We start from the raw sequence: 72089 nt of genomic DNA, 5'->3' as shown, positions 1-72089 counted from the left end.
AATCGTTTGTTTGATGACCTTTGTTGCGATGAAAATCACAAAAGTGCGAGTCATTCCACCAAGGTGGTTTGATTTGTGGTTCAAAGTTGCTGATTGTTGGTAAGGAGATAATTTTGTTTGCCAAGAGTTCCCTACATGCTGACTCTAGTGATTGCCCCAATGGTGTGTAGACGCATTTTTGAAAGTTGTTGGTGTTACATCGTGAATTGTTATTAGGCCCTCGATTTGTTTTATTGTTTTGAGCATTGTTGGTGTTGGGTTGACCTTGATTGGTATTCGGTGTGTAAGTGTTAATGTCTATGTTAGCACATTTGGGATTTTATGTAGCTTGAGGATTACCTGATAATGCGAGCATGGGCTGCTTAGATTTTGGATCATTTGATTTATTGCCTCCTTCATTTCCATTATTTTTGTTTCTGGTCTAGAATCTGGATTTGTCCAGATTGTTGTTGTCTTGATTGTTGTAGTTTGATGTACTTGTTCCTTCTTTGAAGAATTTTAGCGTTCCTTTCTTGACACATGCTTCTTCCACTTTAATGCCATTCTCAATCAATTTAGCGAAAGATGGTATGCATTGGAGCTTGAGTCTGTAACTCATCTCATTATTTAAGTTGTCGATGAATATTTCCATTTTTTCCTTTTTAGGGATATCCCAAGGATATTTCCATTGTTTTCCCTCCCAAGCTTCTTGGGAATAACCTCATCAAATAGGTATCATCATGAGCAAACTCAAGACTCATTGTATATAATTCTCGAACATGATCATGTGGATCACTTTTCCCATCATATTTGTCAAATTTGGGAACGTCTGAGTTCGGAGGAAAAGGCACCATATTCAATCTTCTGTCAAACGGATAAGGACAAATTTCATTTAATGAATACTGTACTATTGTCCCTTGTTGCATGTCTTGCATTTGTCTTTGTAACATTTGCATTTGTTGAGTAAGAGCTATCAAAGGTGCATTATTTTGTCAAGGGAAGGGATCTTCCCTTGTATTAGTTCTCAGTTTAAAAGGTGTGTGTAATGGTATGTTTTGTTCTAGGATGTTTTGCTTGGGTATATTATGTTCAGGTATATTTTGTTTTGGGTCACGGGTTTCTTCTTCTCTTTGTCATTCTTGATATTCATAATATCGAGACCCTATTCCAAAAGTGTTTGTGTCTAAATCTTCTGAAAGTTTAACTCCTTTACTTGTGAGCATGAGCAAAGATTTTTCTTTATCATTTTCCATGAGTCTTTCCACAAGTTTTTGAAATGAAGTGCTTTCTTGACATTCTTGAAGGATTTCATCAGTAATTTTAGGGTCCTCTAGATGTGAACCTTCAAAAGGATTAGATAACCTTTGATTCATTCTTGATTCTGGTAGTGTTTCGCTTTGTTTGTTTCATTGAGAGCGAGTAACAGTAGGCATCTAGTAGAAACTTTCTGTGATAAAGGGGATAAAATCCTCTTCGATGTGTTGCTCCGGGGTTGGTGGTTCAAATCGGGGTATGTTGTAAGTGATGCATTCATCAGGAAAGAATGCAAGATTGATCTTTCCTCCATGATTTATTTGTTGACTGAATGCAGACTTTTGGCAGAATTCTCTACTCCTCAAAGGTTCCTTGTCAAATTCGTTGGTTTTATCTTGGAGATATAATCGTATATGACAAAGGAATGTTTGATGGGATTTGAAGAGTTGATGATTGATGTATAAAAATTTATTTCTTTTGGCAAGTTTTGAAGAACTTGGTTGCTGTTTCTTCAACGTAGTGTTATGATAAATATTCTTTCTTCTCAGAATATGAGGATTAGTCATGGACAAGCAATGAATGGTTTCCTTTGAGTTGTTTTGGATATAGTTGAGCTTGTTTTGGAAATTCAAGTTTTACTTTATCAAAGTAAAGGTTTAGATGCCCCCTCACGACAAAGTGCGTCAAATGTTATGGAATAGAGCTTTCCCAATATGAAAAATCGATTTGATAACTTGGAGTTTTGAAACAAGTGTGTTTTGAGATAGAAATCCGTTTGATTTAAAGGATCTATTTTGACACTTGTGATGATGTTTCCCGATTTTGATAGGATAGATATGTTTATCTTGCGACTAGTTTCAGTTTTCAAACAACTTTGTTTGATGGAAAATTGCTTTTAGAAACAATTTTTGATATTCCATTTTTGGTTTTTCTGCTTGATGATGTTTAGGCTGATGAGGAAAAAATCCTGAGAATGGTTTCAAAATTTTCAAAATGACCTCTATTTCACCCCCTATTTTCTTGGTTTCGACTATGCGCAAAAACAGAGACATGATGCACTATAGAAAGTTCTCAACGCGCTAGTGAAAAGACTCCATGCACTATGCTGCCCCCTATTACGCGCTAACTGGTTTATGTTGCTCAATTTTGGTTCAGCTTTACTTCAAAAGGGGCATGCGCTAATATGGGCTATCTATGCGCTAATAGTCAACCCTTATGCGCTAAAGTTTGGCTCCTATGCGCTAAGCTGATGAGTCAACGCGCTACACTATTTTCAGAATGCGCTATGTAAAACTATTGATTTTGGATTATGGTGAAGCACTACTGATAAGAATTTACACGCTAAAGATAGGTTTTAATGTGCTAAAAGATGACTCCCATACGCTAAGAAGTTTCTCTTATGTACTAAACTATCCTGACAGATTTTGACTTGGTTATTTTCTGCAATTTTAGAGTTTTTGCCTTGAGTTTTTAATGCCAATAGATGATTTTCTGAAGTAACAAATGAAAGCACAACACCAAAGAGACAACCATTTTGCTTAATCTAAACAATAAGTGTATGTTCTATGAGGATGTGTTCAAACCTCCAATGTTTCCACAAGTTTGGATACAAAGAATACACTTTAAAAAGACTCTTTATTCAAGGGTCATAAGTAACACCATAGCCCACTAGTCTCGATACTACTTCAGCTCAAACAGCCGTGTCACCCCCTAGAGGGTGCCCATTTTTTTGCCTTTTACCAGAAATGAACTCAAAGTGAATTGCTTCACAATTGAGTAGTTATCTTGGAAAATATATGGTGAATGATTTTGGGGGTGGATTCTTCCCCACCCTTGCACTATGATATTACAAATGTTTGTGGTGCAGAAGCACCTAGACATCAAGACATCGCAGGAGATCTTGAGGGATATTTTAAATTTAAGATTTTAATCCATATGTTTGGATATGATATTCAATGTAATAAAATCAAATGTAATGCCTAAGGGCAAACAAAATTATAAAATTGTCATTTAGTTGTCATTTTAAGAGTCATGTGATGTGTTTTGTAAAGCCATGAAGTCATTTATTCAAAAGTGTAAAAGTTGTCAACTTGACAATAAAATGTTGTCAAGCAAAGTTGCAAAAATGCAACAAAAGTTGAAAAAGGGTTAAAAGTTGGTTATGAGAGGTAGTTGTAAGGTCAAAACTGACCAAAAGTCTATAAAAAGTCATTTTATGGTCGTTCCAAATCATAAAGGAAAGAAAGGAAAAAAAAGGAGAACATTTTGATACATTTTGGTGTATTCTACTATTGCTATTTTGATTGGCTTTCCAATTTTTATGTTGGTTCCAGGTCTTGCACAACCATGTATGACCTGGAAAACTTTGTAAATGTATAATTAATGGTTAGATATGTGAAATACCTTTCTTTTCCATTTGGTTTGGAGTGATTATGTTTCTAAATGAAGAAATTATGGAAGTTTTGGTGAAAGTTGTTGTTTGTAGATTTGAGGTTTCTTGACAACAGTCATGTTGCAGAAAATGGTACGGGTTCATATGAAAGTTTTATGACCTATAAATAGATTCATTGGAAAGATATGTGAATCCTTTTTCGTTTCCTTTTTGTTTGAGTCATTTTTGTTTAGATTTGTGGAAGTTATGAATATTTTGGTGAAAACTGGTTTTAAACTGTCCTCAATGGAGTTGCGGGCAATGATTTGAAATTATCTCATGATTTAGAAATGGAAAAATTTATTGGATTACATATTCTGAATCTATATTTATATATATTTCATATTAAATTGGTTTGGTATCATTTGGTTATGTTTTGTGAAAGATATTTGATGCCCTAGGCGGACTGGGCATGCACATGCTTTGTTTGGGAACAACAGTATTGGGTCTTGGTGCAGAGGACATAACTTTTAATATAACCATTGGATTCTCCTATGTTTTGTATATGTTTTAACAAGGATAGTTATATACATTTTCACCAAAGGGATTTTCAAAATAATATTTGGGTCAAAAGTTATGAATGACAGAATACAGGTCTATGACTGGGAACTTTAAAGATTGAAGTGTGAACCATGAATATGGGTTATTGCATTAAGTTGATATTAATGAAGAGATGATTGAAAGAAGTTGTTAGTTTGCCTCTAAAGAATGAGTTTAAATGGATATTAATATTTGAATATGTAGATAGGGATGAAGTCTTTGTTCCCTCTGCATCAAATTGGTATCAGAGCTAGAAGAGCCTAAGTGTGTGGGTAGAGCGCCGAAGGAGGCAATCCACACCAGGACCTAGCCCAAGAAGAGTTGAAATTTTGTGTTGTTAATGTGTTTGGTTGCAGGTGCTTGTCCATCTAGCTGCAAGAGGAATTTGTTGTTGTGTGTGGGTAGACAAGGAAGGTCTGTCAAGGGCCAAAGGGATGGTCCATTGGTTGCCAAGACACTAGGGAGAGAGGCAAGGAGAGGACTCCTAGGTGAGGCAAAGGTGAGTTTTTTTTTTTTGGTGAGGTGATGCAGCATGGAGAGGTGGAATTATGGTTGGTAAAAGCACTTGGATGGCAGCCATTACATACTCCATTAATAGGAGTTATTGAGGAGGCAGATATAAGGACAGTCCTGTGTCCTTTTGGAGATGTTGATTGTAGCAAAGGCATGAGAATGGTGATAAGATGAAGGAAGAAAAGAGGCATAAAAAGGAAAAGACAAAGATGAAGGTTTCAGTCTAATTTTTTTGCAGGTTATTATCCCTATGTTTCCAAGGGACTTGGAAACTTTTCAAGGTCGATAGTATGGTGCAGAAGCACCTAGACATCAAGACATCGCAGGAGATCTTGAGGGATATTTTAAATTTAAGATTTTAATCCATATGTTTGGATATGATATTCAATGTAATAAAATCAAATGTAATGCCTAAGGGCAAACAAAATTGTAAAATTGTCATTTATTTGTCATTTTAAGAGTCATGTGATGTGTTTTGTAAAGCCATGAAGTCATTTATTCAAAAGTGTAAAAGTTGTCAACTTGACAATAAAATGTTGTCAAGCAAAGTTGCAAAAATGCAACAAAAGTTGAAAAAGGGTTAAAAGTTTGTTATGAGAGGTAGTTGTAAGGTCAAAACTGACCAAAAGTCTATAAAAAGTCATTTTATGGTCGTTCCAAATCATAAAGGAAAGAAAGGAAAAAAAAGGAGAACATTTTGATACATTTTGGTGTATTCTACTATTGCTATTTTGATTGGCTTTCCAGTTTTTATGTTGGTTCCAGGTCTTTCACAACCATGTATGACCTGGAAAACTTTCTAAATGTATAATGAATGGTTAGATATGTGAAATACCTTTCTTTTCCATTTGGTTTGGAGTGATTATGTTTCTAAATGAAGAAATTATGGAAGTTTTGGTGAAAGTTGTTGTTTGCAGATTTGAGGTTTCTTGACAACAGTCATGTTGCAGAAAATGGTACGGGTTCATATGAAAGTTTTATGACCTATAAATAGATTCATTGGAAAGATATGTGAATCTTCTTTCGTTTCCTTTTGTTCCGAGTCATTTTTGTTTAGATTTGTGGAAGTTATAAAGATTTTGGTGAAAATTGGTTTTAAACTATCCTCAATGGAGTTGCAGGCAATGATTTGAAATTATGTCATGATTTAGAAATGGAAAAATTTAGTGGATTACATATTCTGAATCTATATTCATATATATTTCATATTAAATTAGTTTGGTGTCATTTGGTTATGTTTTGTGAAATATATTTGATGCCCTAGGCGGACTGGGCATGCACATGCTTTGTTTGGGAACAACAGTATTGGGTCTTGGTGCAGAGGACATAAATTTTAATCTAACCATCGGATTCTCCTATTTTTTGGATATGTTTTAACAAGGATAGTTATATACATTTTCACCAAAGGGATTTTCAAAATAATATTTGGGTCAAAAGTTATGAATGACGGAATACAGGTCTATGACTGGGAACTTTAAAGATTGAAGTGTGAACCATGAATATGGGTTATTGCATTAAGTTGATATTAATGAAGAGATGATTGAAAGAAGTCATTAGTTTGCCTCTAAAGAATGAGTTTAAATGGATATTGATATTTGAATATGCAGATAGGGATGAAGTCTTTGTTCCCTCTGCATCAGTTTGGTTACTGACTCAGCTCAAAGTTTCTATGCTAAGGTTTGTAATCAAGCTTCCTATTCGATCGTCAGTGATAAAATCCCTCAGAAGGATTCCCAACCTTTAGAACAAAGGCTTTATGTATCTCAAGGATACTAGGGGAAGGCTAATCACTGCATGCAACCATTGAAAAGGACTTTCATCACTTTCCACTTTTGATTATAGTGGATTGGAACACTTGGCTTCAAAGTTGTTTCCCACTTAGGTCGTTCCCCTCTCACCAACCATAAAAATGGCTTAAAGAGTTATTAACTCTTTGGGAGGGTAGGTCTGCTAAAGGATTTAATCTAATATGACTGAAAGTGTAAGAGTGGTTTGGCTTTTTGATCACCCAATTAAGGGGAGAGCATATTCCTTCCACTTTCAAGACAAAGCAAACAAAGTTCTTTTTAATTTTTCATTGCAATGATTTTCTAATCCTATATGGAGATGTTTCTCCATGAAGACATGGTGTTTATTTTATCCCATCAAATTAGTGATTATCTGAGCTAGTAAAGGAACCTAGTCAACAAAGTGAATTCCAATCTTGGTGGTCAACAAAAGAAATCGATAAAAGGGGAAGATCTTCCCTCTTTAATTTGAAAACAAAAATTTGAAAAATGTGGTTTCTTTTACTTTGCAAAATTGGAAGTTGATCCTTTTATGCACCAAAGGATGGTGAGGTTCTTTTTAAAGCTTTTTACAAAATGAAAGATTGTTTTGTTCTTTTTAATAACCCAAAAGGAAAATTTTTCTCCTATGAAAGCAAGAAAGATTTTTGATTGTGGTTCTTTTTAGCTACCCCAAATGAAATGTGAATTCAATTTTAAGAAGAATTAAAAGAAGTTCAAATTTTAACTAACTTAACTAAGTTAGTAAAAACTTTAAGCAATCTTAATCGTCCTAAAATTGAACTCCTATCTACAAGAAAATTGTTAGAACCCTGCAAAATAACAAGCAAAATTGTTAGACAATTTGTGGACTTCAACAAGTCTAATTTCGCCCTCGGTTACAGCTTTTATTTTTGCCTCTGTTTGTGATGCGCTATAGAACAAATTGTATGTGCTACAAAGTAATCCAGATAAGCTATCAGATATGCTTGACGCGTTGAACTGTGTGTCAGATGCACTACTATGTTTTTCTCCCGCACCGAGATCTACAAGAAAGGTTAGTGGAGACGAATGCGATAAGGTAAGGACTTTATGCACTAGAGTATAGACCCCATGTGCTAAATAGTGTGTTGGATGTGCTGAAGGATCCACCAAATGCGTTAAGGGATGTTCCCTATGCGCTAATTCTTGTTTCCCGCATACCTACAAAAGTGCTTATTTTTTAAAACTGATTTGATTAATGGGGATGTGCCCCACAGTGGGTGCCAGATATGTATGCTGGAAAAGCGGTTCAATGAGGCTTAAAATGTGAAAAGTGAAGCTCAAAGAGACTTTTCCACACACCCACAGGACTTCTTGGTGCAAGTTATGGAGTCATGAAGAATAACTCAACTTCCCAAGGTTGGTTCTATGGTTCTCTATCTCACAAGGTCCCTCAAACCAATGCCTTTGCTCTCAAATCACTGAGCAAAGTGGTTTAGGGATGAAAAATTCAAGAACGAGGGATGATTATGATTGATTTTAACATGAAAATGCATCCTATCTATGCATGATTCTACAAATGCGATAAACTAGATTATAAGATGACAAGATTAGTAGTAATACTATCCTAACATGATATACTAGTTATATGATTTAAGTTAATGATAAAGGAAATAGTTTAAAATGTTATTAGATTAATTCCTATTGCAAAGAGAGACTAGATGTGCTAAAATTGAGCATAAATGAGATACTAAAAGCTTGCATGGATCCTCAAATGGAGGAAGGAGAGCTCTATTTATAGTGAAAATAGGGCAATGGATGGCCAGGATTGAAAGAGTTAATCAAGGGTCCATTTTGAAAGTTGTCAATCCATGTTTACAATTTTCACCAATGAAATGGTGACAATTGTCAATATAAGGTTGGTTGAGAGGAGAGGTAGGAAGCATTAAATGCTTGAGAAGACCTCATAGTTACCTTAGGAGGTAAGGGTTAAGGTTAGGTTAAGATTATCCAATGGATAAATCTTTTACCCAAGAGGTAAACTCTTGTGCAAAGGTTAAAGGAATAACCATGGTCAAATCAATGAATGCTTGATGAGACCGTTGGGCTATATGGAGGTTGAGTTGAGGGTTAACCATAAATGGTTATGTAAGAGCCATAAATGGTCATGTAAGGGCCATTAGTGATTTGGAAGACTTTAGAGGTTGGCTTTTTGAACACATAAAGCATTAAATGCTTTTCAAAGACTTTGGAGTCTTTGAGAAGTGACTTCAAGTTGCTTAGGAATGTGACAATATTTAGGAGATGGGTTAGGCAAATTGATTAAGATTAGATAGGCTCTAGAAGAATTTAGAAAGGGGATTTAGGATGCAAGTGGGAGATGTAGGATTTTGCAAGTGGATGAGGGAAAATTAAAATAAATTACTTTATTTTAATTTGGTTGCAATTTGGGAAATTAAATAAATTAGATTTATTCAATTTGGGGTGAACTATTTAATTAAATGTAAATTTAATTAAAACTAGAGAGAATGGATTTAATTAAATAAAAAAATTATTTAATTAAATGATGAAAGGGGTTCTAGTGAATTTAACTAAATAAATTGAATAATTTATTTAATTAAATAGAGGAATGTGGGTGATTTAATTAAATTAGATTTAATTAAATAGAGGAATGAACATAAAATATTCATTTAGGAATATGATCATTTTTATATGTCTACAATTGGGATACATTGTTTCAGCAAGAGGTATTGAAGTAGATCCAGCTAAAGTCAAAGCAATCATGGAAATGGCATCTCCTAAGAATATAAGTCAACTAAGATCACTCTAGGGAAGACTAAAATCAATCAGAAGATTTGGCGCTCAACTAGATGATAAATTCTAGCCATTTACTCATCTTTTACACAAAAATGTTTATTTCAAATGGGATCATCAATGCGAGGATGCATTCAACAAGATCAAGGCTTATCTCATGCAACCACCTTTCCTAATGTCGCTAATTCTAGGAAAGCCATTATTACTCTATGTATCAACCACCGAAGTATCATTAGGAGTTCTGCTTGCACAACAAGACAATGAAGGAAAAGAATGAGCCATCTACTATATCAGCAGGACACTAGTAGGATATGAGCTTAACTATTCCGCAATAGAAAAAGCATGCTTGGCAGTAGTTTTTACTTCTCAAAAATTAAGACACTATCTGCTATCTCACTCCAACAAGTCGATAGAAAAAAAATGATCCTTTGAAGTATTTGCTCAGCAAGGCCACATTAATAGGAAGATTAGCAAAATGGATAATTATTCTAAGTGAGTTTGATATTGAGTATGTTGATAGAAAAGATATAAAGGGACAAGTCATCGCCGACCAGCTAGTAGAGGCACCACTTTAAGAAAATCAACCTTTACACATTGAGTTTCTCGATGCTGATATCCTAACGGTCACCACAAAAACATGGTAATTATACTTTGATAACTCATATACACAGCATGGGTCAGGAGCAGGAATTATATTCATCACACCATAAGGTCACACCATTCCAAAAGCATAAAAATTAATCTTTCTTTGCGACAACAACATAGCAGAATATGAAGCTTTTGTTACAGGAATAAAAATGGCTACAGAATGGAACATTACACAACTTCAAGTCTTTGGAGACTCTCAGCTTGTCATAAATCAAATCAATGATGATTACCAAACAAAGGATGAAAATCTAATCCCTTATAAAAAGATGGTAGATGATTTCAAGAAATATTTTGTTGAAATAACTTTTGAGTAAATTCCAAGGAATGGCAACAAAGCAGTAGAAAACCAAGAGCGTTATGAATTCTTGGTGGAAGATTTGTTTTACCCTGATCATAATTGTCCTGATTCCCAAACTATATGTCACCTTGTTGCACATGATTCCTCCCACTATGGTCAAACTTACACATACCTCAAAGATAATATCCTCCCTCCTGACTTATAAAAGAACTGAAAGAGAAACTTTATCCACCAATCTTCCCATTATACTCTTGTTGCGAATACCCTTTTTAAACGAGGTCTGGACGGTACTCTCTTAAGAGATCTCAAACAAGAATAATCTGAGAAAGCCTTAAATGAATTCCATAATGACATTTGTGGCACTCATTCAAGTGGTCTTACCCTTTCAGAAAAACTCATATGCTTGGGCTATTATTGGCCAACTATGGAATGAGATTCTTTTAAAATATCTAAACATGCAAACAATGTCAGATCCATGGGAATTTGATTCATGTACCAACACAAGAACTTCATGCTTTAGAAATATCTTGGCCTTTCTGCCAATGGGGTCTTGATCTAATAGGAAAGATAAACCCTTCTTCATCTAATGGCCACAAATACATCCTTGTAGCTACAAAATATTTCACAAAATGAATTAAGGTAGTACCTCTCACAAATACCAGAGGAAAACATATTGTTGTATTTATCTTGAGCTACATCATCTGTCGCTATGGAATACCCATGACCATTATCATTGATAATGGATGACCGTTCAAGAATTAGGATGTCCAAGAGCTATGTGAGAAATTCAAGATCCAACACAAATTTTCCACACCCTACTATCTACAAGGGAATGGGCAAGTGGAAGCATCAAACAAAACTATTTTGAAAATCCTCAAAAAGACAATAAATGATGCTGACAAAGATTGGCATATTCAATTCAACTCTACTCTATGGGCCTACTGTACCAGTATCCGCACATCAATAGGTGCCACACCTTTCTCTCTTGTCTATGGATCGAAAGAAATACTACCAATAGAAGTAGAGATACCTTCTCTACGAGTATCATTAAAAGGCCTTATCCCAAATGAATAACAATGAGTATCTAGATTGCAAGAGTTAGAATTGATCCATGAACAAAGACAAAATGCCTTTGATCATTTGAAGGTATATCAACAAATAATGTGTTGAAGTTACAATCACAAGGTCAAACCAAGAGTATTTCAAGTTGGAGAACTAGTACTAAAGTAAAATAGATGAAACCAGCCAGATCGAGAAAAGAAAGGAAAGTTTGAACCAAACTGGTTAGGTCTATTTGTGGTCACAGTAGTATTTGGATCGGGAGCATATTAGATATCAACACAGGATGGAGATCAACTTGAAGAACCCATAAATAACATACATTTGAAGAAGTTTTATGTCTGAAAAAAGTAGAAAATCCAAAAACAATGGAAAAGCAAAAAATCCAAAAACAGTGAAAAATTAGAAAATACAAAAATAGGGAAAAAAAATCAAAATAAACAAAAAAATCAAATATGAGAAAAAGTGCAATAAAAATAGAGGGTGAAAGCCTGACTAACAGGCACCATCTATCAGCTAGCTCTTCCATCTATTGGTTCATGCATCCTTCTGCTTGCATTCATTTTCCATCGGTGTTGTTCATATCCATAAATATGCCTTGCATGTATGCAAGCATCCCAGCTAGTTTCTCGCCATGGTTTGGATCATTGGATATTACATAATGACCTTGTTTGTAAGCTTGGGGCAAAATCCTGCACTTGGCTGGGGGGAATTTTTCGATCATCTTGAGCTTAATCAAATAGGTAAAACAACAATTAGACAACAATGGTCAAGCAAAAACTAAGACACATCTGATCATTCATCAACTATCACATATCAGCCTAAACCTCACACATATCAATGGATGATATCTTTTGACTACTGATTTTAACATAATGTTTCAACTTATCTATCTTGATTTTCGCTATCGTGATTTTTTATTGACTCCAGGATGTCTTTGACTAGAGGAACAAGGAAGGAACATGATATTTTTCTTGTCTGTTGTTTGTAAATTAATCATTAATATGTGCAAAGTTGTCTAAAGACATGATCATCAAAGTATCATAGAAGACATTTTGGGCTTGCATATAGAAATGGTTAATACTGCATGTTTTACGCAAGCAACATTCAAGTCATCTTGGTTCAATTATACCTCGATGCTTGTGCTAACTTGCAATATCAAAATCTAGGAAAATAGTGCACAGGTCATCATGGTTCAATTATACAATCGATGTTTGCACTCACTTCCCACATTCTAAAAAGCTCAATGATGACACAAACGCAATAACCCAGTGATTGGTCCGATCGTAGCTTTGCATTTGCATTTGACTTGAATTTCATGCTTTCATGAGGTCTCACAAGATCATCTTATCCAAGGCCAATCTATCACAGGAATCATCAATGTATCATCATATGTGTATACACAATTATACTGATGACTAATCTCTTTAGATATTGTCGACCCAACGCAAATCTTATGCTATTGCCTTGAATGCACTAACATCAACATATCTGAATCTTCTTGCAACCTGATATCAACAAAATGTCAATTCTTTATCCAATCAACCTTATCAATTCTATCAACTGATCACATCTAATCTATGCTATCATGTCTTATACAGGATGTATCTTTCCTGAAACCAGACATTCTGATCAAGTTTTATATAGGATATATCATTCCTAAAACTAGATGCTTTTCTCATCTTTGTCTTATACAGGGGATATCATTCCTGAAACTAGACTACATCTTGATCGTATCAATCTAATCAATCTTATCAAATCAATCAAGATTTATCAATCATCACATCAACAATCACATCATCATGATCAAAGAACTTGCACTTTCATCAATCAATGTTGTAGAAATTAGATCATCTAATCGGGAAATCAATTTTGCAAAGATCTAAAAAACTCCAAAGGTCAATTATCTCAATTTATCTCCTGAGGGGACATCATCATATCACAATTTATCAATTAATGTCTGGGGAATCCTATCAAACCAATATCATCATCAAAATGAGATTTTTCTTTGAATCAACACGTCATCACACCTTGCTTCAAAAAGGGGCAAAATGTATACACCTAAAAATGGTCTGAAGATAATTAATTGAATAAGCAATTATTTAATTAATCCTTATTCCCAATTTAATCTAATTCACAAGCAATTGGATTAATTTCTCCATTCATCTACTTATTAATAAATCTAAGGATTTATTTAATAGGTTCATCCCAATAGTTCCCTTTTGATTAATTAATATAATTTAATTAATCCTCCCCCCATTTAATTCATTTTTTATAGTCCCCTAATTACTTAAAACAAATCAATTTATGAGTTGTTGAAAATTAATTAACCTTTTCCTATTATTTGAATTTTTAAATTCAAATTACCCACATGCCTCCTAACATCTAACCACCTAACCTAACCATCCCCCTAACCTCAACCATTCCACCTAACCTTGGGTTTAACTAACCCTAACCTATCTTGCACATCCTAACCTCCTTATCCTAACCTCCTATGGGTTAGATGTTGTCCCCTTGAGACACATGGCACTTAGGCCACATGTCTCCTCCCTTGGACACTTGCCCTCTCATGAGAAAGGATCATTGACACTTGTCACCATAGAGATGACAAGTCTCTCTTCCTCCAACCTCTTCTCCAACCTCCTCCAATTTCACCCTTGATATCTTCAAACTTAATCTTGACTGTTGATTTCTGCCACCTCACCCCTGGCCTTGGAAATCCTATAAATTTCCCTCATTTTGGAGCACAAAGGATCCATCACATCTCATATCATTTTAGGCATTGTTACTATAGGCATATCCATTATCATTAGAGCATTGTTATTATAGGCAATTGCATCTTATATCTAGTTTCATTTGATCATTTTCTAGCATAATTGTTGAATCGTGTAGCTTAATCAATCATTTTCTAGCTTAATTGCATCATCATCATAGCTTAAATCGTGTATGTCGTTAGCTTAATTAACCTCTTGGATCAATATAGCATAATCAATTTCATATAGTTTGCATATCATCTTCATTTTAAATCCTCTGTCTAGGTGTAGTCAAGTCATTGAGATTGTTTATCCAGATCTGAGAGCAAATCCACGCTCATATATTTTAGAAGGTGATAGGTCACTTTTACATGGTTTATCTTTCATTTGATTTGAATTTGCTAACCATGCTTGTAATGATCTATTGAGTGTTTTTGTTGCAGCTATAGGTACCCTACTTCACACGAGCATGACAATACTCATACCATACTGAGTTACATTCTCATGATTCATCTTACAAATGAGATCTTACATTTATACAAAACCTAATATCAAATATTAAGGTTGTCTCACTAAAGATATTACATTTAAATCGATTATAAAATAAGTCTTGATTTGATACAAGATGTCGGCCTTAATACAATATCTAAATAATAAATCATCTCCATAACGTGTCATGTTGATCTGGAATAGATAACATATATCAGTCCATAACCTATACCTATCTGCTAGTAATAGCAAATATGTCAACCCGATTAGACCAATAACCAAAATGCCAAATCCAAACATCCAATCCATGTCTTAGACATAATCAAGCGATCTCCAAATGATAACAAGTCCTCATCATTGTCGATGAACCATATAACCTGCCGGTGAAAATATACCAGTGACTATGCATAAGTCACTGACCTTGCCGATGAACACAATGTGCCAGTTCAATAGTAAACCAATATAAGCATGGTGTCAAATCAATAATGTAGATCTTCATAAGGATAAGTGTTGACATCAATGACAAAACCAATGCAACACATCCATAATACCAACAAATATATATATATATATATATATATCAAACTATACTTTCTGTTTTATAGAAATTAAATCAGAATATAAAAAAACTAGAATGTAGATAACAAAAAACATCATTCTTCTTTAAATCATTTATTGTACAAATAGATATGTAAAGGCGTATTTATATATTTATACACACACACACACACACAAATGTGCAGAAAAATAAAAGAAAGTCGTCTATTTCTATGCTAAAAGAAAAATATGCCTTGCTCCTATTGGAAATTAGAAAGAACTTCATAATACAAAGTATATATATATACACATAGAGCTGATACTCGTTGTCTTGAACACATTAATCTCATTTTGAAAACAATATTTTTATTTATTTAATATATATATATATAATCATTTTTTTTTATGTTGTTTTATTTTATAAACTGGAATATGGAAAACACATCACATAGAATATATATATATATATATATATATTGTATGGTGGAAAAGTAAAACTTAATATGTGAAAATAATGAGAAAGACTAGTCCACACACACACACAGAACTTCTTGATGCAAGCTATGGAGCAACAACGTGTTACTCAGCTTCCCAAGGTGGGTCCCATGGTTCTCTATCTCACAATGTCCCTCAAACCAATGTTTTTGCTCTCAGATCACTGAGCAAAATGGTTTAGGGATGGCAAATGCGAGAACGAGGGATGCTCTGATTGATTTTAGAATGAGATGTATTCTAAGCTATGCCTGATTCTAGAAATGCAATAAACTAGATGATAAGATGACAAGGTTAGTATGAATACTATCCTAACATAATATATTTAGTCTATGATTGAGCTAAATGATAAAGAAAGTATTCTAAACATGCATATTTAGACTAAATTCTATTGCAAAGAGAGGCTAAATGATGAGCATAAAAATGATATAAGAAAGCTTAAATGTATTTGAGCATAAGTGTGATAATACAAATTTGGAGGATGATGATTGTTGAAAATGGAGGAATGAGAGCTCTATTTATAGTAAGAATAGGGCAATGGATGGTCAAGATTAAATGGTTTAATCAAGGGTTGAATTTGAAAGTTGGGGATCCATGTTTATAATTGGCACCAATGAAATGGTGACAAATGTCAACATAGGGTTGGGTTGAGAGAAGAGGTTGGAGGCATTAAATGCCTGAGAAGACCTTAGGGTTATCTAGAGATAAGGGTTAAGCTTAAGATAGGTTTACCCAATGGATTAAGAGTTAATCCAAGGATAAACCTTTGTGCAAATGATTAAGAGATAATCATGGTCAAAGCATTAAAGGCCTGATAAGACCCTTGGGTTGGATGAAGGTTGAGTCAAAACAAATGTTTTAACCATGTAGGAGGGTTTGAGTTAACCATTAATGGTTATTGGAGACTTTGGGGATTAAGTGGTTGAAAGTTGGAAGCCTTCAATGGTTATCAAAGACTTTGAGGTTTTAAGTGGTTGAAGGTTGAAAGCCTTTAATGGTTATCAAAGACTTTGAGGTTTTGAGAAGTGACTTCCCTTTGCTTAGGGATGTGACAAAGTTTAGAGGAGGGGTTAGGTTAATTAGAAGAGATTAGAAGATTCTAGAAGGGATTAGAAAGGGGTTTGGGATTTTGCAAGTGAATGGAGGGATAATAGGATTTAATTGAAATAAAGTAATTTAATTCAATTTGGTTGCAATTTGGGGAAATTAAATAAATTAGATTTATTCAATTTAGGACAACCATTTAATTAAATTTGAATTTAATTAAAAGTGGCTAGGGGGGATTTAATTGAATAAAATGATTTATTCATTAAATGGTATAGTGAATTTTATTTAAATAAATTGAGTAATTTATTTAATAAAATAGAAGAATATGGATAATTTAATTAAATTGGATCTAATTAAATAGAGAAATGAACATAAAATATTCATTTAGGAATATGGTCATTTTTATACATCTACATTTTGCCCCTCTTTGAAGTGACGTGTGTGCACATGTTATTTCAAAGAAAATGATGTGTTTTTGTGATTTTATGATCAAATGCAATTTTTGTGTCACTCTTGTGATTTGTAAGTCGTGCCTCAGATTTGATTTGATGTGTGATGCCCCCTCAGGAGATGAATCAATATTTTTGAAAATTTTGGATTTAATTTGAGGAGTTGCGTATGATGTGTATGATTTTAGGCATGTGAAATGTGGGTAAATTGATTCATCTTCCGATAAGTTACAAATGTTATGGTATAGGGGAGACCGCGACCATATTACAGGTCTAGCTGGCTAAACCTAATTTCATTTTCCTCTTATAAAAGGGGAAAAGAGCTTGAATTAGGTTCATTTGTGCTTTGTTGACTTTGGAGAAAGAAAATTTGCTCTGCAAAGAAAATGCCTATTCCTTATCATAGACACCGTTTTGAGCGCGTTCAGAGGTACCGGAGACCTGCAGCACGTGGACCACCAGTAAGTCAACATTTTTTACCCTCTTTTGACTTTTTATTTTGTCATTTTTAGGCATTTTTTGAATTTCAAAGTTCGGGTTTAATGGTTTAACACGTCTAGGGTCTAGATTAGCGCATACGAAGTTTAGAGTAGCACATCAAGTTGAATATTAGGGGTTGCGTCTGAAATAGATAGGATAGCGCATAAAACTAATAGGTTACCACGTGCATGTAGAAAAGCACATGGTTGCCATTGGGTAGCGTGTCTGGTCAATAGGTTAGCGCGTAGGGTAGACCTAGCGCATAGGGGTCACAGGGGTTCACATCGGTAAGGGGGTTTAGCACATAGGGTTAACCTAGCGCATAGGTCTAAGTAGGTAGCACCTAGGAGGGATAGATTAGCACGTAGAGTCAGTCTAGCACATAGGGCAAGTTAGATGGCGCATGGAAGGAAAAGATTAATGCATAGGGTGAACCTAGCGCATAGGATAGATAGAATAGTGCGTAGGAAAGACAGCCTAGCGCGTGGGAGTTTTTTAGCACATTGAGTATCTGTTTTAGCGCATCAGAAAATTTTTTGGAAGATGGGCTGATTTGAAAATTTGTTTTGTTTGCCTATCATGATGTGATGGATTTATCCAATATGAGTGTTGGTATAACTTATTTTGATTTGCGATTTTCCAAGTTATGTATAGATATCAATATGTTGTATTGATCAGAATATGAGTTATTTGCGTGTTCTGTTTCAAGTTCAATGTGTGTGAAGTCTGAGTTGTGTTACAAGCCGATATGGGTTGGAAACTTGAGTTGTTTTATAAGCTGATATGGGTGGGAAACTTGAGTTGTTTTACAAGTTTATGTGATTTTGGTACTTGAGTTGTTTTACAAGTTTTGATATGGTTTTTGAGAACTTAAGTTGTTTTACAAGTTGATATGAAATGATAGTGTTTATGGTGAAAATGGATATAATAATAACAAGATTGAAAGGCTAAATGAATTCAACCACAAAACCCTAGCCTAACAACAACAAAGATCCACCATAACATATGAAGATTACCTAAGACAATGCAAATAAAACAAAATCACAAAGATTATACCATCACATATCCAATAGGGTTTTGAATCTCCATTCTTCCTATCTCCATTGATCTTGCTTGATATATTTGCTCTCATATTTTTATGTGCACAAGAGCTCAACAAAGAACGGAATGTGGTTGCAAGTAGGATCGTAGTGTAGACAAGTCCTTAAGATTAGTCATTAGGGTTTGATAATGAAGAAGGAATCTTCTTAAATAGAAGACACAATATGAAATGGAGGGATAAGATTGAGAGGTGTAAAAAGGAGGTCGGCTAGGATTAGAGGGTAGGTAGAAGAAATAATAAAATAATGAAAGAGGTAGGTAGTGTAGGAATTAAGAGATGAATGACATGTGTCATGTGTAGAAAAAAATAATGAATTAATTAAATAAATAAATATTTATTTAATTAATAGAAGAAGTGGGATCAATTAAATAAATAAATATTTATTTAATTTTAGGAAAAGGATAATTTAAATAAATAAATGTATTTATTTAAATGAGAAATAAGGCTAGAAGAGGATAAACGAATCAATTAAATAAATAAAGATTTATTTAATTAATAGAAGAATCCGGCTTAGATAATTAAATAAATAAAATATTTATTTAATTAGACATGACAATTTTGGGTGTCTATATTTTGCCCCTCTTTGAGACAATGCGGCTTGTCGCGTTGTTTCAAAGAAGATAATATGAACTGATACAGAGTTGCCCCAGTATGGGAATGATATGCCCCCTCGAGAGATTGGATGAAAATGTCTGAAAAGATTGTAGACAATCTCTCGATAAGAAAGAAAGGCTAGAATGGACTGACCGAATAAATTGACAAAGTCACGGGATGAAGAAGAATGACTCGGGAAATGAAGACTAAGGCTAGGATAGGCTATAAGATAGACCACGGGCAAAAGACATCCTCATTGTCATCCACACCTTCCCGAGATCAAAGTGCAGAGCGAGAAAAGAGCAGTAGCAGTCAGCAGCGATGGCTTTCGTGCATAGATTCGATCGCGTTTGATGATTTCAAAGGCCAGCAGAGGTAGGAGAGCCGGTAAGTACCGCCAAACCTCCTCGTACTTTGATGCATTTACTTTTGTCATTAATGCATGCTAGTTAGAGAAATAAATGCACTTAGAAATAGGGTACAAAAAAGTGCAAAACCATGTAACCGCGTCTACGTCGGTGCCAGGCGCGTCTGTGTTGGTGCCAGGCGCGTCTGTGTCTGGAACCGCGTTTATATCAAATGCGGGCGCGTCTACGTCCTGCAGGGGCGTTTATGTTTCAAAGTCGCATTTATGCATAATATAGGCACGTTTATGTCATACAAGCGTGTCTGTGTTGTTTAGGCATGCTTGTGCAGTCTATAGGTGTGATTATGAGTTAAAAGCGCATTTATGTCCAAAAATGCAAGGTTTTGTCTTCTAGGTCAAATCGGCAGTTCTGTGATGAACATACGCTATTGATTGGATAAGCTGCTGAGAGGATACACTCAAGCAGGTCTTCTAGGAAGACTAGGATAGATCAAGGCACTTTGTGATGAACAGGGAGCACCAAGATAGAGTACTTTGTGATGAACAGGGAGTACCCAAAGTATGAGCAACACTTTATGATGAACAGGGAGTGCAAATGTGAGTAACACTTTGTGATGAACAGTGAATGTCACGCACGTAGTACTTTGTGATGAACAGGGAGTACTACTAGGATAGAAGCAACACTTTGTGATGAACAGTGAGTGTCATTAGGATAGATAACCATATGCATTTAGATAAAAAGTAGCATTTTGTGATGAACAGTGAATGCCACCATGACTGACACAATTGATTTGTTTGACTGGAGGAGTATTTGCCTATGTTGGAGTCACGGGAGAGATTCCCGTCGACTCAGAGATTGCGACCTAAGCTGACAGCTGAGGAGCGAGCTGCCATCGAGGAGATGGGCTTGAGACATGTATTGTATGTACTTGAGTTTCAGGCAAACATGGGTTTGTTTACTGCACTTGCCGAGAGATGGCACTCCGAGACATGCACTTTTCATTTGCCGATGGGTGAGATGAAAGTCACCCTAGAGGATGTCTATAGGATATTGAGGATACCGATTGATGGAGATTTGATTCCATATGATCGTGATGGAGATAGGGAGGCATTGAGATGGGTGTTTCAGGATCCCGGATTGGAGATGAGGGCAGGACATGTGGCATGGGACACCATGACAGCCACAGGGTTAGCGTTGCCAGCTGTGATCAGAGGAGCTATCAGTGGGTTCCTGTGTCCAGACAGGGCGACACGGGGATTGGCAGTGGGCTGGGGAGGAGCACTGGAGACACTGGTGATGCAGCACACCAGATATGCTTGGGGACCATGTGTGTTGGCCCACCTATATTATGAGCTGCACCAGTTTGTATAACATGGGTTAATGGAATTGGGCTGTGGAGTGACACTACTACAGGTTTGGGCGTATGAGCATCTGCCTATTACGCGACTGATACATTTCAGGGGTAGAGGTCATGGATGGAGTTTTATTCATTTATATGACATGATAACCTCATAGCCGTGGATTGGCAGGTTAGAGCACTAGCGGCGAGTGATAGATGACATTGATGTAGTCATTTGGAGACCGTATCTGGGATGCGAGGAGTGGGAGGATGACGCCGTGGAGATGCCCTACACCTTCCGGAATAGGTATCTAATTGGGCGGACGTCGTATATACTGGAGAGACAAGTGGTGGACAGGGTATGCAGGTAGTATGGCAGGATCCAGAGGATGCCACGAGGCTCGGGTACGTATGCCTGTACAGTTAGGGATCAGGCGCAGTTTGGGCCTTTACTGTCATATGATCAGGTGCTGACATAGCTGGCAAAGATGGTGCCCGTACCCTGGGATATGTGGTCAAAGATCGAGGATGCTAGGATGGATGCAGAGTATGTAGCATATTGGGTCGAGCATCCATTCTCCCGATTGATAGATCCAGGAGAGCTACTGGAGGGAGATGGAGGAGGAGATGATGATGATGATGGTGGAGGCAATGGGGGCAGAGGCCGACGGAGGTGGAGGGGAGTAGTTGGGGAGAGGAGAGTCGCACCTCGGAGGGAGGGTGGACAGGAGGGATAGGCTCAGGTGGTGAGGGGTCACGGTGGATTGCCCCTACAGGTACCAGCAGCACAGGGACAGAGACATGGATAGGTACAGGGACAGGTGCCAGTACAGGCACAGGAGCAGGGACGGAGATAGGTACAGGGACCTAGGCATGTACAGAGACAGGTACCCATTCAGGCACCCATACAGGTACAGGTACAGGGGCAGGCACCCGCAAAGGGAGAGCCACAGGCGGAGGCAGAGGGTGGGGATCCAGAGGAGGATGAGCTGATTGAGCTCAGGGAGATCTACTAGGGCTAGGCAGATGAGATACAGGAGCTGGAGAGGGAGAGGGACCGACTCAGGATGAGGCTCAGGGATACTGAGCAGGAGAGAGATCAGGTGATTCAGTGCTACACAGAGGCTGAGATAGCGCTGAGGGCAGGGAGGCAGGTGATGGAGGACACAGGAGCAGGAGAGGAGATTGCCTACTAGAGGGACCTTTATTATGGTGTCGTGCCAGCAGATCAGCGAGCGAGGAGCTTCCATAGACCATCGCGGATAGCGACAGCTATGGGAGGGAGCCGGAGGAGACAAGCATCGAGTGGTGGGGTCATGGGTCCTCCACCACCACCAGATAGAGGGGACAGGCAGGGTGATCCTGGGGCAGGTCCTTCGAGGGCTCAGATTTCATCGAGGTCAGGCAGCTCCGAGGGAGGGAGTTCATCATAGCCTTAGAGGGCTCCCCATGTATCAGTATTGTACCATTTTTGTATTGTAGACACCTGCGGGTGATTTTGTAGCCATATGATTATTTGACATCATCATACCATGACACTTTTGATTATATATATGAGATGTTTCATTTTTTGTGGCAGCGATATGCATGTGTACCTATGTGATGAGATGTTTCATGATGTATGTTTATGTTATGGATGCAAATATGTATATGATGCAATGCAATATATTTTTGTTCTTTTATGTTGTATATGTGTATGCATGATGCAAATGTGAATGTAATGCAAATGAATATAATAATGTAAATGTAAATTGTGCTAACAGGTGTTGTGTGCAGGATGTGATGCAGTTGTGATATTTATATGTATGTATGAAATGCTTATATGTGGTAATGCAGGTGCAAACTACATGAAATGCAAATGTTTTTGGTGTGTCATTATACTCAGTCATGTGATATCAGGCTACATGGACTCAAGAAGGACGATGGAAGTCAATCAAGAAAGGGGGATGAAAGATAGAAGATATGAACGTGAAAGAGCTTCTTGTGCGTTATCATCATTGAGCTTATTATGGCAAGTAGGTTATGACAATTGAGGCATATGTTCAACCCAGAAAGTCACTGTACCTGTTTGCATGGAGATAAGACAGTCACAAACAAGGAATGCCCCAGTTCATACTAGACTCACAGTGTCCTCATATCCTTGGATGAGTCATAGCATTACTAAGAGACAATCCACAGACAACAAATGCAAATAGGTGACGATACCCCATCCTCGCCTTTCTAGTCAAAGACATCCTAGAGATAGAATCTCTAGTTAGAGACATCCTGGAAAAGCTAAAAGACATGTCACCAAAAAGATTAAATCAAAAGAAAACCAAGACTCGACACCAACATCCACTGTAGTCCTCAAGTTTAGTGTCTCTTGTCACTTGTATAAGTCTTATTTGATTATGGTCACAATGTTCACTTTCACAAAAAGGATAGATAGCACTGAACCATATGTTGTCTGAGTCTATTGAAAGATTTGATTTTGTTGAAGCCCATTATTGCTGCTGTCTCATCTGAAACTGACTAAATCTATGAAACTGATACTTTATTGCGAAGAAGATGAAACTTTATTGCAGTTTGTGATGCAAATGTTGCTTTATTGCGGATTGTGCATAGATAGAGTGAAGGAAGCTGGAAGAAACTGTACTCCTCGAAACATGTGATGTTCTTAGTTCCACACCCATCACTAGACGTAGGATTTGCCTTAGCCACAGATAGGATCTGATTTATTATGGATGGAAAGGGAGGTTTATTATGAATGGCTAACCAATCTTGGGTAGATCAATAACAAGCCATGATGGGAATGGGTAAGTTTATTATGGATGAATTGGTTGTGAGTGTGTGCAAAGTGAAAGGATGAAAGTGAATCCTGAAGGAGGGAGGAGCAATGTATCTACACATGGCACTGGTGACCCAGTTTTCACCATGGTACTTGCCTAGGGCGCCACCGAGGTGGTTTTCACCATTGGACGAAATTATTTGTCTTTACTTTTTTTGATTTTTCAATTTTTTTTGTGTCACAAGGCGCCGATTTGCCAAGTTTTCACCAAGTAATGATTTTTTTTTGTTTTTATAATTTTTTTGTATTTTTGAATTTTTTTTGATTTTTTGTATTTTTGAATTAGGATATCCTAAAGAACTATGTGTAGAACCTGTGAAGGTGCATGTTGTTGATAGGATCCTCCAAAGGTTCACCTTCTGTAGTTGAGAGCTGATATGCACCAGATCCATAGGCTACTGTAACGATGTAAGGACCAAGCCAGTTTGGTTCAAACTTGCCCTTCTTCTCTCTATCTTGTTGATTCTTGAGATTTTCTCTGAGAACCAAGTCACCTACTTCAAATGTGCGAGGCTTGACTTTGTGATTGTAACTGTGACTCATTCGTTGTTGGTAAGCCTTGAGATGATTAAAAGCAGTTTGTCTCCATTCATCCAGCAGTTCTAGTTCTTGTAAGCGAGAGACCCTGTAATCTTCATCAATGATGATGTTTTGCAAAGAGACCCATAAAGAAGGTAACTCGACCTCAATAGGAAAGATGGCTTCAGCGCCGTAGACAAGTGAGTAGGGTGTAGCTCCTGTAGGTGTGCGGACACTTGTGCGGTAGGCCCAAAGTGCAGGATTGAGTTGGATATGCCAGTTACGACCAGCGTCGTCGACTGTCTTCTTAAAGATTTTAAGGATTGTTTTATTAGACGCCTCAGCTTGGCCATTACCTTGTGGGTAATATGGTGTGGAGAAATGATGGGAAATATGGAAGCAATCACAGAGTTCACGAACATCCTAATTTTTGAATGGATGCCCGTTATCAGTAATAATGGAATCAGGAATACCATATCGGCAAATGATATAGTTAAGGATGAAGGTAGCAATCTATTTTCCAGTGACTTGTGTCAGAGGCACGACTTCAATCCACTTTGTAAAATACTCTGTGGTTGTGATAATGAATTTATGACCATTGGAAGAAGGAGGGTGAATCTTGCCTATGAGATCAAGTCCCCACTGACAAAAGGGCCAAGGAGACGCAAGTGGTTGTAGTTCTTGTGCTGGTGTATGTATGAGGTCTCCATGAGTTTGACATTGCTTACATTTCTTAACAAACTGATATGAATCTTTTTCCATATTGGGCCAGTAATATCCAGTCCTAATGAGTTTCTTGGCCAAGGTAGGACCACTAGCATGCAGACCACATATCCCTTCATGCACTTCACGTAACGCAATCTGAGCTTCGTCACTTTCTAAACATCTAAGAAGAGTTCCATCAAGACCTCGCCAGTATAGGATATCAGCCAAAATGACATATTGAGAGGATTGGCGAATGAAAGTGTGACATTGGTTATTTGATAGATCAGGAGGTAGGGTATTGTTGTGAAGGTATGTGAAGATGGAACCATATAACTAGGATTCAGGACCAACAATGCATATCATTTCAGCAGGAGTGATCTCATATGAAGGAACCAACAGGTTGTCTACCAAGAACTCATAGCAAGTCTCATTTTGAGGTAGATCAATCAGTGAAGCAATTGTAGCCATGGCATCTGCAGCACGATTCTGCTCTCTTGGTATCTGCTCAAAATCTATCTTTGTGAAATGCTGTTTCAACTCGTCCAGCATTTGCTTGTAAGGCATTAATTTTTCATCTTTTGTTTGGTAATCATCAGTTGCTTGACGGATAACTAGTTGAGAATCCCCAAAAACATGAAGTTCCTGAATCTTCCACTGAACTGCAATTCGTAATCCAGTTGTTAATGCCTCATATTTCGCTATATTGTTAGTGCAAGGAAATGATAAGCGGTATAATTTTGGTATAGAATCGCCTTGAGGAGTTATAAAGAGAATACCAGCTCCTGCCCCATGTTGTGTGTATGAGCCGTCAAAGTATAGTTGCCATGGCCTTGCATGTGATATTGTTAAAATGGATTCATCTGGAAATTCAGAATTTAGAGGAACATCATCAATCATGGGGGCATCTGCTAATTGATCTGCAATGGCTTGTCCTTTTATTGCTTTTCTGTCTACATACTCGATGTCAAATTCACTCAGGATCATTACCCATTTGGCTAGTCACCCAGTAAGTGTTGCTTTATTGAGGAGGTATTTTAATGGATCAATTCTTGCAATCAACTTAGTCTTATGAGTGAGCATATAATGCCATAATTTCTCTGAAGCAAAGACCACAGCGAGACATGCACGCTCGATTGGTGTGTAGTTTAGCTCATATCCCACCAATGTGCGACTGATATAGTATACTTCTTTTTCATTGCCGTCAGCAATTTGTTGTGCTAGGAGTGCCCCCAGTGCTGTTGGAGTAGCTGATATGTATAGTAGCAAAGGCTGATCTGGAACTGGTGGCATTGAAACTGGCGGATTCAAAAGATAATCTTTGAGCGTCTGAAAAGCTTGTTGACAGTTATCATCCCATTTGAACTTGATATTTTTATGTAGCAGGTGCTGGAAAGGATTACACTTATCTGCAAGTTGTGCTATGAATCTTCGTATAGCTGGAGTCTTCTTTGTAAGGATCGAAGTTGACTGATATTTCTGGGTGGTAGCATGTCTAAGATAGCCTTGACTTTTGCTGGATCGGCTTCGATTCCTCTTTTGGACACAATGAATCCTAGGAGCTTCTTGGAGGTTACTCCAAAGACACATTTCTTGGGGTTTAATCTTACTTTGTATTTTTCCAACCGATCAAAGATGACTGAAAGTATGTCCAAATGTGTATCTTTGTCTATTGATTTACCCAAGAGATCATCAACATAATCTTCCACAGTTATGTGCATGAGATCATGAAAGATAGTGGTCATTGCTCTTTGATATGTAGCACCTGCATTTTTTAGCCCAAAGGGCATGACATTCCAACAGAAAGTTCCCCACGGACAAGTGAATGATGTTTTGTGTTGATCCTTGAGTGCAATCCTGATTTGATTATAACCAGAAAATCCATCCATTAATGATAACATTTCGTGACCTACTGTGAGATTGACAATCAAGTCAATATTTGGTAATGGGAAGTCATCTTTTGGACAAGCTTTGTTGATGTCTCTGAAATCTGTACATATTCTAATGCTGCGATCTGGTTTACTGACAGATACTAAATTGGAGATCCATTCAGGATAATCAATTAGGTGTATGAATCCGACATCCAATAACTTCTCCAGCTCTGCTTTGACTAGTAATGCCACTTGTGGATGCATTTTTCTTAATTTCTGTTTCACTGGCTTTGCCCCCGGTTTGACTGTCAAATGATGCATTACCAAATCCAAATCTAGTCCAGGCATATCAGCGTATGACCATGCAAAGTTGATTTGTCGTTCTTTGAAGAAGCTTATGAATTTTGACCTTTCAGACTCTGTCAATGATTGAGCCAAGAATATATTGTGTGGAACCTCTTCTATACCAATGTTTGTTTTGATAGTATCCTCTACCAACATGGATGACTTTTCCTCATACGAGGCTGGGAGAATGTCGAGCCTTCCATCTTCGGGTGCCTCAAAGAGGTTTTTGCCCTCAGATACGTCCTTTCTTTTTACTTTTTTGGGATCAGATAGCGCCACAGTGTGGTTTTCGCAGTAAGACCCAGGATTTGTTCTTATTTTCATATCTTTGCGACTGGAAGGTCCGACACCCTCACCAAAATATGCCATGTTGTTGAGTTTTATAGTGTATCCTGCTTTATGGTCCCTAGGGGGAAGATCATCTCGTATGCCAAGATAGTCAATAATAGCTTCGTCATTTTGAAATGTGTCAAATTGTGGTGGTCCTTCATAATCCCAGTCAATGAGTTGGTGGTGAACAAGGGGAAGGCCTTTAATGTTTTTGGAGTTTGCAAGGCTAAGAGTGAAGATGTGGTTATATTTGGGTATATCAAGGCAATCATCGAGGTCATCAATGGCACTCTCCTCATTAGTTTCGATCGCAAGCGAATCCAAATTGTCGTCACTAGTAGCACATTCTAGGACAGGTGTTCTCATCCTATGTGATTTTGACCTAGAACCCTGAGATGAAGACTGTGCGGAATCCTTATGGGTTGTTTCTTGACCAACTCTGAACTTTTTATAAAATTCTTCTTCTTCTGTGGGTTCATCTAGCTCTCTGAATGTCTCGGTGAGCTCATAGTCACTGGAGGATTTGTCTGAACCCCATTCCCATTCATTGGAATCAGTGGAATAGCTATCCTCTTGTTGAACTTTGGCAACTTTGATTTGTGATGCCTTTTCTGTCCTTTTAGTATGGATCTTAGAGGTCAGAAAACCAAGTCCCTTCAAGCGTTCCCTTTTTACAATCAATTTAGGTTGTAAGGGCTCCATAACACCTTTGTGTAACCCAAGGGGGCTTTTTCCATCATACCCGAATTTTTGTAGAATCTTGAAGCCTTTGCCATATTTCTCACAGGATATATTGATCTGATCTTGTGTGTCATCTTCCATGTCTTTGTAGAACATTTTGTATAAATCTTCCTCTTCCAGTTCGCCCCATCTTTGAAAGGTAGTAGGATCCCATTTGAATACCATGATGGATATTTGCTTGTTAGGATGTGGCCTTCCATATTCTTTTGGAGAGCTCATGACTTGTCATAAATACATGGTCTGATTTAAAGTGTATTCTCCCATGCCTTTGTCTTGAAATTTGCCTTTAAGTTCACCTTGTTTTGATGTCGAAGGTTTCAACGACTCAGGGTCAATGTATGCCGAAGAAGGAACAGCTTCACGATTACTGGGAATGATGGTCTCAGTGTGTGATCTCAAGTTATTGCAATATATGAACGGATTAGGATCACTGTTAACTGTTACCTCGACTCCATTATGAGGAAACTTAATGCATTGATGATATGTCAATGGGACCACCCTCATTTCATGAATCCAAGGATGTCCTAGCAATATATTATAGGTGAGATCTAAATCCAGGACCTGACAAACCACATCCTTTGTGACTGGCCCAATTCTTAGAGGTAAGGTGACTGTGCCCTTGGATGAGCGCTCTTCATCGTCATATGCCTTGATGGTGATTTGATTTTTTGAATTCACAGCTTTATCAGAATATCCCAATTGTTTAATGGTGCTCAATGTACAAATGTTTAGACCAGCTCCTCCATCTATCAATACTCGCTTTATTCGATGTTTGTGTATGAAGGTTTCAACATGTAGTGGTGCATTATTTGGCTGACTTACAGAGGCGTCATCGACTTCTATGAATGTAAGGGAATGTGGAATGGAAAGGTATCCCACCATGGCTTGAAACTGGTCCACGTTCAGATCAGTAGGAACGACAGTGTCTCTCAAGATTTTGTCAAGAATGGCTTTATGAGTGGGGGATATGCGTAAGAGCTCAAGGATGGAGATGAGCATGGGTGTCTTCCCTAACTATTCTACAAGGTCATACTCAGGCTTGGTTGATGAAGAAGTGGTATTTTTAGTAGAGGCACCTGGCAACATAATTTTACCTCGACGAGTTGTAACATGACATTTAGAGGTAGGTTCGGAAGAAGATCCAACACCTCTTAGGACAATCTTGGGTCTCTAAGGAGGATTCTCAAGATTTTTGTTCTTGATGGTAATAGTAGAGATATGATTGTCCATTGAGATGTGATTGATAGTTGAATCATAGTTATAAGGTGCTCTAGTATAGTTGGCCTGATCATCTGTGACTTTGGCTTTTCCCTTGTCATGCTTTGGGAATGGTTCCTTAAACATCTCATGTTCTTGATTGGATGAGTGTCCCTCAATCTCAATATCACCTCTATCAATGAGATCTTGCACAATGTTCTTCAGTCGATGACAATTTCCTATCTTATGACCCTTGCTTTTATGAAATTCACAATATTCATCATCATTCCACCAATTTGGTTTGACCTTTGGTTCATATGGAGGAAAATCTAGAACTGTGATCACTTTGTTTGCCACAAGCTTTTTGAAGACTGATTCAAGTGGTTCTCCTAATGGGGTGTACTTCCTTCGTGGTCTAGAAGTTGTTTGAGTATTCACTTGATTGTTTGTAGAACTTGATCCTGAAAAGATGACTTTGGGTCACACTGTATTGGCATCAACAACACCATCATTGACTGTGTTCTTGTTTTTATTCCAAAATCTTGGCTTGTCTTTCCCTTTAAAGTCATATTTGTTCTCCTTAAATATCTTAATGACTCCTTGTTCAATTAGAACCTTTTTTGTTGCTAAGCCCTTTTCAATAACGTCCTTGAAGGTGGACAAACAAGCTTTCCTTAAGTCACAGCCAATGTCTTTGTTAACATTTTGTGTGAACATTTCTACCATTTGTTTTTGTGGAATTTCACAAGAGCATCTGCTAGCTAGATTTCTCCATCTTTGTAAAAATGATGCAAAAGACTCTCCCTCTCTTTGCTTGGTATTGCACAAAGTAGTGACCGATATGTCTGTCTCTATATTGTAGGAGAAATGTTGGATGAATGCCTCTGCTAAGTCACCCCATGATTTAATACCAGGTGGGAGTTGAGAGAACCATTCCATAGCTTGATCGCCTAAGCTTTGTGGGAACAATCTCATCAAATAGGTTTCTTCTGCCGCTACCTCAATGCAAGCTGTGAAAAATTGTCTTATGTGTGCCTTGGGGTCCCCTTTTCCTCTATACTTATCAAATTTAGGCATCACAAAGTGTGCAGGAAATGGAGGCATTGGAATGCTCTTGTCAAATGGATAAGGACATATGTCTCTCATTGTGTATGTTGGCTTTGGTGTATTTATGTCCTCCATTTTCTTTTGTAAATCCCTGATTTGTTGCTCCAAATTGCTCTTAGGTGGAGATCGACTTCTTGAACCATATCCCATGTTTGAGGCACCCATTGGAGGAGAAGCATATTGCATATATGGATGATATTGATCATACACATGTTCATATGGAGGAGGTCTATATTGATGTGGCATATATGGAGCACTTGGTATAGCTTCATGTTGAGGAACCCCATATCTATTTTGCGCATGTATACCATATTCTACAGGCATGTCATGTTCTAATGTGTTGCCCCCAAATTTGACATGGGGTTTCCTTGTGTCCAAATTTTGAGCATGCCTTTGAATGTCCAATTGTTTTGGTTGATCCATAGCTTGAGCATATCTATCTGCATAAGACTTCCATAATGGTCTACGAAGGTAAGTATCATATGTTTGACCATGTGTATGTGGGACTTCTGGTTTTTGAAGCAAAGCTGATGGTGATTCAGGTACCATATGTGGTCCTCTATTTCCTCCACTATTAGGTCTCCTTTGATCCATGTTGGAGTGAGTTTGTTGCAAAGGTCGGTTTTCCATTATTTGAGACATGTCAAAATCATGAGGTATCTTGGCTCCACTTTGTGCCATCGTGTGTAAGAAGTATTGTCTATCCCTCCTCATTATTTCTTCAACCAATCAATTGAAATGGGGATTCATAATGGATTCTTCTACATCTACTGAATGTATTGAAAAGTTGTCCACATTGTCATTGTGTGTAGCATTGTTGTTTGTAGTGTCTACGTTTTCCACATTTGGAATGTTTCTATAAACATCCATGTCAGGCAATGTAGTGTGCTCAGGATTGAAAAATAAACCGTTATCATACTCATAAGAACTCATGTTTGCAGACTCTTGAGCCTCTTTAGCTTCTCTCCTAGATTTTTGAAGATGGGTTTCAACCATGAACTAGGTATTGACCAAGATGTGAGAGACTAGATGAAAAAATGGCAAGAGTATGGAAGACCAAGAGTTGTATGGAGTGTAAATGAATCTGAGGTGTACTTGCAATGTCCAAAGTGTAAGACCAAGTATGTATGTAGTAGAGTAGGTGTGACTTCCAAAGAGAGGATAGTTTCTCTTGATGAGGTAAGCTGACCTTGACTCTAAGTAAGACCAAATGAGACCCAAAGGTAAGAAACCTTGATGAGGGACCACTTAGCAAAGTGTTGTTGTATGTTGTATGTAGTGTGTTGACAAAGTATGATGAGGACAAGCAAGTGACCTTTTGACCCAAGTTTAGACAAGTATGAATGTAAAATGAGATGTAAAGCAATGATGGACTATGTGAGACCCAAAGATAGGTTGAATGCTAGATGAAACCTGAAGAAACAACCTAGGAAGCTCAAGAATTCTGAAACTGATTTCTTTTGTTTGCTGGACTGTGAAATTTTTCAATTCTGGACACAGACGCTTCTGTATACTTCACAGACGCGATTCCCAGACACATACGTGTCTTAGTTCTACATAGACACTGCTAGACACACAGACGCTATTATGCCCTTCATAGATGCATTTAGATGACCCAGACGCGGTTAAAACAGACACAGACGCATTTCTGTAAGCTTTGTGCAATTTTTCCAATCTGTGAAGTCATTTTGTTGTGACCAAATCTGACTGTTTGACTGTTTTTCGTGACAAGAGGACACAATGTTGATGAGGACTCAATGTTTGTAAGTGTTTAGACTTCAAAAGTGTGTTGTTTGATGTAAAATGTTTTGCATACACTTGAAGACACAAAAGACACAATGTTTTGTTGTTTGGTCTTGATTGTTTGAATGTTTAACATAAGTCAAGCACAATTCTTATGGTTGGCCAAGACAATAGTTGTTGATCCCACATAGGGTTTTACCCCCGAGGCTACGCTATTCAGAGTGGATACTTAGATGCTTGACCTCACTGGCTCCACCCTCGGCACTCACTTCTCAGGTCAGCCAAGCTTCTAAAACAAAAAGGTGCTAGTAAGGGCATCCGCTCGTGTGGCCATACATGCGGCACTTTCAGCTCTGTAAATACAGAAGGCTCACAGTCGATAGGGGTTACGCCCTACAAATGATCAAATAAATTTGATCAAACGGGTTTATGGGGAGACATAGTGTCGGTATGAACTAATCAGCACACGTTATTCATAGTTTTCACCATGACTACATTTGATTATAGTGGTTCGAAAGAGGTGGGTTTTCCTCGCTACCACTTGGGTCGTTCTCTTCTCACTAGTAGTCCTAATGACCACATGGGAAGATAGGCCCTCTAAAGATTAAACAAAAAGAGCCTATTGCTCAAAACACCAAAGACAATGATTCAATTTTAGTGCACCAATGGAACTGTTTGCTAGTCTACGAAAACAAGGCACACAACAAAATTTCAAAACCCTAGCCAACGACCTGCAACAAAATTGTTAGTAGTTTGGGTTGTTTGACATAATTACCCCTTCCTGCAAACACACAAGTTAGGTACATTTTAAAAACCCAAAAGACTTTGTGACATAGGGGCCTTCAACAAAAATGTTTTACTTCCAAGACAAGCTGCACCAACTTAGTTAGCTAAATCTGAAAGTGTTAGTCCAAAAATAAACCAGATCTGAAACCCTAAGTGCGAAATCCGAAAATTGAATCAATGAAAATTTCAAAATTTCAAAACAGTATATACACAGATGCTGTTACCCTCAACACAGACGCATTTGGATAACACAGACGCGGTTCTGTGATGCACAGACGCGCCTAAAAATCACAGATGCTCCTCTCCAACACAGATGCTGGCAGAAATAACACAGATGCGTTTCTGAAACACAGACACTCCTATTTGAAACCTGCAAAATAAAATTTGTCGAAAACACAGACGCGATTCTAGATTTCGTAGACACACTAGAAAATTAAAGACGCGATCCGAAAGTTCGCAAACGTGGAAAAACCTAAAATGCCATCGAAAAATGTCCGCTCTGCAACTTCAAAAATGCAAAATCTGCAACAGGGAGGTTAAATGCAAAGGGACATGAGTCCCACCGGGCGTGCCAAAATGTTTATGGTGAAAATGGATACAATAATAACAAGATTGAAAGGCTAAATGAATTCAACCACAAAACCCTAGCCTAACAACAACAAAGATCCACCATAACATATGAAGATTACCTAAGACAATGCAAATAAAACAAAATCACAAAGATTATACCATCACATATCCAATAGGGTTTTGAATGTCTATTCTTCCTATCTCCATTGATCTTGCTTGATATATTTGCTCTCAGATTTTTATGTGCACAAGAGCTCAACAAAGAACGGAATGTGGTTGCAAGTAGGATCGTAGTGTAGACAAGTCCTTAAGATTAGTCATTAGGATTTGATAATGAAGAAGGCATCTTCTTAAATAGAAGACACAATATGAAATGGAGGGATAAGATTGAGAGGTGTAAAAAGGAGGTCGGCTAGGATTAGAGGGTAGGTAGAAGAAATAATAAAATAATGAAAGAGGTAGGTAGTGTAGGAATTAAGAGATGAATGACATGTGTCATGTGTAGAAAAAGATAATGAATTAATTAAATAAATAAATATTTATTTAATTAATAGAAGAAGTGGGATCAATTAAATAAATAAATATTTATTTAATTTTAGGAAAAGGATAATTTAAATAAATAAATGTATTTATTTAAATGAGAAATAAGGCTAGAAGAGGATAAATGAATGAATTAAATAAATAAAGATTTATTTAATTAATAGAAGAATTAGGCTTATATAATTAAATAAATAAAATATTTATTTAATTAGACATGACAATTTTGGGTGTCTACGGATAGGATTTTGAACTTTGATATAGATGAGCAAATTGTTTCATGTTGTTGATGTGAGTTTGATTTTGATATCTTTGTTTTGATGTGGAAACTGATATTGGATTTGTTTTACTTGTTGACAGGAGCGATTAGGTGTGGTGCAGTCATGGGAGAGATTTCCTAGACCATGGACATTGATACCGTAGTTGTCACAGGCCAACCTTGACATTATTGAGAGATGTGGATTGACTTCTCTCCTTGACATGCCTCGGTTCACTGTGAACCGAAGGTTATTGACAGCTTTGGCAGAGAGGTGGCACAGTGATACGAACACCTTCCATTTTGCCACTGGAGAGATGACAGTCACACCTGAGGACTGTTATAGGATTTTGTGCATTCCTATGGTAGGTGCACTGCTACCATACGAGTAGTTAGAGGAGGGTGGCACAGAGGCACTGCGCCGCATTTTTCAGGATGATACAGTCTGTGGCTATGAGATCCCATGGCAGGAGTTTCTAGACTTAGATTACGCACCGTTGCCATCCGTACTAGCAGGGTTCATTGGGGGATTCTTTTGTCCTGATCGCAGGTCAAAGGGATTCTCGGTGGGATGGGGGTTAGTTTTGGAGGAGATGGTCACTCAGGGCTGGAGGTTTGCATGGGGGTCAGCTATGTTGGCTCATTTATATAGGGGTCTACATGAGGTAGTATACCTCGGTTACGGTGGTTTGTCAGCTGGCATGACTTTATTACAAGTATGGTGCTAGGAGCACATTCCAGCAACGAGGCCATTAGCAGACAGGGACAAGCCCGTAGGATGTGCATATGCCTACAGATATAGGGGTCTAGGTGTCCAGCGCAAGCTGGGCAAACTAAAGTACTGGAGGAGGGTTCTTGATGACATTGATACGGTCACTTGGAGACCGTACACAGGATGTGAGGTGTGGGCGAAGGATGGGCTGGAGATGCCCTTTGTATTCATGACCAGGTACCTGATCAGGAGGACCCCGTTCGTTATAGAGAGGTTTGTGGTTACCCGAGTTTTGAGGTAGTTCGGGTGCTAGCAGGGGATTCCATAGGGAGCGTGCCTATATGCACGGTGGCAACAGGATGTGGCAGATTGGGGGCCGACCATTGATAGTGTGGTGGTGGTAGAGGAGTTTGTTGGTTTAGCAGGGCAGATATGGGATTGTGCCCCTGAGATTTAGGATGCAGGTATGATAGATGAGTTTGCCCAATTGTTTGCTGCATGGGTGGTGGCTAGGATCTTTGATCCTGAGGAGATGAGGCCATCGTTTGATTCAGATGAGGAGGAGGGAGACGGGGGAGATGATGGAGATGATGGGGATGATGGAGGAGAGGGACGAGGGAGAGGAGCTAGAGGGAGATGGGGAGGGAGAGCTAGGAGAGGATATAGGGGTGTGGATAGAGCGGTGAGGCAGGCGGTGATAGATAGGGGGAGAGGTGGAGTAGCGATTAGAGCTGGTGGAGAGGCGAGAGTGGGAGAGGTGCTCGCTACAGTGGGGGGTGATGATGAGCCTAGTCGACTAGCTCAGAGGAGGAGGACAGATGTACTGCCACCTCTAGCACCAAGGATAGGCCGAGTGGGAGGGGTTCCTCCAACACAGGTACCACTACGGGTTCGGATCCCTGGTCATATAGAGGATGCACAGATTCGGACACTACAGGTGACCGTTCAGCAACTGTAGGCATAGATTTTGACCTATCAGCGATAGATTTCTCAGTTGACCACTGAGCAAGATACCGAGATAGAGCGGTGGGGATGAGCGGAGGAGGTGGTGTCCAGCATGTAGAGAGCAGTGGTGGGTGGTCCAATGAGAGACACCCTGAGAGAGATAGTGCTGAGAGCTCAGGAGGCAGAGTATTACAGGTGGCACTATGAGGCGGTAGTACTCAGGGATCGATGAGTATAGATTTTTGCACAATCGAGATCCAGCCGATCTCGAGCTACTTGGTCACGGTCGGAGAGCTAAGTTGTTACAAGGCCACTGAGACAAGACCCTCCTGGAGATCCAGGGGTGGGTGTATCTAGAGTGAGACCATCTCCATCAGGGGATAGTCATACTTGAGAGACATGGTCTTTGTTGTATTTTTGAGCATTGTATTCTTTGTACTGGACATAGTTTCGACACATTTTGTACATTTGGATCATTTTTGAGATATATATATGGAGCACCATTTTTGATCATGTGATGTGTATATATGGATGCATGTTATGTGGGCTATGTCATTATTTTATGATGATGCAATGTTTAAATGAATGATGCAGGATGCATGCCTTAGATTTATCTTGAAAATAAGATGTATGATTTGATATGCTGTGCAATGTATGATGTGCTGTGAAATGTATCTTGAAAATGAGATGTATGATTATGATGTGCATTTAAGTGTAAAATGATATGTAACTGATTGTAAAAATGATATGCCACTAATAGTAAAATGATATGCAACTAATTGTAAAATGATATGCAACTAATTGTTTTTGGAGCATCCTCATTTTGCATTTTGCCATCCTTGATACAACCATTGTATTTGCTTTCTTTGTAAGTTTCATCATTGAGCATTGATTTGTTTAAGAATATGTTGAAAATTTATACAAGCATAATGGTATAATTTGAACCATGATGACTTGAGAAAAATTTACATGATGTCTGATTTTGCAAGATAGCACAAGCATCAAGGTATAATTGAACCAGGACGATCTGAGTGCGTATTGCATAAACAGACAAGATTTGATCATTTGTATGCATGAAGTGGAATCAGGCCTTCAGTGATATTTGATGTATCACGTCTCAAGGCAAGGATTCACACAGTACAAGTGATCGCCTCCCAGATAGAAGACTAAGAAAATATTGGAAGTTCACCATGATCTCTAGCTTTGAAGCATTTTTATGAGATAAGGAGAAGATTCCAATAATTAAAAAGTTCAAAATGCAAAAATAGTCAAGACTTTTATGCGATAATGCAACATTTAGTACTTCAGAAAATCATCCATCCTTGATATTTTTGTGTATTGTTCTGTTTTGGCTTGGCGATGAAGTGTAGTTTTGGTTGCTGGATGTCATGCTTCTGAGTTTTGCAATAGTTGTGATGTCTTGAATGTGTATAAGTGTTTGAACAACTTAATGCCCCTAGCTGAGTGTGCCTTTGGATATGATTATGTATAGTGATTTTCAAGCCATGGTGGAATGCGGTAAGAGGATAGATATAGATGGATAACCCAGGATAGTGACTATGCTAAGTATGTCCTAAATGAATATACACTAAGTGTCAGGCAATGGTTGATAATAGTTTGATGGATAAAATGGCATGGAGATAGATAGAGGAGCCGTTCTTTCACAAGAGCGCCTATTTACCAGGTTTTCACCATTTGTTTTTATTGTACTTTATTTTTGCTTTTTCTAGATTTTTTTTTTTTGATTGTTTTTGGCTTTTCCATGCACTAGGCTACTTAAGTATAATACTTCTTCAGATGAATGTTGTTAGTTGGGTCGTCAAGCACATCTCCTTCTGAAGTTGTAAGCTGATAAGCACCTGATCCATAGGCTGATATGATGACATAGGGACCCAACCAGTTAGGTTCAAATTTCCCTTTCTTTTCTCTATCTTGCTGATTTCTTGGATTTTCTTTGAGGACTAGGTCACCAATCTTGAAGTTTCTTGGAATGACCTTGTGATTGTAGCTTCTGTACATGCATTGCTAATATGCTTTGAGATGAGTATAAGCATGTTGGCGTCTTTCATCTAATAGTTCCAGTTCTTGTAGTCAGTTAACTCGATATTCTTCATCTGGGATTAAACCTTTCAAAGAGACTCTGAGAGATGGAATTTCTACCTCCAGGGGTAAAATGGCCTCTGATCCATATACCAATGAGTATGGTGTTGCTCCTGTAGGTGTACAGATGTTGTTCCTGTATGCCCAAAGTGCTAGATTGAGTTGTACGTGCCAATCTCTGCCTGCATCATTCACTATTTTCTTTAGGATTTTCAAGATTGTCTTGTTAGATGCTTCTGCTTAGCCATTGCCCTGTGGGTAGTATGGTGTAGAAAACCTATGTTGGATTTTGAATTTTTCACATAGTTCCTGTACATCTTGGTTTTTGAAAGGTCACCCATTATCTGTGATGATTGAACTTGGAATACCATATCTACAGATCAGATAATTTAGGATAAAAGAGGCAATTTGTTTCCCAGTCACTGTGGTCATGGGAATTGCTTCGATCCATTTGGTAAAGTATTCTATTGCAGTTATAATGAACTTGTGTCCATTTGAAGATGAAGGATGAATTTTGCCAACCAGGTCTAGTCCCCACTGACAAAAGGGCCAGGATGTTGTAAATGGCTGTAGTTCCTGTGCTGGTGCATTTATTAGATTGCCATGGATCTGGCATTTAGGACATTTCTTGGTGAAATGATATGAGTCCTTCTCCATTGTAGGCCAGTAGTATCCCATTCGTAGAATCTTTTTAGCAAGAGTAGTGCCACTTGAATGTGTGCCACAAATACCTTCATGAAGCTCGTGTAAAGCAGAATCAGAATCATTATGATCAAGGCAATGAAGAAGAGTACCATCTAGACCTTGACAATACAAAGTATCGGTGGTAAGGGTATAACGGGCAGCTTGTCGGATAAAGTTACATTTTTGGTTATGGGATTGGTCAATGGGTAAGATATTATGCTTGAGGTAGTCGTATATTGATCCATATAATGGAGAATCTGAACCAGTCAAGGCATAGATAACATGGGATTCAGAGTGGTCATAGGCAAGAGAGAACAATTGCTCTACCAGGAACTCGTAATGACTCTGTTGCTCTGGAATTTGTAGTAGTGAAGCAATAGTAGCCATTGCGTCAGCTTCTTTGTTGTTCAATCTTGGTATTTGTTCGAAGGTGATGTGCACAAAATACTATTTGAAGTCATCCACCATCCGTTTGTAGGGTAGTAGCTTGTCATCCTTTGTCTGATAGTTGTTGTTGATTTGATTGACAACTAGTTGTGAGTCTCCATAGACTTTTAACTCTGTGATTTTCCATTCGACAGCCATTTTGATGCCTATAACTAATGCCTCATATTTAGCCACATTATTTGTGCAGCGAAACATAAGCCTATATGATCTTGGCATAGTGTGTCCTTCAGGAGTGATGAATAGAATGCTGGCCCCTAAACCATGTTGTGTATAGGATCCATCAAAGTATAGGGTCCATTGTTTAGGAGAAAGAGAAAGAACATCCCTGTCTAGAAATTCAATCTCCATGGTTTGTTTTCCTGGTTGCGGTGCTTCAGCCAGTTGATCTGCAATTGCTTGTCCTCTGATGGCTCGTTTTTCTATGTACTAGATGTCAAATTCACTGAGAATCATGACCCATTTAGCCAATCGGCCTGTAAGAGCTTCCTTGCTGAGTAGATATTTGAGAGGATCAATTTTTGCTACTAGCTTAATAGTGTGTGCTAGCATATAATGTTGGAACTTTTGAGATGCAAAGACCACTGTTAGGCAAAGCCTTTTCAATGAATGTATAGTTGAGTTCATAGCCATTCAATGTCCTACTGATGTAATATATAGCTCATTCCTTTCCTTGTTGATCTTCTTGTGCCAATAGTGGCCCCAGTGATATATCTGTTGTGGAGATATATAGTATAAGAGGCTTTCCTATGACTGGTGGTACTAGAACTGGTGGATTCATTAGGTACTATTTGATTTGGTAAAAATATTCCACACACTTAGTCTCCCATCTGAATGGTACATTTTTGTGTAGCAAATGGTTAAATGGTAGACTTTTATCTACTAGTTGAGTGATGAATCGCCTGATTGATTGAAGTCGTCCTTGTAGAGATCTAAGTTGACTAATATTCTTTGGTGGTGGCATGTCCATAATAGCTTGTACCTTTGCTAGATCAACTTCAATACCTTTAGCTGAGACTATGTAGCCCAGTAACTTGCCTGATGCAACCCCGAAGACACACTTCTTAGGGTTGAGCCAGACTTGGAATTTCTGCAATCGATCAAAGATCTTTGTTAGGATGCCGAGATGTTCAACTCTGGTGAAGGATTTAGCTAGTAAATCATCCACATAGTCTTCCATAAATGTGTGCATCATATCATGGAATATTGTTGTCATTTCTCTTTGATAAGTGGCTCTTGCATTCTTTAAGCCAAAAGGCATAACATTCCAACAGTATGTTCCCCAAGGACAGGTGAATGCTGTTTTATCTTGATCTTCAGGAGCTATTTTGATTTGATTATAGCCTGAGAAACCGTCCATTAATGAGAGCATTGCATGGCTTGCTGTGAGGTCTACAATTATATCAATACTAGGCAGAGGAAAGTCATCTTTTGGACAAGCTTTGTTGACATCCCTAAAGTCAGTGCATATTCTGATACTACCATCTGGTTTTGATACTGGAACAATGTTGGAAATCTATTATGCATAGTCAATGGGTCAAATGAATCCGACGTCTAATAGTTTCTTCAGTTCAGTTTTGACCATGAGTGCCACCTGTGGATTCATCTTTCGTAGCTTTTTCTTGACTGGCTTGACTCCTATAGAAATGGACAAGTGATGCATGATTAAGTGTGGATCAACTCCGAGCATATCAGCATATGACCAAGCAAAGTTAATTTGTTGTCCTTTAAAGAAGATGATGAATGTCGATCTCTCTTCCTCTATCAGAGATTCTGTAAGGTGTATGTTTTTGGCTGCTTCTGTGGTACCAATATTGATTGATTGAGTGGGCTCAATCAATATGGGTGACCGTTCATGAAAATGTTCAGGAAGAGTGTCAAGTCTCCCATCAAGTGCCTTAAAAAGGTTTTCACCTTCAGATGCGTCCTTTATTTTTACTTTTTTGGGATCTAGAGCTGCCATTAACTGGTTTTCAGCATTAGATCCTTTATTTGATGTATTTTTACGACTGAGAGACTTGGCACTCCCTATTTGGCAGACATCGTTACTCTGTTCACTGGTAGAGCTTGTTTTAGGATTTACGGTACATAGATAATGGATAATAGATTCATCATCTAGGAAAATTGGTATGTCATGGGTTTCAGGTTCATCCCAGTTGATGAGATCAGGAAAGACAAATGGTAGGGAATCATTGGGCGGATCAAGTTCGGCTACTGTAAGTGTTAGGATAGAGTTTTCATCATGATGGATCTTGGTTTTAAAGAAGTCCAGGGTTTCATCGAGGTCTTCGATGGTATCATCTTTCACATAGACTTGTTCGTAATATTTCTGGTTGCTTTCCTTAGCGTCATAGATATGTTGTGGTCCAAATTCAAGAGGTCTATCTTCTGCGTTATGCTCTTCTAAAGAAAGGGATATAGAATCAGTATCATCCAGGATATTTGTAGCAGCATCGGAGCAAGTACCCCATTCATATTCATTGGAATCTGTCTCATAGGCATCATCCTAGATTCTATCTATGCTGTAAGTAGGTATGTTATATGGTGAAAACAAATCTTTGATGATGGGTACTATTTTCATATTTTGTGTTGATTCTGTATCCGATTCGTCTTCCACTTTCTATATTTGTTCATAGATTGTGCTTCTTCAAGGAGGAATAATGGTATCTGGAGATGACATGATTTGTTCTTGAGACATTGGTGTTTGAATATGGGCTACTGCAACAGATATGGCCTTTTTATGACTTAGAAGATTTCCTTGATGCAACTTCTGATCTTGACGTTCTCGTGCCTTGCGGATTGTTTCTACTGATTCAAAGAGTGCTTCCTACAAGGAGTCTTCGTTGTACTTCTTCTTTACCTTCCATTGAGGTTTTGCAGTTGTGTGTGGCAGCCGTTTCAATAGGAATGTGAGTTTAGAACCCAATCCTTCTTTGTTTCTACTAGGTTGTGAAGGAAGATCTATAGGTTCTGTGACTCTTTCCTTGTGCTTCCCAATAGGTCCTTTACCGTCATATCCCATTTGCTTCATGATGAAGTATCCTTTTCCATATAGGTGTGTTGGGAGAACAATGTCCAGTGCAGCTGCTTTATGATCTTCTTCCTCATCTTTGTATAACCAGCCAAGAACGTCTTTGTCTTTTGATTCATGTGCTAGAGTACCCAATTGGATGAAGGTACCATCAAATTTAGTGATGAGCTGAGTGGCCAGATGTGTTGATGTAGTAGGCAAACCATGCAATCTAGGTGATGTTGGTAATTTGGCCAAACATAACGGCTCCATAGAGTATTTTCCCATGCCTTGGTCTTGGATTTGCATTTTCTGTTTGAAGTCTCCCCATAAAGAGTTGGATTTTGCTGTTGGTGGATCTGATGTTAAAGATCGCTACTTTTCTCTATTATGATCAGCTGATATGGAGATTTCTTGTCCATCATAAGGAAACTTGACACACTGGTGATAGGTAAAAGGTACTACTTGCATTTCATGTATCCAGGGTCATCCTAACAAGATATTGTAGGTGAGATCAATATTTAAGACCTGACATATAGTATCCTTTTGTACTGGTCCTACTTGAATAGGTAATATCACTGTTCCTTTAGAGGACCTTTTCTCATCATCATATGCTTTTATGGTAATCCTTTTGCATGGATCAATAGATTCTTCTGAGAAGCCTAGTGCACGGATAAGCTTTAAAGTACATATATTAAGTCTAGCCCCTCCATCTATTAAGACTCTTTTTACTCGGTGTTTGCAAACAATGACTTCAATATGGAGAGGAGTATTATGCGGATGACTCAAGGAAGTATTGTCATGCTCTGAGAAGGTGAGGTTATGAGGTCATGTCATATGGGCGACCATGGCTTGAAATCTGTCTGTATCCATATTTTGAGGTACATTTGTTTCCAATAGCACTTGCTCCAATATGTCTTTGTGTTTTGGTGATAGTTTCAATAATTCTAGGATAGATATCTGAGCTGGAGTCTTGCGTAGTTGGCTAACCAAGTCATATTGGATTTTTGGTGTGGCAGTTGGAGGTGCAGTATGGCCCTTTAAGACATATTTCTGAGTTCGGGTTGTTACATTGACAGATTCATGATCATGCCGATCTTGAATGGTGATGACATTGACTTGATGATCTTCAGCTGATATGTGGTTGATTGTGTTGTTGTAGATGTGATTAATATGAGCTCCACGTGTATCATCTGAAGTTGATGCACCATCTTTGTTGTAATTTGGGAGAGGATTTTTGAAGGCTCCATGATCACCATTTGTTTTGAGACCATCCACCATTAAGTCACCTCGATCAATCATGTCCTATACTATGTGCTTCAATCTCATGCATTCATTTGTTCGATGACCTTTGTTGCGATGGAAATCACAATAGTGTGAATCATTCCACCAAGCTGGTTTGATTGGGGGTTCATAGTTGTTGATTGGAGGCAAAGAAAGAATTTTGTTTGCCAAAAGTTCTCTGAATGCAGATTCTAATGATTGTCCCAGTGGTGTGAAGATACACTTTTGAAAATTGTTCGTGTTGTTGCGTGAATTATTGTTAGGTCCTAGATTCATGTTTTTGCTTTGAGTATCATTGGCATTGTTTGTGTTGAGTTGTCCTTGATCAGTGTTTGGTGTATATGTGTTAGCACTGGGAGTAGCATTTTTAGGATTTTTCGTATTTTGAGGATTTCCGGATAATGCAAGCATTGGTTGCTTAGATTTGGGATCATATGATTCATTATTGCCTTCATTTTTGTTTCGAGTCCAAAATCGAGATTTGTCAAGGTTGGTGTTGTTCTAATTATTGTAGTTTGATGAGTTTGTTCCTTCTTTGTAAAACTTGAGTGTTCCCTTTTTGACACAAGTTTCCTCTACTTGAATGCCATTTTCAATCAATTGGCAAAAGATGGTATGCATTGAAGTTTGAGTCTGTAACTCATTTCGTCATTCAAGTTATTGATAAAGATTTCCATTTTCTCCTTTTCAGGAATATCTCGAGGTTATCGTGATACCATGCGTCGCCAACGCTGAAGGAATATCATAAATGTTTCATTGTTCTTTTGTTTGGTATTGCAGACATCGAGCATGGTTATGGCATGTTGAATATTATAGGAATATTGGGTTATGAATTGTTAACCAATTCATCAAATGATCTAACAGGTGGTGTAATCTTGGATAACCATTCCATTGTTTGTCCTCCCAGGCTTCTTGGGAATAACCTCATCAGATAAGTGTCATCATGAGAAAATTCAAGACTCATGGTGCAAAATTCTCGAACATGATCCTGAGGATCACTTTTCCCATCATATTTATCAAATTTGGGAACATCTGAGTTTGGAGGAAAAAGTACCATGTTTAATCTTCTGTCAAATGGATAAGGACAGATTTTATTTATAGAGTACCGCACTGTTGTCCCTTGTTGCATATCTTGTATTTGTCTTTGCAACATTTGCATTTGTTGAGTAAGAGCAACCAAGGGCACATTATCTTACCGAGGGATGAATTCTTCCCTTGTATTTGTTCTTAACTGAAAAGGTGTAGTAAATGGTATGTGTTGTTCTAGAGTTTCAAGCTCAGGTATACGCATTTTTGGTATACATTGTTCTGGAATATGTTGCTCAGGTATGTGAGTTTCTTCTTCTCTTTGTTGTTCTTGATATGTATATTGTTGAGACCTGGTTTGAAAGATGTTTGCGTCTAAATCTTCAGGTAGTTTGACACCTTTACTTGTGAGCATGAGCAGATACTTTTCTTTGTCATTTTCCATAAGCCTTTCGATGAGTTTTTGGAATGAAGGATTTTCTTGACATTCCTGAAGAATTGTGTTCATAATTTCAGGCTCTTCCGAGTGTGGAACTTCAAAAGGATTTGACAATCTGTGATTCATACTTGATTTAGTGTGTGTCTCACTTTGTTGGTTCTTTTGAGAGCGAGTAACAGACATTTTAGTAAAAACTTTCAGTGATGAAAAGGAAAAAAGCCTCATTGATGTGTTGCTCGGGTGTTGGTGGTTTTGGTCGAGATGTGTTATAAGTTATGCACTCGTCGAGCAAGAATGCTGGATTGATCTTTCCTCCGCGGTTTATCTTTTGATTAAAAGAAGATTTTTGACAGTATGCTCTTGTCTTCAAGGGTTCTTTGTCAAATTCGCTAGATTTGTTTTGGATATAATGTTTGATGTGATGAAGGAATACTCGATGAGATTTGAAGAGTTGACGATTGATGTATAAAAACTTATTTCTCTTGATGAATTTGGAAAAACTAGGTTGTTGTTTCTTCAATGTGATGTTACAATAGAGGTTCTTTCTTCTTAGAATAAGGCGATTAGTCATGCATGAGTGATCAATGGTTTCCTTTGATTTGTTTGGATTTAGTTGATTCTTGTTTTTGAAAATTTCAAATCTTACTCTATCAAAGTGAAGGCTGTTAGATGCCCCTTCACGACAAAGCATGTCAAATGATATGGATAAAAGCCTCTCGATCTGGAAATTGGATTTGACAATTTGAAAATTTTAAACAAGTGTTTTGAGATAAAAATCCATAAGATGGTAAAGGATTATGTTGATACTGATGATGAGATGTTCCGGATTATGATAGAAAAGACATCCTTTATCGTGCGATTCGTTCAGGATTATGACAACTATCGTTTTGACACAAATTTAGCTTGAGAAATAGTTTTAATGGTTTGTTTGTCACTCTGTTTTGATGAAAGATGATGTTGATGGAAACAGGTTTCTAAAAAATATTTTTGAAATTTCAAAATTTTTCTCAGTTTTGCTCTTTGTTTTTCTGTTTTTGATCACGCGCTAGAATAGAGTCTACATGTGCTACTTAAATTTCTCGATGCGCTAAAAGAATAGTCACACGCGCTAAGCTGCCCCCATACACGCGCTAAAGTTTGGACCTTTGGAAAATTGTTGTCTAACTATTGAAAAAGCTATGCGCTACCATGGGCCTGTCACACGCTAACTTCTGAACTTTATGCGCTAATTTTTGGTTTCCACACGCTAGACTATGTTTCTGATGCGCTAAAACGTTTCAACACTAATTTGACTATGATAAAAATGCTATTGTTTGGACCTGACGCGCTAATTTGAGGTTTGGATGAGCTAACAAAAGTACTTCACGTGCTAAGAAGTTGCTCTTATGCGCTAAACTGCCCTGATTTTGTCTTTGGTTTGGTCTTTGTGGATTTTGAAATTTTGTTGTGAAATTTTCAAGTTTGATGGATGATTTTTTGAAGTAATAAATGCAAGCATGGCACAAAAATGATAACCATTTTGCTTATTCTAACAAAAAGTGTATGTTCTGCGAGGATGTGTTCAAATCCCCAATGTTTTAACAGGTTTGGATACAAGTAATACACTTCAGAAAGACTCTTTAGTCAAGGGTCATAAATAACATCATAGCCCACTAGTCTTGATACTCCGTCAGCTCAAACAACTGTGTCACCCCCTAGAGGGCGCCTATTTTTTTGCCTTTTGCCAGAAATTAACCCAAAGTGAATCGCTTCACAATTGAGTAGTTATCTTGGGAGATATATGGTGAGTAATCTTAGGGGCAGATTCTTCCCCACCCTTGCACTATGATGTTATAAATATCTAGTTACTTACTCAGTTCAAAGCTTCTATTTCTATGGTTCGTAATCAGGCTTCCTGTTCGGTTGTCAGTGATAAACTCCCTCAGGAGGCTTCCCAACCTTTAGAACAAAGGCTTTACGTATCTCAAGGATACTGGGGGAAGGCTAATCACTACGCGCAACTGTTGAAAAGGACTTTTGTCACTTTCCACATTTGATTATAGTGGGTTGGAATTCTTGGCATCAAAGTCATTCCCCACTTAGGTCGTTCCCTTCACACCAGCCATAAATGGATTTAAGAGTTGATTTCAACTCCTCGAAAAGGTAGGCCTGCTAAAGGTTTTATTGCTTGAAGTAAAGAAAACTGTAATAGTGGTCTAGATTTTTGATCACCCAGTTAAGGGGAGAGCATATTCCTTTCACTTTCGAGACAAATCAATCAATTTGGTTTATTTTATCCTTTCAAATCAGTGATTTGTTAAAAATCTATGCGGAGATGTTGCTCCACAAAAACATGGTGTTCATTTTATCCTTTCAAAGCAATGATTGTCTGATCTATGAAAAAGAAATGGTCAACAAAACAAATTCGATGTTTTGGTCAGCAAAAAAAATCGCTAAAAGGGGAAGATTTTCCCTCTTTAGTTGTAACTGACTTTGGACTTGTGTGATTCTTTTAATTGATAGAAATTTGAAGTGAATCCTTTTATGCACTAAAGGATGGTGAAGTTCGTTTTAAATCCCTTTATTGCAAAAAAAAAAAAAAAAGATTGTTTTGTTGTGGTTCGTTTTATAGCCCAAAGTAAGATGAGTTCAATTTTCTTTAACTAGAATTAAAAAGACTTTAAATTTTAACTAACTTGAACAAGCTCGTAAAATTTAAATAATTTGTAGTTCTAAAAAAAAGTCACTAAGCTCCTCCCCCTACAATAAAATGTCAGAAATCCTGCAAAATACCACCACAGTAGTTAGAAAAACAGAGGATTTTGTGGACTTCAACAAGTCTAAAATTTACTTTTCGGTTACAATTTTTGTTTCTATCTTCGATGCGCTAGATAAAAGACTACCTGCGCTATAATATACCCTTGATGCGCTAAAACTAAATATCAACACACTACTCTATTTTTTGAATGCGCTACTCTGTATGTTGGAAGCACTGTTCTGTCATTTTCTCTCTCCCACACTGAGACCTGCAGGAAAATTAGAAATTTGATGCGCTAACGTTTGAATTGCACGTGCTGGATGATGGTATACAAGCGTTGAACTGTGGGATGGACGCACTATTATGTTTACTGCATGCGCTACTCTATGTTTCGCCCACGTCGAGACCTATAGGAAAATATTAGTAGAAGTCATGCGCTAAAGAAAGGATTTCACACGCTAGAGTATAGACGCCATGCACTAAACAGTGAGCGAGATGCGCTAGACTGTTAACCAGATGCGCTAGGGAATGTTTCCCATGTGTTGATTCCTATTTCTCGTGGACTTGCAAAAGTGATTAGTTTCAAAAACCGATATGATATTTGGGGTCGGGCCCCACGGTGGGTGCCAGAAATGTATGGTGGAAAAGTGGGCTTATAAAACTTAATATGTGAAAATAATGAGAAAGACTAGTCCACACACACACACAGGACTTCTTGATGCAAGCTATGGAGCAACGATGTGTTACTCAGCTTCCCAAGGTGGGTCCCATAGTTCTCTATCTCACAATGTCCCTCAAACCAATGTTTTTTCTCTTAGATCACTGAGAAAAATGGTTTAGGGATGGCAAATGCGAGAACGAGGGATGCTTTGATTGATTTTAGAATGAGATGTATTCTAAGCTATGCCTGATTCTAGAAATGCAATAAACTAGATGATAAGATGACAAGGTTAGTATGAAGACTATCCTAACATAATATATTTAGTCTATGATTGAGCTAAATGATAAAGAAAGTATTCTAAACATGCATATTTAGACTAAATTCTATTACAAAGAGAGGTTAAATGATGAGCATAAAAATGATATAAGAAAGCTTAAATGTATTTGAGCATAAGTATGATAATACAAATTTGGAGGATGATGATTGTTGAAAATGGAGGAATGAGAGCTCTATTTATAGTAAGAATAGGGCAATGGATGGTCAAGATTAAATGGTTTAATCAAGGGTTGAATTTGAAAGTTGGGGATCCATGTTTGTAATTGGCACCAATGAAATGGTGACAAATGTCAACATAGGGTTGGGTTGAGAGAAGAGGTTGGAGGCATTAAATGCCTGAGAAGACCTTAGGGTTATCTAGAGATAAGGGTTAAGCTTAAGATAGGTTTACCCAATGGATTAAGAGTTAATCCAAGGATAAACCTTTGTGCAAATGATTAAGAGATAATCATGGTCAAAGCATTAAAGGCCTGATGAGACCCTTGGGTTGGATGAAGGTTGAGTCAAAACAAATGTTTTAACCATGTAGGAGAGTTTGAGTTAACCATTAATGGTTATTGGAGACTTTGGGAATTAAGTGGTTGAAAGTTGGAAGCCTTCAATGGTTATCAAAGACTTTGAGGTTTTAAGTGGTTGAAGGTTGAAAGCCTTTAATGGTTATCAAAGACTTTGAGGTTTTGAGAAGTGACTTCCCTTTGCTTAGGGATGTGACAAAGTTTAGAGGAGGGGTTAGGTTAATTAGAAGGGATTAGAAGATTCTAGAAGGGATTAGAAAGGGGTTTGGGATTTTGCAAGTGAATGGAGGGATAATAGGATTTAATTGAAATAAAGTAATTTAATTCAATTTGGTTGTAATTTGGGGAAATTAAATAAATTAGATTTATTCAATTTAGGATAACCATTTAATTAAATTTGAATTTAATTAAAAGTGGCTAGGGGGGATTTAATTGAATAAAATGATTTATTCATTAAATGGTATAGTGAATTTTATTTAAATAAATTGAGTAATTTATTTAATAAAATAGAAGAATATGGATAATTTAATTAAATTGGATTTAATTAAATAGAGAAATAAACATAAAATATTCATTTAGGAATATGGTCATTTTTATACGTTTACATATATATATATATATACATCATATCGTATTATTTTTAGGCCGAATCAAAAAACTGTTTAAAATAATTTAATGCAAAAAAATTGCATAGGCATATATTGGGAATTGGGTGGGGGGAGCTTACGGCTCTACCCCCACACATCGGGGCTGTGACCCACAGTCATGGGTGACCACGATTGTGGACCGCGACCCACAACCGTGGGCGACCACGGCAGTGGGCCTGCGCCCTGTCGCCCATCCTCCACGCACTGCTACCATTTCCTCCCCTCATTGCCTCTGCAAAATAAACCCTCGAAGCTATGAAATCACCGCCCTACAACAAACCAGTAAGAAAAAAATAAAACAATGAAAAGGGTTCAATACAATATGAAAACCCTAACCCAATTTAGGGTTAGGGTTAGTAATAAAGGAAAAAAAGAAAAAAAAAAGAAGAGGAAATATAAGTTAAGAGTTTATGTTTTTAAAATAAAAGTAGAAACCCTAAATAGGGTTAAAAGAATAAAATAATATTAAAGGGGTTTTGAAATTTAAATATAGTTAATGGGGAAAACCCCATTTTAAATAGGGTGACTTTATTATATCTTAGGGTGTTGTATTTTAAGAAGGTAATTTCTTTTTATGAAAGGATTATTTGTGTTAATGGATTTTTAATAGGGGGACATATTTTATTTAGAGGGGATTGTTTATTGTAATTTGGTGAATTATAGTGAGATGAAAATGTAAAAAGGAGTTATAATTTAAAGAGGGTATTTTAGTGTTTTAGGATGGAATTGATTTTAAAATCTTTAAGGGGGTAATTTATTTGTAAATGAATACTAAATTTTTGAGGGGGATTCAATTCATCATTAATGGAAGATTTATTTTCTAGACAACTTATTGATGTTTTAGTTAATTTAATGGCATTTGGAACCTTACATTTAATTGCCTAATTAATTAATATTAATACAATGAATTTGTATTTATATTAATTTAATGGATTTTGGGATTATTTAAATATTATAAGGAAATAATATTAACACTTAATATAATTAAAATGGAAGAATTTATTGGGTGAATCAATTAATTATAAAGGTTGTGTTGGCCTTATAGGATTGATTTATTTAGCTTTAGTTAATGAGAATTATTGTAAATGTTAAGTAATTAAAATATAATTTATTAGGAATTATATTCAAGATTTTTGGATGGTTTTCAACACTTAGACAAAATCTAATTTGATTATTAAATCACTTAGGAGCTTGGGAAAAGTCCTAAGTCTTCTAGTTAAATTAAATAATTTATCGCTCACATTTGAGGCTCTTTCATATTTACACTAGTTAAGTTATCACATCTTTTTGAACGTCAACCTCGAGTAATTCAGTGTTATTTAAAAAAATTTGTTGTTACATTTTTGCCCAAAAGTTTGGGCATCACATTATTTTTGTTGTAATAAATTATCTATTTAATTTTTATTTTAAGATTTTTTAATTCTTCTCTAAGAATAATATTAAATAAATAATACAACATAATAATTTTTCGTATATTTTATCCTACTTATAAATTATTATTTTATATGATACTTGATTTTGTTTATTTAATAAAATATTATTTAAATAAAAACTATTTTAAAATTAATATATGTAACAATATTTAATTGTCTCATTACCAACCTTTCACCAAAAAAATTAGTTTCTATATATTTTAGTTTAACAAGTTGTCAATTCTCGCTCTGCAAGTTTCAAATTTCAAACCCTTGTCGTTCATGGTGGACTCTGTTGGTGGGGATCTTCCCCCACCGCCTACAGACCCTGCTTTGGACTCTATGATGTTGATACTACCTATCACATCCTCTCCTGGTCCCACGGTGGATTTTCCTTCCAGTCCGACTATGATTCAGCTTGACAGTTTTACTTTGGAGAGCTCTCTGGTCACGTCCGTGGTTTCTGTCCTATACCCCACATGTCGGTTGTTCATGATAAAAAAAATATCATTGAACCTCCTATTGATAACATGAATCTCAAAGGCTGGAAAAATGTGTTGGTCAAAAACACTGAGACTGTGGACCCCAACATCATCCCCGTCTACTCGCAAACTGAGGAGGGAACGTCCTTAGAGCTCCCTGACATTTTTCTTGACCCCATTTTGCAAAACATGGCTAATACTCTGGTGGGAAAATTCTTCTCCCTGCGCCCCATGTTGGAGATGGTTATAAAATGGGTCAAGGACAAATAGAAACTGAAAGGGAGTGTTTATGTTAGCACCATGCCTGGAGCCCTCTTCCTCTTCAAATTCATTGCCGAGGAGGATGTCGCTCTTATTCTCTCTAATTGTTGGTCCTATGGTTGAAACAATCTTTCCCTTTATCGATGGAATGTTGGTTTTGACCCACTAGCTAACTTACAGAAAACTGCTCTGGTTTGGGTTTGGCTCCCAAGTCTCCCCCTTGAATAGTGGGATGAGTCCATCTTTAAATGGATTGGGAATTACTTTGGTAATTTTGCTAGTGTTGATGAAATTACTAGAACCAAATCATGCCTATTCTATGCTTATTTCTATGTTCAATTTACTATGAGCTTGAATCTCCCCAACTTTATAACCCTCAAATCCAAGCTTGGTAGCTGGACTCAAGCCCTTGTTTATGAAAATGCCACCCTTTTCTGCCAAAAATATTGCAAAACTGGGCATATTATTTCTCAATGCAAAGCTTCGTCTCCCTTGCCTCTTAAGCTCAAGAGCCTGGCCCTAGTTGAAATCCCTATGCCAAATGTTCCTCCTATTCAACAAGGCCCCATTGTGGGGCATGTTGTGGCTCCTACTCCTAGCTCGGACCTGCCTCCCCTTCTAGTCGAGGACCCGGTTATGGAAGAATACCCCTTTTGCTGACAGTATTATGAACCTTCTCAAATCTCCTGCAAAGTATGTGGATGATGCCTCTAAATCAGCCATGAAGGAATAGTGCATCTCCTCAATGGCCAGCTCAGTTTCACTAGTTGATCAACTAGAAGATGGTGAGATTGTGAGGGACCCCCCTCTCACCCCGAAGATGACTTGCTCCCCGATGGTGTTATCTCATCCCTCTTCAAACCAATCTATCCCTTCCCCTAGTGCTCTTGGTGTGTCATCCAGTAGTTGCATGACTCCTATTGACGAGGGTTGGATTACTCAAAGATGTAAACCCGAGAATGTAAAGCCTAATGTGGGGATGGACCTTAAAGTGGGTAGGCCATCACAGAGACTATCAAGACAAAAGGAAGCAACAAGGGATATTGCCAATGGGAGGAAGTAGGCCTTGGAGATGTCCATAAAAGGTAAGAAATGAAGGTCCTCTCATGGAATATGAGGGGCCTCAACAACCCCCAAAAGCAATATGCTCTTAAGAAGTGTATTTTTAAAAATAAAATTATGGTCCTTCTCCTACAAGAAGTTAAGATGTCTATGTCTTCCTTTTCCCTTCTTGCTGGAAAAATTTGACCTGGTGGTAAGCTTGTTATTAGTGATGCTATTGGAGCCTCTAGTGGCTTGGTTACCATGTGGGACCCCTCCCATTTTTCTGGCAGTCTTCTCTCCTCCTCGGCCAACCTTTTGGTCTCTGAACTCTCTTCCCCGATGGACTCATGCCTTTTCATTAATGTTTATGCCCCCAATGTTAGATCGAGTAGATTGAATCTCTAGAATGACATAACTTCTCTAATACAAAATAATGTCAATGCCCACTAGTTCATTGTGGGTGATTTCAACTCTCCTCTGATCCCCTCTGAGAAGTTGGGGGGCCTCCCAGAGTACTTTGATAGCATGATTGATCTTGCGGACTTCATTGGAAGCAATGGGTTAATGGATGTGGAACTAACAGGGCAAAAATTCACTTGGTCCAATCTTAGGAAGGGAAAGGATCTTATTTAGGTTAGACTTGACATATTTCTCATCTCAGGCAATTGGGGAATTGGTCCCTCCTTGAAGCTCACTACCCTCCTGAGAACGCTATGTGACCACAACCCCCTACTCCTTTGGAATACCAGGAATGTTGTAAGGAAAAATAATCCCTTTAGGTATGAAATTATGTGGAACTCTCATCCGGAGTTCAAGGATTGCATCAAAAGATGGTGGAACACCTGCATCCCTACCACGCCTATGTTTTGGATTGCCCAGAAGATTGATTTGGTCAAAAGGAATGTCTGGGGTTGGAATAAATATGCCTTCAAGGACATCTTCAGGCAAAAAAATGAGCTCAATACTAAACTGACTGCTATCTAAGAGCACATTGATCAAGGTGACTCCATTGAAGCTACCCATATGGAGGAGGCTGCTCTCCATATAAAATGGAAGGAAAACTCCCACAAAGAGGAACTTTACTAGAAACAGAAATTCTGGGTTCAATGGCTCAAAAGAGGGTGACAAGAATATGACTTTCTTCCATAGATCTTTTATTATACACGAGCATAGAAACCACATCTCCTTCCTCTTGGATGATAACAATCAAGAGGTTAAAGATGAGGATAGTTTGAGTAGACTGACTACTAACTATTTTACCACTTTGTTTAGGGAAGATGGTGACTTTAGGGCCCTTGTTGAGGAGGATCTTCTCAACTACCTCCCGCCACCCCTCTCGGTGGAAAATAATAACCTCATTTTGGCCCCTATTTCTGAGGAGGACGTCAAATCCATTGTTTTTTCTATGGGTTCCTTCAAAGCCCTAGGTCCTCATGGTTTCCCCCTGACTTTTTCCCAAGATTTATGGGATGTGGTGGGCCCTAATATTGTTCTGGCCATTAGAGATTTTTTCAGATTTGGAAGGCTTGTCAACAAGCTCAATTACACCTCCATTTCCCTTGTCCCTAAAATTCAGGAGACATCTAGTCTCAAGGGCTTTCACCCTATCAATCTCTGCAACACTATTTATAAAATCTTCAGCAAAGTTCTTGTTAATAGGCTCAAACCTTTCTTGGATTCTCTGATTAGCCCTTCCCATAATTTTTTTGTCTTGGGTAGATAGATTCTTGATGCGGTCATCTCTACTCATGAGATTATTCACTCCATGGACAAGTTTCATCAGACAGGGATGGTGCTCAAGCTTGACATCTCCAAGGCTTATGATAGAGTCAACTAGAACTTCCTTTTTAGAGTTCTCAAAACTATGGGTTTTGGAGATAAACTCATCAAACTTATTAGGGAATGCATATCTATAGTCACCTACTATGTGCTTCTTAATGGGAGTAGCTTAGAGAAGTTCAGGGCCTCCAGAGGTCTACAACAAGGGGATCCTCTCTCCCCTTACCTTTTCATCATCCTTGCTGAAGGGTTGGCTTCTATTTGAACTCCATGGTTCATAGGGGAGCTCTCCTAGGCATCAAACCTACCTCTACGATGCCTCCTAATGTTTTGTAGCAATTTGTTGATGACACTATTATTTTTGGTATCTCCTCTGTGTGGGAAGCTAAGGCTTGGAAATCCTTTCTCAACTCCTATGCTCTAGCCTCTGTTTACTTCTTTCACACTCATGTCCAACTCCAAGATAAAGTCTACAGAATCCTTGGTTGTCGAAGGGCCTCCCTCCCTAGCACCTACCTTGGTCTCCCTTTGACTTCCAAAGATGTCTCTAATTCCTTCTAGATCTCTATCCTCAAAAGAATGCAGAAGAAGATCATTGGTTGGAAAGGTAAATTCCTCAGTAGTGCTAGGAAATTCTAGTTGCTCTCCTCCTCCCTCCAGCAGATCCCTGTGTACTTCCAAGATAATATCCAAAAGACTTTCCTTTGGATGAGAATGGAAGAAAAGAAGAGGCTCACCTTGATGGGGTGGGTCAAAGTTTTTCTTCTGAAGGCCATGGGCAGATTGGGAACTCGCAAGATCTCCAAAGTCAATAAGACCCTTATGACCAAAATTGTCTAGAAGCTTTTGAATAAGGATGCATATTGGAGCAGGATCATTAGGGCCAAATACCTGAGTAATGGGGACTTTTCCTCTATTCTAAAAGAGGAGGGCCTTCCCAGGGGTTCCAAAATTTGGAACAACATCTTGAGCTACAGGGACCCTTTATCCTATGGTATGAGGTGGCTTATTAGAAATGGAAGGAATATTCTCTTCTGGGAGGACTCTTGGTTGGGAGAGAAACCCCTTGCTTCTTCCCCCTCCCTTAGAAGGCTCCAAGATGTTTCCAAAAGCTTCTTTGGAGAAAGGGTCAGTGATTATTTCAGCAACTATACTTGGAGGGCTTTGGAGGACTGCTGCATTGATCATCCCTTCCTCCTCCCTATTGGTAGAGAGCTCCAGAAGCTTTTGGCTAGTACGTTCCTCCCCCTTTTTCCTAGGGAAGATTAACTTGGAAGTGGGACCCTTTTGGAGACTTCTCTATCAGAACTGCCTACAACAACTTGCTTAGATAACCTGACTACTCCTTTATTTGGAAAGAGGTTTGGAATCCCCAACTCATTCCCAAGGTTAATTTGTTTTGGTGGGTTTCTCTCCTCAACAAAATTTTGACCCAACACAATTTGGTCAAGTGAGGATTCCAATTCCCTAATAGATGCATCCTCTACAAAAATGATGAGGAAAGTCCTGCTCATCTCTTCACCCACTGTGCCTTTTCTTGGGAGCTTTGGGGGATGGTCTACGACAAGCTCAATATATGTTGGATTATGAATGAAAATTTGTTAAGTTTGTCTCACGAGTTTTGGGGCCTCTCTTCCAACCCCCTTATCCAACAACTGTGGAAGTGAGTCTCTCCTCATGTGAGCTGGAGTGTTTAGAAGGAAAGGAATGACAGGATATTCCAAGACAAAGAGGCCTCTATGGAAACTATGTTTGCTTGATTCCTTAAGTTGATTCTTGAGAATATCTTTGTTTCTAAAACCTAGCTGGCCTCCAAGCCCCCCTCTATCTCAAACTGAGAAACTGCTAGATGTTGGAACATCCCCCCCCTGTTCTCTCTTGTTGACTTCTCTAAGAGACTCCTAAGGCAAAGCACAGTCTGGTCCCCTCCGGCTATACATTTCAAACTCAATTTTGATGGGGCTGTCAGGGGGGGTCTGGCTCTTGGTGGAGGGGTTATCAAATCCCATTTGAGGGCCCTTGTTGTTGCTTATGTGGGTAACCTAAATGGCCATTCCTCTAATTAGGATGAAGTTATGGCCTTAACCTAGGGAATTCATCTCACCCTCACCATGGGAATCGGGATTATGGACATTGAGGGTGACTCCAAGCTCATCATTGATGTTGTCAAAGGGCAGAACATACTTAATTGGACCATTGAGGGAACCATCAAGGACACCCTAAGGCTCATCTTTGGGCTTGATTCATTTAAAATTATGCATATCTATAGGGAAGAAAATAGAGTGGTGGATGCCCTGGCGACCATTGGCCTAAATCTTTCAGGCTTGAGATGTTGGAGGAGCCATAATTCTCTCCCAAACCATGTTAACTTCTTTCTTCAGGAAGACAAATCCAAAATGCTTACTAATGATTGAGTTGCTCCCAAGAGTTTTCCTTACTCTCCTCTCTTCCCTTGGGGTCATCTGGAGGTGTTGGTTTCATAATTCAAATCATGAGAATATCCCTTTGATCTTTGCCAATGTGGTGGTGACTCATTCATCCAAGCAGGTAGTGATGTATGTGTTGCTTTGTTGGAAATTCTTTTGGGCTTATAGCATCATGATAAGGTATGATTGGATTGGTAACATGTGTTACTACTTATCAAATTGCCATTAGTTTCATATACAAAGTCATTCTATATTCTAGTCGGTTAGTATTACTGAATCATGCAGTCAGTACACACAGAGAAGTCGGTATGAACAGCCTAGTCGGTTATAGAAGGAAAACAGTCACAAAGCACAGTATACACCGAGCTGTCTACCGAGTAGTAAAGATAATACACCAAGTTGATATACACTGAGTGAAACATGTTACCAGATTCATTGAACCTGGACACACATATGAAAACATGTTACAAGATCAAGGCACACAGAACCATTATCACATTGGAAATTGCACATACAGATTTTGTATAATTTTGAGGTCATCTAACCAATGAAATATTTTGCATGGTTATTTATTTGAGAAATCATGTTTGTAAGATCGAAGCAATGAATCGGATCACCGATATAAGAAGTCTATTTATACAGCATGAATTTAGGGTTAGGAATAGATGTGAATGTGAGAAATGTGTGTGCATGTGTGTATGAAGCAAGACTTATGTGATACATGAGAAATCACAGAGTATTATGACTATTACAGAGACACAGAGGTCACTGAGAAGGTTATCAGAGAACAGTTGAGGAACAGAGTAAACAAAAGGGTTTACCGAGTTACTTTATGAGTTACCGAGGTATGCTATAAGCAAGGTAATCTTATTTTGAGCACATAGAATCTGCTACAGCATTTCAGATGTAAAGTTGCAAATATTTGTAATGATTCTATTATAATATTTTGAAGTTGTAAGAGAAACCTTAAATAGGGTAAAAGACTCTAACCAAGTCTATAAATTGTAAATCCTTTAACCAAGTGCTACACTTATATAGTGTTGTATAAATCCTTTAGTAAGGTAGATCTAACTAATCTTAATACTCCTAACAGGGTAAGCTATCAGAAATAGCTAAATGTAGCTCTAACCGAGCACCCTTTATTATTGCAGTAGTGAAGTTTGGGTGCCATCCCCACCGTAGTTTTTCTCTCTAACCAAGAGTTTCTGCATGACCAAAATATATGTGTTATGGAGTGAATCATGTATGAATGTTATCTGTTGATTATAGTTTTGTTTTATGTTATTGCACTATTTTGTTTATGCATAATAGTAAGGTTATTACAAAAGAAAGGTTTTGGAGTACTGATTCACCCCTCCCCTCTTAGTACATTAGCTTTCCATATTGGGCCTAACAATTGGTATCAAAGCTTGAATCTTGGAAAAGGGTTTAACTACCTAAAGAGAAAGATCTTATCAATGGAAGGCTATAAACAATCTCGGAGGACTGTGTATCTACAAGAAGAGCTGGATAATGCAAATCAAGTGATTGCAGACATGTAAAGGCAAATGCAGAAATCTTTGAAAGTAAGGAGAAGATTAACTGATGACTTGTAGGATTCTCAAGAGTTAGTGGAACAAATCGAGACATCATTTGACAATAGTATATCTGAAGAGACTGAAGAAATGATTGGAATGTTGAAAGAAAAGAACAAAGCATTGGTTGATCAACTAAAAACAATGAAAAGAGAACATGAACATTTCAGTACATAGATGACTGAAAATCTAGATGCATTAAGGATAAGTGAGGATAAAGCAAGAGATCTACAAAGAGAGAAACAACAACTCAAAGTCTTAGTATTTGATAAGAATGATGAAATCATAAGGCTAACTAGTATTCAACAAAATCTGACAGATCAACTAGGTTATACACATCATGAAGCAAATCTGAAAGATGATGAGAATCAAGCATTGAAACTTGAAGTATCAAGGTTGAGCAATGAAATTGAAATAGAGAAGGAATCCAAGGAAACACTGAAGAAGAGTCATGAAGCATCAAAGATGTTGGATGAGCAACTGAACACAAGACAACCCTATAAAGAAGGAGAACTTAGTTACAAAGGAAAAGAATCTACTGAGAAGGGAATCTACACTACCGAGAGAGGAAAATCATCAAAACAAGCTGGAAAAAGGAATAACATCAGAAGGAAGAAGCCTATTTTCTACTACTGTGGAAATCAAGGTCATACTGCCAACATGTGTGAAATTAGAAAAGGTAAGCAACCGAATATCTCCAAGTCCAATGGATATTGTTATAATTGCAATAAATATGGTCACATACCTAATCAATGTAGAACAAAGTCTGTTAACAACTATCAGAAGGCAAAATTTAAAGGGTTTTGCAAAAACTGCAATAGATATGGACATAGTACCGAGAAGTGTTGGTTTAAGAAAAAGAACCACATATGGTCTGCACACCGAGCAAATACTAGAGGTTACCGAACTCACACAGATCCTTATCGACAATATTCTGCAGTACCATGGGATTACAATACAAGGATATGGTGTGAATGTTGTGGAAGATATGGACATATAAGTGCCAACTACTTTATGAGGTTTGGAATGAATAACCAAAGATCATGGAGAAATCTTGGTATGGCATGTTTTCATTGTCACAAAGCTGGACATTTAGCTAGAGATTGCAGAGATCAACCTAGAGAAGACACTAAGGAAATAAAAGAGAAATTAAAGATGATTTGGAGAAAGAAGGAAATTGTGTCAAATGAAGAAAGCACCTTACCTACTGAGTTAGGTGCTCCCACTCCAAATAATACGGTAAAGGTATGAAGGGACTGCATTCTCATAAGGTTAAATCTTAAACAGTTCCTATTTTAAGTATGTACTGAATTCAAAATCTACATAGTAAGATGTAGTAGTAAGTTTGAAATTCTATCAAAGTCTTTTGGACCACTTTACAGGAAAACTATTAAGTCGGTGAATTCAGGAAGCCTGTCAAGTCGGTATATGGAGGAAATCTGGTTACTCAGTGAAAGCACAAAAAGGGAAAGAAAGTTAAGTGAACCGAGTGCATTTAATGTCTTTGACCTAACCTGCATGGAGCCCGACAAGGTATTTTTGAGTACTTAAAAGGTTTTTCATGGTCATTTTCATTCACTAAGTTTTCGAGAAGCAGAGCAGAGCAAATCAAGGTGATCAAACCATCTTCAAAGCAAAATCTAAGGTATTTACATCGAATCTCATTGCATTGCTAAGCTGGTTTACCGAACTCATTAAGCTGTTATCTGCTGAGTGTGAAGCATCTGTCATTTGTTAAGCTCTCAAACCCTAAGGTTCTTGTGTCAATTTTTATTTGAAATCAAATGGCATCTAAGATCCAAGACCCCATTGTTGTCACAAATGTAGAAAAGCCCTCACTAAAATACTCTATGACTCCCAAAATTGCATCTGAACCGGATGACAAAACTCCTTTTTCACTCATCCCAGATTGAGTCTTGTTAGTCGAGGATGTGAGATTCTTCACAAAATGTCGTGTTGAAGAACTCGGTCATGTTGAGATCAAGGATGCATATGATGAATTGTGCACAGATGGTAAAATGGATAGCAAGTATGAGCATATCAAAATCAAGGGATTGACTGAAGCCCTAACCTATCCCCATGTGTTCAAACCCCAATGGGTCAATTTTGTACTAAGCTGAGTGCATGATGATTTCATGTGGCTGCAAGAGCTATCATTTAAGATCACTAAAGAAATCATTCATCTGATCACTGGTTACCCTATCTATGATCATGCCCGAGCACAAAAAATGATATCACAGAAGGAATTGATTAGTTTGACTGGAGTTGAATTGGATTACAGAGGTCTGAAGTTGAACAATGCTACTGATCCTGAACTCAAATTTTCCATTAGACTAATTGGTTACTGTTTCTTCCAATCGGCAAGGGAAAACAGTGTACCTTGTGCAGCAGTGGACTTAGCATACAAAATTGTTAAGAAAGGCATGAAAGTTGACTTGTGTGAAGTATTGCTAAAGAACTTGTTTGAAAATATGAACACAATCAAGAAGCCAAAGAAGAACAACATGACAAAAACTCTAAAATTTGGATCACTACTTGTGTGTATGTTTTTCTACTTTGAGAAGTTTTTTCCAACAGTCGGTAAAGTTGTTTAGGAACTACACTGACCAATCACCCATCAGATCAATGACTTCATCAAGAAGTTAGGTGATAACTTTAATGATATAATGGATGATTACTTCAGCAAGTTCCAAGAGAAAATGCATAACAAGTACCAGATTCCACCACAGCTGGTAGAAAAATACAAGGATGAAATATGCTTTGAGGTAGACACAGATTACTGTTATGTGAATGTTGTGGAACCGAGGACTCAATCTTTGTCACCTATGGGTTACGAGATTGATTCTGATATCACACAACAACAAATTGATGCCCATCTATCATTGCCAAGGCATACTGCCGAGCTGAGGTATGGAACCTATGAAGAAAGGAAAGAAAAAGTAAAAATGAGCATTGTAGTACCTAAGGCTACAAGAAAAGCTACAAAGATGATTAAGGCATTAACTGAGAAATTTTGAGAAGAGTCTTCCTCCACACCTATCAAAGGAGTTCTAGCCATCACTGAAGAGGAGACAGAAGCCCAAGAAGTAGCCATAACACTTAGCACCGAATTGCCTAAGGGAAAAGTGTTGAAGAGAAAGAAACAGGACACTTCAATGGCCCTACCGACCCCTCCAACAAAGAGACCTAACACAAGGGCATCTTTTACATCACTGAGTAAGAAACAAAAGACTGTTGTCATTCCTAAGGTAACTAGAACTTACAAGAAATCTACTCAGAGACTCATTTTGCCAAAGGAACCGAGTGATACCGAATCTAAAGATACAAACAAATTTTAGATTGTGAAAAGTAAGAAGGTAGATGTACATAGTGTAGAATTTTTTTTAATAATCTAAAGGAATATGGTGGATTTGGAGGATTCAAATTTGTTAAATATGAATCCAAATCAACTAATGAAAAGAGGCAAATTGAAGAAGCTGTCATTTGCACACTTCTCAAATTCTGAGTGGTACCATTAGAAGTATGTAATTATATTCCTAAGGAATTATATGCACATATTGAAACCAGATGGCAATATGCCCTAAACTCAGAGAAACAAATCAGAGAGAGAAGTTTGGTGCATCTCTTTCCTGATATGTCAGTTGATGAAATAAAAGAACATCTGACAAATAGCTAAACTCAATTTATAGTAAAACAAAAGGCCTTGAAATTGATGAATGACCTATATATAGAGGTGGAGAAGGAAACAAAAGAGCAATGGAAGACCATTTTTTGAAGAAAGAATGCTGGTGAACAATCTATAGTGGAAATAGTTAATGTCACTGACCAAGAGCCTGATGTCACCGAGCAAGACCCTGTAGACACCATTCAAATCGATGAAGATATCATGGATGCAGAGGCACCTGAACAAGAAATGATAGAAGGCAATGCTTATGCAAAACTTGTCTCCAATGAATCTTTTTTGGGACAAGTTCAGCCTTACCCACCAATCAATCAACCTGCTACAACCAAAGCTCCTCAAGCTATAGGTGAAGGCACCGAAGGTCAAAAGTCTACAGCAGAAGGTACTTCACAAGAACAAACCTCTCAAGCACCTTCTAGCATGGAAAATGTTATAGCTGAGACACCAAGCATCAAGACACCGAAGGACACTATTGAGGCCAAAGAAACTGACAAAAGTGTTGTCTCTACTGAGCAACCTACCGAGGGTCCTCAAGCCTCTCAAGCTATTGTAGTGGTTCACCCGGTGAAAGGTAAAGAAAAGAAGTTGAAAAAGAATAGTTTCAAAATTGATTTATCAAAACTGCTAGTGTTGCCCAATGTAGACATCTCCAAACTGAAAGGGCAAACACTCAATGAATTCGGTGAACTGTGCAAAGAAAAGGCTGAACAGGAGAAGTAACTGGCCATACAGAGGAAGAATAAAGTACTTCAGAAGGTAAAGACCTTACTATCAGATATGCTACCTTCAGCTATAGTATCAACCGATGCAGCCATCCATATTCAATTGGATGAACTCCTAAATCAGATTGAGACATCTAGAGTAGATGCATCTAAATACTTGAGCAAACTAAAAGACAAGGAGCTAACTGCTAAAATGATAGAGGAAGTACAGAGATCAATTGTTGCTGGCAAGGTAAAACTTGTCAAATTTATTGCTGAGTTGTCCCCTTAACTCAAGCACATTCTTTCATTATTTCAGAAACTTTGCACTTTTTCTTTATTTCTTAAGGACATTAAGAATAAAATAGAAGCAATTGAGAAAGAGATCACCGATCTCTCAAATAAGTTGACCCTTGAGCCCAATTCAGTTCAGAATTTTTATACTAAGCTACAACAGCTCATGGCTCAACAATTGGAATTGCGGAATGAAGAACACAAGATCAGGATGGACATAATGACACTTCAAACATTATTCCTTCCTCATCTTTCATCCATTCAAGAATAGCTAAACTGAGCCACTTCTCTCTCTACTACACAAGAAGGAAGCACTTTAGATGGCTTAATTTCATTATTGGCTGATATTAATGCACAAAATTCTTTAATGGACAGTGTAAAGAATGCACTCTCTGTCGCTCTCACCGAAGCCAAGATAAAGTACAAATCCATTTTTGATCAATTGCCACCTCCCAATGGTAACTAAATTTTGATGTTTGTCAAAAAGGGGGAGTATATCAGAGTATATCATCAAGAGTGTATAGTATTCAAAGTATCACACAACTGGAGTGTAGTATACAGGGGGAGTATACCGAGCAGAGAATGAGTAGAATATGCAGAGTATCCAAGAGTAGTGAACCGAGCAATGAACAGAGGAAAGAATAGTGATTACAGACTTTTGTACAACATATTGATAAGGGGACTATATTTGATTATACTATTTCAATGACTAATGTATATACTGCATGTTTAGTCAATTTTGTGATGTATACAGATCTTTTAGTAATAACTTTGAAAGTAGTTTTGTCAAACATCTCAACTAATGTCAAAAGGGGAGATTGTTACTACTTATCAAATTTCCATTAGTTTCATATACAAAGTCATTCTATATTCTAGTCAGTTAGTATTACTGAATCATGCAGTCGGTACACACAAAGAAGTCAGTATGAACAACCTAGTCGGCTATAGAAGGAAAACAATCACAAAGCCCAGTATACACTGAGCTATCTATCGAGTGCTCTTTCATGTCTACCGAGCAGTAAAGAAAATACACTGAGTTGATATACACTGAGTGAAACGTGTTACCAGATTCATTGAACTTGGACACACATATGAAAACGTGTTACAAGATCGAGGCACATAGAACTGTTATCACATTGGAAATTGCACATACAGATTTTGTATAATTTTGAGGTCATCTAACCAATGAAATATTTTGCATGGTTATTTATTCAAGAAATCATGTTTGTAAGATCGAAGCAATGAATCGGATCACTAAAATAAGAAGTCTATTTATACAACATGAATTTAGGGTTAGGAACAGATGTGAATGTGAGAAATGTGTGTGCATGTGTGTATGAAGCAAGACTTATGTGATACATGAGAAATCACAGAGTATTATGACTGTTATAGAGACACAGAGGTCATCGAGAAGGTTATCAGAGAACAGTCGAGGAATAGAGTAAACATAAGGGTTTACCGAGTTACTTTATGAGTTACCGAGGTATGCTATAGAAAGGTAATCTTGTTTTGAGCACATAGAATCTACTACAGCATTTCAGATGTAAAGTTGCAGATATTTGTAATGATTCTATTGTAATATTTTGAAGTTGTAAGAGAAACCTTTAATAGGGTAAAAGACTCTAACCAAGTCTATAAATTGTAAATCCTTTAACCAGGTGCTACACTTATATAGTGTTGTATAAATTCTTTAATAAGGTAGATCTAACTGATCTTAATACTCCTAACAGCTAAATGTAGCTCTAACTGAGCACTCTTTATTATTACAGTAGTGAAGTTGTGGGTGCCATCCCCATTGCAGTTTTTCTCTCTAACCAAGAGTTTCTACGTGACCAAAATATATGTGTTATGGAGTGAATCATGTATGAATGTTATCTGTTGACTATAGTTTTGTTTTATGTTACTACACTATTCTGTTTATGCATAATAGTAAGGTTATTACAAAAGAAAGGTTTTGGAGTACTGATTCACCCCTCCCCTCTCAGTACATTAGCTTTCCATATTGGGCCTAACAACATGTTGGCTGTCACCAGTATTTGTTGGCTCTTCATGCCTCATAACTAGGAAATCATTTCTAAAAGTGATTTCATTTTTTCCCATGTACCCAAGCTCATGTCTCATTTATTGATGTCGAGCTCGCACACTTCCCATTATCTTTTCTCGGCTTGCTTCTTGAAGGGTCTCTGCAAATTTATCTATGAAAATTTTTCATGACTAAAGAAGCTCTATTGGTGAAGGATATGGGGGGTCATAGAGTTAGATATGAAATGAACAATCTGAATGATTTCAAAAATGACCCTCTGGTCTGGAATTTTTGCATTGAAGGAGGGGTTGCCAATTTTTTAGAATGTTTGCAGGGCCACGATGAGCAGCTTGTTGGCATTATGGATGAATTGATTATGTGTTGCATTGATGTTTTTCCATTGATGTCAACACTAGCTGTTACCGGCAAATAGGTTTACTCTGGCTATTATGGATGGTTACTTGTAGACAGGTTACTGGTATAAGATCTAGTGTTACCGGTAGAAGAGATTATCTGTTGGCACTTCGGACATGTTTGGATTAGTGAAGTATATTTCATTTCATGTGTTTTATTCTCCATAAGCATGTTTTGGTCAGTTGGTATTGGCTTGATAATTGGATGTTATCATACACCTTGGTAAAGCCTTACCGACACTGGTTTAAGGCTTTACTGATAGATCTTTCAATGAGGAATTGTGTTAGGATGCATAAGTGGTGTTGGTGCAGCTTATTGATGGATTTCAGGATGTTGAAGATGTTTGTTGATTGTGCTTCAATTGCTTAAAGATATTGTTTTGGTTTGGTGGACCCAAAATAGGTTCGATACCTATCTAGGATATGGACTAGTATCATGCTAGTGTATACTCTACACGTTACCTGGATGTTTTGAGATGTTTTATGGATTTTTTATTATTGTTTTGGTCTTAAGTTGACATGACATATCATTGTAATAAGGAATTATGTAATTATTTTATTGTAATATCTTTAGGTGGCTAACCTAATTGGTTTAGGCCTTAGGGTTTGTATAAATAAGAGGTAGAAACTCTTTGTAAAGTATCATGGTTATTGGAAAGGTCATGGTAGAGGAATGTAATGTGAAAATATTGTAATATCACTCAGGAAAAGGAGTTGATCGATCATTGGTGATAGGATTGGATTCAAAAGAGGATTTAGTCCTCTGACAGAGAGCTTAAGCAGGACTATAATCAGGCATGGTAGATGTTATTTTGATCAGTTCGCTCTATTGGATTGTTTTCCATTTATCTTGAGAAGGTTATAGCCTCTTTGTAGTCAATAAGACTCTTTTGTAATGAGCAATATGCTCTAGGCAGTGTGCCTTCCTGCAAGTACATGCCCCTCATTGTAACACATACTTTCTGCAGAAGTATCATCTGACTATGGGTAGGTTTTCCACTGTGGTTTTCTCCTTTCTGGGTTTTCCACATACAAATCATGGTGTTATGTGGTATGGTTTCTTTACATTGATTATTTGGTTAATTGTTAAGTTGTGTTGTTTACCGCTATTTGTGCCTACCGACATTTGTTTGTGCTTTACAGTTACTTGATCTGTTAAAGGTTATATTATGGATTAAAAGTTATAGTCTATTAACAACTGATTCACCCCCATTCCCCCCTCTTTTGTTCACCGATTATCCTAACAACTGGTATTAGAGCTTTGGGGAACTAACACAACTAATCCACCGACAGCTATTTCAGAAGAGAAATCCCTAAGCTTGATGGAACAAATTATGGGATATGGAAAATTCAAATGGAGACTCATATTAGATGTCTTGGCAAGGATATTTGGGATATCACTGAGAAAGGATACACACCTTATGATCTGACATCTAGCAATCCTACTCCTACAGACATGGATAAGAATATTGAAAATGATTACAGAGCTAGAGAAGCCCACCTGTGTGCACTTACTGATCAGCAGATCATGGGATTGACTAAAAAATCATCGGCTAAGGTTATGTGGGAAAAATTGAAAACTCTGAATGAAGGTGACCCTACTGTCAAAACTGCTAAACTTGATGGTTACCGGGTAAGATATGAAAACTTAAAAATAGAATAAAATGAAAGAATTACTGTTTTTATTGAAAGAGTAAATGAGATTGTTATGGGAATTCAATGTTGTGGAGGATTTCTAAGTGAAGGTGAAATAGTTTCCAAAGTCTTGAGGGCCCTTCCACTGGCTTACAAGATGAAGGCAACTACAATTAATGAGTTGAGAACAATGACAAACACTTTAGTTAACAGAGATGTTTTGATTGGGAAATTATCTGCTTTTGAGATTGAAGAATTTGGATCTTCTGGAGCTGTAATGTCTGAACCTGCTTTTCAAGCATCATCATCAACATCTACCAGAAAAAGTGATTTTCATTGATAGATGATAAAGATATGGTTTGCAAATTGAAGAAAGCTTTATATGGTCTGAAATAGGCTCCTAGAGCTTGGTATGCAAGGTTGGATAAATATCTTTTGAAGCTTGGTTTTACTAAAGGCAATGTTGATAGTAATCTATACTATAAGATCACTGATAATGATATTCTGATTATTGAAGTTTTTATTGATGATATTATTTTTGGAGGAGAAGATAAACTATGCATGGAATTTGCTAACAACATGAAAAAAGAATTTGAAATGTCCATGATTGGTGAGATGAAATTTTTCTTAGGTTTGTAGATTACTCAAACTAACAAAGGGATTTTTATCTATCAAACTAATTATCTGAGGGAATTTTTGAAGAAGTTTGGTATGGATAATTCCAAACTGGTAAGCACTCCTACGGCTACAAATGAGAAATTATCTATCAAGGATACTTCTACATCGATAAATCTGACAAGGTATAAATCTATGATTGGTGGTCTGTTATATCTACCTCAGAATAGACCTGATATTATGAATGCAGTAAGTATTGTTTTAAGATATCAAAGTAATCCTAAAGAAAATCATGAATGTGCAGTAAAGAGAATATTCCTATATTTTCAAGGAACAACATAATATGGTTTATGGTATTCCAGAAATGATGATTTCACTTTATGTGTATATACTGACTCAGATTGGGTAGGTGATACTGATGACAGGAAGAGCATTTCTGGTGGAGCTTTCTTTCTTGGAAAGAAACTGGTTTCATGGATAAGAAAAAAATAGTCATGCATTTCTTTATCTACTGCAGAAGCTGAGTATGTTGCAACAACAACTAATTGCACTCAAGTTTTGTGGATGAAGCAAATGTTGAAGGATATTAGGGTTAATTGTAGTGAACTGGTAGTTACCTACTGTGATAACTCTGTAGCTATTGACATGTCTAAGAATCTGGTATTTCACTCTAAGACTAAGCATATTTCAATAAAGTATAACTTTTTGAAGGATAAGGTAGAAGCAAAGGACATCAAATTGGTTTATGTGAACACTAAAGAACAAATTGCAGACATATTCACTAAACTACAGTCTAAGGAATCATTTGAATACTTGAGAGATAGATTATGGGTTTCTACCCCTCTGATAGAGACTTGATTGATGAATTTTGTCATCAGTCTGGTATGCATTATCAGGAACATTATTCATTCCAACACTGATGAATGGTGCTACAACTTAGAGGGAGTAGTCAGCTTTGAGATTCAGAGGTTTATATCATTGCTTTGATATTTTTGTCAAATTTCTAGTATTGATGTCAAAGGGGGAGTGATAGTAATGTGAAAAATCATTCTAAACCTTATAGAGATATCATTCACAGGGGGGAACTATTGATTGTTGGTTGTCTTCCATAGGGGGAGAATTGTTTGGAATTTCTTGGTACTTAGATGTTTTTCACATCTAGTGTTGCCATCAATGCCAAAGGGGGAGATTGTTGGCATTATGGATGAATTGATTATGTGTTGCATTGATGTTTTGTCATTGATGTAAACACTAGCTATTATCGGTAGACAGATTTACTCTGGCTGTTATGGATGGTTACCGACAAACAAGTTACTAGTATAAGATCTAGTGTTATAGATAGAAGAGATTATCTGTTGGCACTTCCAACATGTTTGGATCAGTGAAGTATATTGGATTTCATGTGTTATATTCTCCATGAGCATGTTTTGGTCAGTTGGTATTGTCTTGATAATTGGATGTTATCATACACACTAGTAAACCCTTACCAACACTGGTTTAAGGCTTTACCAACAAACCTTTCAATGAGGAATTGTGTCAAGATGCATAAGTGGTGTTGGTGCAGCTTCTTGATGGATGTTAGGATGCTGAAATAGGTCTGATACCTATCTAGGTTATGGACCGGTATCATGCTAGTGTGTACTCTACACGTTACTTGGACATTTTGAGATGTTTTATGGATTTTCTATTATTGTTTTGGTCTTAAGCCGACATAGCATATCATTATAAAAAGGAATTATGTATGATCTTATTGTAATATCTTTAGGTGGGTGACCTAATTGGTTTAGGCCTTAAGGTTTGTATAAATAAGAGGTAGAAACTCTTTGCAAAGTATCATGGTTATTGGAAAGGTCATGGTTGAGGAATGTAATGTGCAGATATTGTAATATCACTTAGGCAAAGGAGTTGATCGATCATTGGTGATCGGATTGGATTTAGAAGAGGATTTAGTCCTTCGGCATAGACCTTAATCGGGACTGTAATCAGGCATGGTAGATGCTATTTCGAGCAGTTCACTCTATTGGATTGTTGTCCATTTATCTTGAGAAGGTTGTAGCCTCTCTGTAGTCAGTGAGACTCTTTTTTAATGAGCAATAAGCTCTAGGCAGTGTGCCTTCCTGCAAGTGCAGACCCCTCATTGTAACACATACTTTCTGCAGAAGTATCATCTGACTATGGGTAGGTTTCCCACCATGGTTTTTCCCTTTCTGGGTTTTCCACGTACAAATCATGGTGTTATGTGGTATGGTTGCTTTACATTGATTATCTGGTTAATTGTTAAGTTGTGTTATTTACTGGTATCTATCCCTACCAACATTTGTTTGTGCTTTACTGGTACTTGATCTGTTTAAGGTTATATTGTGGATTAAAAGTTATAATCTATTAACAACTGATTCACCCCCCCCTCTCAGTTGTTCACCAGTTATCCTAACACAGCTCTTGGCTGCTTTTGCCTCCTCCTAGTCTAGGAGGCATGTATCGGTGGGTGACATTTCCTTTCATGTCTCTAAGGAGACTATTGCCTAGGCTACAAAGTTGGCCCTTGACGGCCAATGCTAGAAGCACACCAGCCATGTTGCCAATACTGAAGGTTTGAAATGCTTATTCTATAACCATGAGGAACCTGTCAAACTCTAGGGTGGGTTTTTTCGAGAGGAGCTCAAACACCTATGGAACATGATCTTCATTATGATCTCACTCTTGAGGGTAGGCATAAGGTATTCTACTACTATCATTTGCCCCTTCTGAATCATTTCCGCAATAATGATTTTCTCTGTCTGCCCTTTTATTTATAGCATTCCATTGAAAGCTCTGTTAAAGACACCATGGATCCCAAACATGGGGATAAGTCACCCTGCCTCCCTCACCAAGGCCTCATTTACATGTTGTATAGATTCCATGAGGCCCTTTGTCCCCCCCAAAACCTCTTTCTCTCTGAGCCCCCCATGCCTACCCCCCAGCAGCTCATCGCCCTATCAATGGCCTTCCCCAAATTTTTCCAGTATCCTCATGAAGGCTTTGCTACGACCACCATGTCTATGTCTACTTATGCCTCTATTATTTCCTTATTTATGGTCTCCCCTAGTTTGACTCTGTCTGCCTTTCCTAGTGCTTCTTTCTCCCTATCCAAGGGCAAAGACAAAACCCCTGTTAAACACAAACATATTGTCTTTGATGACAATTCATCCTCTGAGGATGCTAAGAATGACAATCCTTCCCCTGATTCTAAGGTTAAAAGGAGATCCTCCAGATTGGCTTCCGAAAGCTGCAAAAGTAAGACCCTTGTGATTGAAAATATTGACTTGAAGGAGGACCCCATTGTGGACAAGGAGGGAGAGGACCCTAATACCAGTATGGGGGCCTTATGGGGATGTTGTGGATGTGGATATTACTAGGGACCCCATGGTTCTGATCACTATTGGTGCCACTCACATGGACAATTCTGAGATGTAAACCCAAGACTCTATTGATGTTAAGGATATGGCCCCTATGAACATGGGCACTAAGGGTGTCACGAGTGAGGAAAATTTTGATAACAAAGCCCTGGACTCTGGTAACTTGGACCCAAATTTAAATATGGGCGAATAGGTGATGAACTCTCTCCCCCTGATGGGATTGGGTAATGATATTGACCATCCCCCTACTGAAGAGGTGGCCAAGGAGAAGGATAAGACTATGGATGACATGGCTATTGTGAGCCCCCAGGGTGTCCCTACTCTGGAGCAAATGGAAAAGTTGCGCAC

This window comes from Cryptomeria japonica, chromosome 6 (assembly GCF_030272615.1).
Source record: "Cryptomeria japonica chromosome 6, Sugi_1.0, whole genome shotgun sequence".
Taxonomy (NCBI): Eukaryota; Viridiplantae; Streptophyta; class Pinopsida; order Cupressales; family Cupressaceae; genus Cryptomeria; species Cryptomeria japonica.
The sequence above is the reverse complement of the archived record's forward strand: the minus strand, read 5'-3'. Positions refer to the sequence as shown.